At 35.9% G+C, this 64,050-nt stretch overlaps 5 protein-coding genes and 1 long non-coding RNA gene across 9 annotated transcripts in view; 3 read left to right on the top strand and 3 right to left on the bottom strand.

Annotated features, from left to right (window-relative positions):
- Positions 1 to 3,542: 3,542 nt before the first annotated feature.
- Positions 3,543 to 4,396, bottom strand: LOC116164176. 2 transcript variants are annotated; one of them, XR_004143824.1, is made up of 4 exons: positions 4,181 to 4,396; positions 3,998 to 4,132; positions 3,874 to 3,947; positions 3,543 to 3,771 (listed from the first exon to the last, which is right to left on the bottom strand). It is a non-coding gene; the product is annotated as an uncharacterized LOC116164176 (long non-coding RNA). The 2 variants fall into 2 exon arrangements; XR_004143823.1 differs by lacking the exon at positions 3,543 to 3,771 and having other exon boundaries at positions 3,843 to 3,947; positions 4,181 to 4,390.
- An 8,658-nt stretch (positions 4,397 to 13,054) lies between these two features.
- On the bottom strand, positions 13,055 to 25,071 carry LOC116163167 (angiomotin-like). Of its 2 annotated transcripts, none has more exons than XM_031477015.1 (10): positions 24,915 to 25,071; positions 24,725 to 24,814; positions 24,422 to 24,670; positions 18,663 to 19,312; positions 16,393 to 16,660; positions 15,851 to 16,340; positions 15,665 to 15,799; positions 15,433 to 15,617; positions 15,191 to 15,378; positions 13,055 to 14,224 (listed from the first exon to the last, which is right to left on the bottom strand). In XM_031477015.1, the coding sequence occupies exons 2-10, from the start codon at positions 24,777 to 24,779 to the stop codon at positions 13,520 to 13,522; spliced, it is 2,925 nt and encodes a 974-aa protein (XP_031332875.1). In that variant the 5' UTR covers positions 24,780 to 24,814; positions 24,915 to 25,071; the 3' UTR covers positions 13,055 to 13,519. The 2 variants fall into 2 exon arrangements, with proteins under 2 accessions (XP_031332875.1, XP_031332876.1); XM_031477016.1 differs by having other exon boundaries at positions 14,114 to 14,202; positions 24,915 to 25,068.
- Positions 25,072 to 28,273: 3,202 nt separating this feature from the next.
- Positions 28,274 to 43,135, top strand: LOC116163224 (mediator of RNA polymerase II transcription subunit 14). Of its 2 annotated transcripts, none has more exons than XM_031477081.1 (18): positions 28,274 to 28,570; positions 28,620 to 28,752; positions 28,803 to 29,102; positions 29,149 to 29,281; positions 29,330 to 29,570; positions 29,624 to 29,762; positions 29,812 to 30,158; positions 30,202 to 30,361; positions 34,994 to 35,198; positions 35,245 to 35,405; positions 35,453 to 35,843; positions 35,893 to 36,203; positions 36,253 to 36,949; positions 36,998 to 37,162; positions 41,813 to 42,018; positions 42,067 to 42,228; positions 42,276 to 42,545; positions 42,596 to 43,135. In XM_031477081.1, exons 1-18 carry the CDS (start codon positions 28,404 to 28,406, stop codon positions 42,968 to 42,970), a joined length of 4,563 nt encoding a protein of 1,520 aa, XP_031332941.1. In that variant the 5' UTR covers positions 28,274 to 28,403; the 3' UTR covers positions 42,971 to 43,135. The 2 variants fall into 2 exon arrangements, with proteins under 2 accessions (XP_031332941.1, XP_031332940.1); XM_031477080.1 differs by having other exon boundaries at positions 41,801 to 42,018.
- A 1,403-nt stretch (positions 43,136 to 44,538) lies between these two features.
- LOC116164985 (protein FRA10AC1 homolog) lies at positions 44,539 to 45,601 on the top strand. Its single transcript, XM_031479251.1, has 3 exons — positions 44,539 to 44,920; positions 44,976 to 45,135; positions 45,192 to 45,601. The coding sequence occupies exons 1-3, from the start codon at positions 44,642 to 44,644 to the stop codon at positions 45,482 to 45,484; spliced, it is 732 nt and encodes a 243-aa protein (XP_031335111.1). The 5' UTR covers positions 44,539 to 44,641; the 3' UTR covers positions 45,485 to 45,601.
- A 6,829-nt stretch (positions 45,602 to 52,430) lies between these two features.
- On the top strand, positions 52,431 to 53,233 carry LOC116163877. The gene is made up of 3 exons (XM_031478006.1): positions 52,431 to 52,688; positions 52,740 to 53,020; positions 53,076 to 53,233. Exons 1-3 carry the CDS (start codon positions 52,438 to 52,440, stop codon positions 53,231 to 53,233), a joined length of 690 nt encoding a protein of 229 aa, XP_031333866.1. The 5' UTR covers positions 52,431 to 52,437.
- Positions 53,234 to 55,220: 1,987 nt separating this feature from the next.
- Positions 55,221 to 64,050, bottom strand: part of LOC116162715 (carboxypeptidase N subunit 2-like) — a 9,516-nt gene continuing 686 nt past the window's right edge. The window contains exon 2 of the mRNA XM_031476405.1: positions 55,221 to 57,309. Within this exon, the coding sequence (XP_031332265.1) occupies positions 55,473 to 57,299 (1,827 nt within the window). The 5' untranslated portion in view covers positions 57,300 to 57,309 and the 3' untranslated portion in view covers positions 55,221 to 55,472. The remainder of the gene's footprint in view (positions 57,310 to 64,050) is intronic.

Raw genomic sequence — 64,050 nt, 5'->3', positions numbered from 1 at the left:
CACTAAAACGATACACCGATAAAGTGAAAATGGCAGACAACGACCACTCTGACCGCCGTTTTCCAGCAACGAAGCCCTGCTGCTCACACACAGCGAAGCGAACGGTTATAAAAATAGCACACTTCACACTGCTACGTGGCAGTAAAAATGTTTGTAAAGAAACCAAAATAGACTCTCCAAAGTCGCTATACGACACTAAAAAACACAAAGGTTTATCGCAATATGTATATAAACACGTCACTGGTGGGCGCGTATTCCCTTACTGGCCGATTCACTTGCTGCCTCAGGCTCGCCGAAACACCGCGAAAACCACAAAAACACGCCGGATCGCACCACACATGACTTTCATCAACGCAACAAACGACGCCAACGATTTTGCACAGAAATCTCTTTTACGAGAGTGAAAGAAAGGCAGGCGCGGTTTTAAAAATAGTAGCAACACGAAACGTTCTATATTACGGTCAATTCTCGAATGAGAGGCGCGCGCGGTGGAGATCAAAAACGCGGAGTTGCGCGTCTTCGGGGGTGGGGGATACAAGCGACGGGTGGACGACGACGGTAAAACCACTTTGTTCTGCTTACTTGAGGCCATTGCCGAGTTTTAGGGCGAGGAAAATTTTAAAAATGTTAGTAATTATTGCAGGCTCTCGCCTTTGCTTTATCTGTTAGCTATCAATCGCTCTATTTATAATTAAAACATACTTCGTTCAATCAACCCATTTGTGAAAAGTTCATTTGGGCTATTAATTAATTAGACAGATTTTCCTGTCAGAAATCACAAACAGGTGGTGTATTGCTAATGACCTTTTATCGAGTAAACAACTTATAACGCCCGCCGCCGCGCCGTGCCGTTGCGATATTCTTTGTTTGCGATTTTCCACTTTGCCCGTTCGTCCACGTAACGTAAAATTTTACGCACCTAAACTAATGTTCAATGGGTTTTTTGTACTGCACTCATAAAAATTAAATTTCCCCTGATCTTTGAACAATTCTCTCGTGGTCTTTTACAGATGCTTCACAGTTTCCTTTGCAAGGAATTAGATTTCGTATAGAGTAAGAGTACCTATGGTGTAATAATATTGAGGTGAAATGCAAATGCACCATTTCATTGCTAAGGTGACCAATTTCAAATAAATATTTATATGGCATGGTAATCTCAAGTGGATAAACACCTTGAGTTGAAATTACTCTTCAATCGCTAAAATGTTCAAAGTAGGATTTTCTTATCGTCTGAACTTTTCTTGACCGGCGTTAAGTCTGGGCGACAATTTTGAGATCTTCTTCTAACGGCAAATCTTGAGACAATAATTTGGTCATTTTGGTGACAAAGTGTTTTTATGGTAATTGGACCCTACTAAATCCTATTTTGCCTGTAAACACTTCTGAATCCGGTTGCTAAAGCCCCAAATCAACATGGCGGTCAAAATAGCGGATAAAACTCACTATAAGATCTTTTTCCTGTTGTAAACAAAAATATGATCATGGTGCATACTATTTGTGACTATTTTATAAAAAAATGTGTAGCAAAAAAAATCAAAATTTAACCCTGACATTTTTTAAAATTTAAACCTGGCACAATTTTTATAGGTTATACACAGAAAAATAAGGTCTTTAAAATATTTTCATAAAAATTTTAGGCTGCTATTGGAAAAAAAAAGTTCGATGCCGTTGCGGCGCTCCAAAATTTTTCAAAAATCCGGCTCGTTATTTTTCGTTTCCGTATGCCCAATATAGGTACATATCCAAAGTTTTAACAAAATCCGTCGAACCGTTATCTACCCCGGAAAATTGCTAACGTACCTACGCACGTACATACACACAAACGGTAATGGTTATTTGCAGGGCCGAATTACCCATTCGGCACACTAGGCAGGTGCCTGGCCTAGGTCCCGGGAAGGATGGGGGCCCGGAAAAATTAAGGACACGTAACGTAACGTGTGAGATTTTAAAGTACACGACACAACAATTTTACACTATATAGGTAGGGATAGGTACAGGCCGTACAGGTACTTTTTGCTTTATTTCTTTACATTAAAAATTTGCGCTATATTTATATACTATATTAAATAAACTAGAGTGCGGATAAAAATGCATTCATTTTTATATAATAAGCGCTTATTATATGCATCAAAACGGGCAAAAAAGCTGAAAAAAAGGCAAAGTAAGCAAACAAATGCACAATCAACCATCCACACAAAAAAACCTTTATTCCTCAACATATTAGGATGAAACTATCTCTAATTAGGTATCGGAAAAACAATTAACAATTACCTATGTATTTCTCCAAATTTGCAATTAAAAAATTTAGACTTTAGATTTAGATTTATAGACATAGATGGCTTTCACTTTTGGCATATTTTTGACCCGGTTAATTGAATTAATATTTAGAAGGAGCTACGAACGGTTTAACGTATATGCGAAAAAGTACACAACTGTGCTGGAACACGAGTTATTATAATTTATGAAAAGGGGCCCGAAAATTTTATTGTGCCTAGGGCCCGGACAAACCTTATTTCGGCCCTGGTTATTTGTACAACTATAAGGGAAGAAAATGAAGTTTTTCAACTCGAGTTCAAAGTTTGACACATGAGCGTAGCAAATGTGTCAATTGAACGCAGTGGCGTAACTACAATGTCTCAAAGGTACGCAATGAGGACGGGCCCCGACCTAAAAGGGGGGCCCCGGCAAAAATGTACAAAAAATGTAATTTTTATATAAAAAATACTGAAAAAAATTGAAAATTTCCCGAACTCCTTCAATGTTACGTTTGTGTTAATTATTTACATAGTTTGCGTTACTAAAGGAACAGATAACATTGTTCACAGGCGGTAAATAGGTACCCATATGTGAAAAATTCGGACCAATATCTACAACATACAAAATTAACAATCCGAGGAAGTAACTATTGAATTTAAATCATCATATCATATCATTTAAACCTGACCTTAATTTAATTCGAAATTTGATATGCTCAAAAGTAGCCAGCTCAAAGAGATTTAAAAGCAACTCCACCCGTTTCCCATTTGTGAAACATAAAATTCCGAAGTCTCTTACATAAAGTACCTTCATGAAACACTAATTAGCGGGACCTTCTGCAGTCCAGAAGATATCTGAAGGTCCTGAATACGGTAACCTTAAACTGAATTTGTATTTCGAGATGAATGCGACTAAGTACTTTTAACACTCTAGCATTTACCTCTGCATGGACGAAACAGTTACCGTCATTCAAACAAGGCGGATTCATACACAAAGAATAGAAATCGCTAATCAAACTTAATAACTAAATGAGTTTAAATGTATCTCCAGCGGTGTCTGTAGATACGGCACCTGTACTTATCGTTTGAAATTTTGAAAGCAGACATCTCAGAATGGACGAAAATACCATAGTGGAACCTCCAAGAGAAAAGCAAAAAACGAACGTTGAACAGCGAAGAAATAAGTTCAGAGTTAAGCAAAACGTCGTGTGAGGAAACGAAATTAAGGGTGAGGAAATAATCTGCCCAAACCAGTAAATAAGATTTCCCCCAGATATTTCCACTTAATTTCGCCCCTCCTAATCGTCTTCCCCACCAGATCTCCAAGCTATATATACCTGTGTCAGTCCAGTGTTTGTAACTTTTGCTTCTACCTTTACCAGTGCCTTTTGCTATTAACCAGCCTTATTTACCTGTCATTGATTACTGCACCTTTAACCGTCGTTCCATTTCCTGTAAAACCGTTGTTAACCTGCACCCCCTGTCGTTCCTTGTGTTGAGTGTGTTGCCGTTAGCCCTAGGGGGTTAATCGTAATTAGCCGTCGAGGTGAGTGAGTGTTTATAGTGTCATTAAAACAACAATCTTTCAACCCTTTTATTAAAACGTGCAAGCCGTTACCTCTATTACCCTGACCAGTTCCCAATTCCCCGAGTAATTCCAGTTCCTAGGTGTACTCCCTAGCGAACGGGTTACTACAACAAGTATTCCTCAAGATTACCAGCTACTCTCCGTATGTTCCTACCTGTCCGTGTCTTCAAAACAAAATCGGAGCGTGACTCCTGGTTTTAAACGAAGTACACCTCCGTAGTATCTTCCCGTCGCCCCGTCCTGCCTAAACCTGGGGCACAGTGCTCCCGCCTACGTTAACCATAAGGGGCTGAAAGCCGTCACGTGAAAGGTTAGTTGTTACAGTTCGAACACTCACCCCGCAGGTTCTGTTGGTTACCCCGTTCGGGTGGCGCAGCCCTCAATCCCGCATCAATTAATTTGTTACATTCTAGACAGCACTGCACGTGGAAATTAACCTACCGTCCGACACGAAAACGGCATTGACAGCAAACCAGCTGACACGCTGGGGCCAGATAACTACCGGCAGATGGCAGTACTCCCCAAGTAAATACGAGGACTGCTCCGGAAATCTTTTATATTATTTTATTTTGTATATATATATTTTTATTTCTATTTAGCCAATACACTTTTAATTTTCTTTGCTCGCCAATTATTTCCCGACGCTACCCGAGGCTGTGGGCAAAAGCCGGAACGTATCCAGGGTTGCTCACACAGGCGGAAGATCGATATGAGGGTGATATCTTTATTAAAGAATCCGAATCTTCTGGAGTGTATTTCTAGTGAACTTTCATTTATATATTTTTAAGATGGTTGTCATTAGAAATCCAAGCGGTTATATTAAGCGTAAGGGAAAGAGCCCCCAAATATTTTTGAGGACGGGCCTTTAAAATGAAGTTACGCCACTGATTGAACGAGATGGCTTTATTAAGGTTAACGCCGCAATTGCTTATTTGCTTTTGACTTTCCTCACCAGAGAAAAAAAATGACATTTTCTTCGCCCTTTTTAGGGACGAATATAAAAATTTTGTTCCTATTTATTGCACTATTAAGCATTGTAAAGAAAAGCAAGTATAACAAATTAAATATATCCAAAAATTTTCCGCCTTTCACAGTTTTGCTGGCAATATATCCTCTACTTCGACACTGTTTGTAATTTGTGCATGCACATGCAGTAGAAGATGTGTTAGTCGCTTTTGAGTGATTTATCTACTCATTCTTAGAGGGGGCGCGGCCCCCCTTGTGTAAAAACTGAGGGAGCGACTCGCCCCCTCTGACCCATACTTCCGACGTCGCTGAGTTTACAAGATCTTTAGTTCGATTAATGTACGATTAATGTGCGCATGGGCAGTTTGCGCAACGTCAACTTTCTTATTTATAGAGATACTTATTTTTTTGCAAATTCAACCGTGCATGCTTCCAGTAAAAACCAGCATATTGCATATTCTTAAAATCAAAGGTGCGCAATGTCAACTTTCCTATTTATGGAGATATTTTTTTGAAATTTTAACAACAAAGGCTTCTAATAAAGACAACCATATTGCATGACTAAAGAATGTATAAAAGAACCATGAATATTTTATATTATTGTTTTCTTATGCGATCGATTTCGGTTTTTTTTATATACCCATCGTCAGGCTATGCTAAAAATTACATGATGGGTATATAAAAAAAAAACCGAAATCGATCGCTTACGAAAACAATAATAAAAGATATTCGTAGTTCTTTTATTATTTATCTTTTATTATTCTTTAGTCATAAAGGAGAACCAGAAAATGGAGATCTTCATAGAAAAAAAAATCATATTGCATATTCTGGAAATATAATGCGCGCATGCGCAAACTGCGCAAGATCAACTTTCTTATGTATAGAGATATTTCTTCGAAATTTTAAACACATATTCTCGTAGTAAAGGCAAACATATCGCATATTTTAAACATCAGGTGTGTGCATGCGCGGACTGCGCAATGCTAAGTTTCTAATTTATAAGAATATTTATGCCATAACTTATTTTCCTGTGTATACATAAATAGTTCGTTATATGACGTAATCCAAATTATCTATAACTATATATGTATAATTTATAACCTTTATACGGCGTATTATTTACTAACACTTACAGTTGATCTTGCATTATGCTGTAAATACGTAAGCGCAGCGCCCTCTCTGCCCTGTCTCTCAAAAACGGTTGAGGCAAAAGAATAAAAGAGATATTTGGAAAAAACCGAGTTTTGTGGCCTTTGACGTTCAATATCGGGGGACACGAGATTTTATGAGACTTTTCAGACAACTTCCAGAATGCCAAAACAAAGGTTCGTACAAGTGTATGGCTCATTATCTCTCATTCCGAGGTGAAACACTAATTGACTGGACTACGAGTATAAGGTATATTTTTATTTTATAGCGTATGTTAGATTGACATTTCAATGAGGTTTGAATGAGTAGGCTAAGCCGGTCTTTAACCGTAAGGATAGATAAAGGGATCACTTTAACCGTAAGGGTAGATAAAGTGAAACAGATGACTGTGCATTCTAATCTGTCATTCGTATTTCAAATGCACGATATAAACTGACGTTCAGAACATATGACAATTCTGTTTCTATGGAAACGATCGCGACAGCAGAACCTAAGCTTGCTATTTTCGACGTCGAATTTAAACGCTATTGTCTTCTAAAATTGACAGCTGGCCTACAAGTTCCTAATATTTAACAATTTCATTGACGACAAGTAGTGCGTATAAGTTTTGTTATGGATAATATGATATTTTAGATATTTCTTCGAGATCGATTTAAGAACTAGTTGTTATGTTCATTATTGTTTATAAATGAGTAACAAATAAAATATTGTACATTATACGCCAGGCAATACTTTTTAAAAACTCACTTATTTGAAAAATCATATAAAATACTATTTTTTGAATGGTGTTAATGAACCTATATTGAATGTTAAATTACGGTATTTTGGTTGACAGATGTTCAAAAAAACTCAGCGAGTAATAAAAATGAAAAATTGTATTACCTAGGTACCTACATCAGCATAATGCGAATTTCTTTAATTAGACGAAATCTATTCAAATGGTAGTTTGTAAGCATCTAGGTTAGACATTATACCTACTACTTGATACATACAAATGGGACTAATAAAATGGCAATGAGTTAATGAAGTAGGTGTAGCATCTAATTAGTAATTTGTTCCATATATTCATATTCTTATGGCTAAATAAACGTTTACATAACATTGAAAACAATAAAAATGAAACAAAATCATATGCTTTTTTGATTTACGCAATCCCGTGATGCAATTCTAACTAAATTAAAAGAAGGTTAAATGCGCTACGAAAAAAAGTTATCAAATTTGTGTAAGAAAATGCATAAAATAGTTTCACTTTGGTTTGGTATGCCCGAATAATAAAACGCGCCGCTGAGGTTTACAGTTAAAGGATTCAGTGTCAGGTCCAAAAGGAGGTCGTTAGCGGTACTTACGCAACTATCGAACTCTGTACCTACCTGCTAAAGCAGCAATAGTTCGCTCTTGAGCACACCTTGGCACACTTTCACCTAACTGAGTGAATTTTAAAATTGCGACTCTCGTCATTTTATGCGAAGATTGTATAATGTGGATTAATGCGGATTTACATCAGTAACGTTTAACGAAGGGCTGCGGTTCACAATAAAATGTCATGATTAGGGAGGTTTTGCGCCGGATTATGGGGGCATACCTATATCCAATAATGACCTTGAAAAAATTGCACAGATGAAAATTAATTGTAAACTCAGGTGAAAACTTTCACGTTTTCACCACGGCATCCATTTACGAAATACTTATTCACGGATTTGAATTTGATTTTACTTTCGATGCATGAGTAAGGTATAGGTGTACGTTTTTCATGCTGACGTTCCGCGGTATATCGTTTCTGTTTGATTACCCATTATGCCAGGTAATAAACGGGAGTATATTGGCTACTCTGGTTCGAAACACAACAAACAAATATCCAAATAAGAATAGTTTTAATGAACAACGGCGTCGATTTCAGTTAAATCCAAGGTGAAGGTATAGGTTTATATTTTTAGTGTTTATTTCTTCTTGTCAATTTCGATCTTCGATCGTAAAAATTTCCCAACATTCCTAACTCGAGATAGCCTACCTACTTCTAAGGTAGTAGGTGAAAAAAGCAAATCTTGACTTCATTTGGTGTCCGAGTATTTTGGAACTCCTACAAACGAAGAATTTGAGCCTTCGGTTTATTTGAAAAAATGATTGTTTTAATCACCTCATTTTTTTTAAATACTTAATTGTTACACTCTGTATACTTAGTAGGTAGGGTGCGCAAGGTAATAATACCCCACGTTTACAAATTTATACTGACATATTAGGGATTTCAGGTGGTGTTCTACCCTACTACAAGCATGGATCAAAAAATGGCAGGATCTTTATGCCTGTGTCCTGCAACAGATGAAAGAAATCTTTTGTTGCCATGGGATAAAAGTTTACGTGTAAACAATTATCTACTTTTGTGGGTCGAAAATGTGCCTACTTTATGGTCAACGAAGACATTGTGAACTAATTTGAGAAGAAGCTGTGTTACGATTTTTATCCCTATTTTATTTATATAAAGAATCCTACAGACAAAAAATTGCAGTCTGAGGAATCTCAAGACTGGAATGATTCTTAAAAATAGAGTAGGTAATCTAAAGAGTTTGTAGAATTTAGAAAAAAGAATCAAAAACGAAACAAACCAAAAAATCTTAAATATTTGAATGATCTGGTGGAAAAATTGGAATAATCTAGAGTCTGAAGAATTTCGAGAATTAAAAGATTTTGAATACAAGAGTTGAGGAATATATTTGTGTATAGCTATCTGTGAGACTAGGAAAGTTTGAGAACTATGAAGAAGCGACCAATGAGGAAATGGAAGAATCTAACGGGTTTGAACTCATCTTAACAAATGGAAAAACTTAATTTAGCATCAGAAGAATTCGGAAACACTGTACACTACGAAGAATCTTATGGCTTTGAAAAATTGACGAATCCGGAAGAATTCGAAGGAATTAAAGAATCCGAGGAATCATACAAATCTGAAGCATGTAAAATATCGGAAGAATTTGAAGGAACGGTTAGAAATCTAAAAGATCTGATTTGAAGAAATTGAAAACAATTGAAAGAAAGAATCTTAAACAAGTTAAAAGGTTTTCGCCCTAAGGCGAGGAAGTTGAGTGCATTTTCCATGAATTTATCAGTATACTTCCCAAAATGCTATAGCTATATGTGCGCTATGTTTTTCTTTATTAGACTTCATGAGTAAAAAAGTGGGGAATTTGCAGTCTGCGCATTTGATTTTTACGATATGCGATATGTTTGCCTTTGCTAATGACAGATGTAGTTTTCGATTTTTACTACATGTGATATGTTTTTCTTCACTAGAAGCATCTATGGTTAAAAAGAAATATCTTAATAAATAAGGAAGTTGGCACTGACTGCGCATGCGCATATCTAATGTTTGCAATATCAGATATGTAGGTATGCCTTTCACAGAAGATCAGGTGCCAGAGCTATAAGCTTCGTTGGAAAATGCGCTAAAAAGAAGAGTAGGCAACATAACATACATTCATATTGAACCCCAATCACATTGTTTAATTTATTGCCCCAAATTTAGGCAACCAATTTGGAAGTGCAATCTAAGTGTATAAAAAATTCATTTTTGATAAATATGATACTGTATTTTATTCGCTTCGATGTTAATTTTTCAGAGCAGCTGGTATTTACCTGGAAACTAGTTTTCTTGGAGGGCAATTTTGCTACAGAAATAGAGGGAAACTCTCAATGGTCGAGCCAAACTCTTGATGTTTGGTATCTATTGAAAATAACTCCCAGTTCTTGTAACTTCGTTATTATTGGTGACGAAATTCGGCTGATTGAATACGACCTACAAACGCCACAGCATGGAATGGCACATTTTGTCCAGAAATGACGCATTGGATCATGCATCCAAAGAACTGCACCCCATCAGATTTTTTTTGTGACATCATTGAATTTATAACTAAATTCAATGGTCCTATGGTTAGGCTGTCATATGCTATAGGCAACACACTTTACATCAGAAAGTAATTATGGGAAAACTACGAAACGCTTTGTATATACAGCAATCGTTCTCCACAGATGTCGAGAACGACGAAGGCTTACTTGCAGATGTGTTGCATATTGACTCCCTCGGTACTGCGCAAACGCAAGCGCCCTTAAATTTGAATATGTAATGTGGTAAAGGGCTCTTTAAGAAACATTTACAATATCTTTATTAATTTTTTCCATCACTCTCGCAATATACCTACATACTGCTACCTCAGTACTCTAGGTATGTACACCGAAACGAAAGTACACACGAGTTTTACTATAAGCTGAACAAGACCTATTGTAGCTGCTCTAGACTTCTACCACTTGCAGTCCAATAAAATAAATAACACAGGACATACCTATACAAATTTCAATTCGCTACCTCGCCTACTACCATCTAGTGCAGTGGTTCCCAACCTTTTACTAACAACGAACCCCCCTTTAGATTTTTTTTTCTGGCGAACCCCCAACTTATTCTTGTTCATAATTTAACATTGTCATACTTTCTCTTCTTTGTTTTCATGTCACTACTATCCTTGTGTGTTACTTCACGATCCGTAACTGATGATAACACAGAAACGTCAGGCGGTACCTCATGTATCTCCTTACTTTAGTCTATCGGTCCTAGTAATACTCCCTGTCTTCAGCCACTGTTCCATAGTTTACCTTTGAAGTGGTTTTCCTAATCACTTTCAGTTTAACGTCAAGAGTTAAAACTGTCATGAAGTCAAGTGAACCTACCACTGAATTGAGAAGTGAAAGAAATATATTGTAGCGGGTTTTTCATTCGTTTACACTCGCATTGAATGCTGCAATCATGCGCAAACGATTTTAATGGATTACTCATTAGTGCTATACATGATTGAAATACCTAAATTTAGCTTAAGTAAATTAATTCCGCCATTATGGTTTTTTGTTCTGCGAACCCCTTGGAAAGCGCCCGCGAACCCCCAGGAGTTCGCGAACCACCGGTTGGGAAACGCTGATCTAGTGAATGCAATCTCGAGTGGAGATCTCACTTGATTAGAATTTACAATCTCACGTCTCGGGTAGTTTTCGAAAAAAAAAATTGTTTATATTGGATAATTAGAAAGAAATGAAAGCTACTAGCATAACATGTGATTATGAGGTTGATCAACACTGTGGCACCAGGGTGAGTAAACTATTGCAAAAAGCTACTCCTTGTTTCCCAACACTCATATACATTTATCAACATCACATCTATAAAAAATGGAGCACAATAGTTTATAGCTTGGTTTATAGTGATTTATCTGGTAGAATATGTTAGAAGGGTTTTGATTATAATAAATAATAACGTTACAATTCTTGTTGTTTATTCCATATTATGCTGTAAAGGATCATGACGGTTGTTGGGGCTATAATGTAACTGGAATTCACAGTGATGACCGAAGGCTTTATTAATTAGAGCGCGTTAAAGCAAATTCAAATTTAAGCGCGCTTGCGTTTGCGCAATACCCAGGGAGTCAATATGCAACACATCTGCAAGTTTTATCCAATTTGCATGCGTGGTGTCAGTGGCGTAGCAAGACCTTTGTGGGCCTGTATGCCACTGGGATTTGGGGACCCCTGAACCCTTGTTCATTCAAAATTTAATGTTCTTTCTCATTTTAAGTTCTAAATGTCATTTCATTTTTTTAAAAAATTTGTGTCTGTCAGTGCTTTATATGAAAAAATGTTTGTAATAAAAGTTGTTTTATTTTTATGGTACCTAATAAATCTTTTTTTTTTAAATAAAACATGCAATCTTTATTTTGAAAATTAATAAATTAAAGTGAAATGCCCAAAGAAACAATAATAATAATAATCGCACCCCAGACGCTCCTCCACGTCGGCCAAGATCTCGGAAAACCTCAATAGGATTGGCTTAGTTTTCGAACTACGAATTTTTTTCTAAAATTTTCAATTTTTTTGCTTCTTATGGCAGCCACCTCGACAGGTGCCGCGGGAATTTTCTTAACCTTACCGAAAGTTGCGCCAATTATCTAAACCCCCCGAACCGGAGTCCGGACGTTCTAATCCCGACCGTATGGAAATGGCGAATTTTTATCCGCGCACGCGCACCTCGACGACGATGCTCCCCAGCCGCTCAGGAGAATTTCCCAGGGGCGAAAATCTCAGAATCGAAGCGAAATCGTCTCATAAAATACAAATCGCTGCATTTTTAATTAAATTAAAAATGAAAATCGAGTTGTTGTCCGAGTTCCTTATTTATTTATTCGAAAAAATGTTTCTAATAAAAATCATTTTTTTTGTTAAAATAAAAAATGCAATCTTTATTTTGAAAATCATTAAATTAAAGTGAAAAGCCCAAAGAAACAACTTGCCAGGAACTATACAATACAGGGACACGACTAAAGATGGAACGGAAGCTCTCGCGCTTGGGATATAGACATGAAAATTAAAACGCTTCCATTTGATAAATTATTTGAGATAGGTATTTTGAGATTAAAAAGATTTATAAAAGAATAAAGGAAATTCGTAAATTATCAACTTCAGGAATGGCTTTCACTTATCAGACTAAACGATGCAGTACGAAAGTAATGCTGAAACCTGAAGGCTGTTGCCGAAATCCCGATCCCCTTAAAAGAATACAGAGAAGAGAAGTTTTTCCGTGCCTAGACTGTCGTCAAGGCATGTTTTTACATTTTACACACTCTTGGCAAAAAGCAATATTTTTAGAGAAATCGCTGATATATGCCATGTGTAAAGACTATAATTTAATTTTGAATGCAAGTGATATTTTTTTATGAAACCTAAATTTATTATTCAGTTAATTACAAATTAAATTAGTCATATATACTTTTTATATTGTAAATCAGAGGTTATATCTACTCTACGAGTTCATTTTGATTTAAATATTTTTATTTTTATAAATCATGTGTTATTATCATCTCCTACTTTAATTTAATTTTGTCCTGTTATTGAATTTTTCTGTTTGGGCAATAAAGCATTATTATTATTATTATAATTAAGTAAATTGTTGGCCTTTATTTTTTTTAAAACTAATTTTGCATATTTAACCCTTGTCCTTTTCAATGGTATAACAGTTATGAACCATCTTGCACGAGACACTGGTTCACTACCAGTGAAAAAAAGGTTTAAAAACAGTATAAATATTTATTATCAGAAAGTTAACAGAGTTGGTTACACACAGACTAGAATCAATCATTAAATATATATAAATAGAAACCATATTTACAGTATAAAATAATACAAAAGTTGTAACACTTCAGATCATGTTCAACCTCATTAAAATATTTGGCACATTGTCATTTCAAAAATATTTATATAAAAAATATTTGGACTCAAAATGTTTAGTTTCTTTTTGGCAGTGTTTCGTTTTAATGGTAACTGATTTGTAACACCCTTATTGAGAAACTTTATAGCACCTAAAATTGCATTGTGATCTTGAACCAAATATTTTAGAGACGTTTCTTTCAACCAATACAATAGCTGGTTCATTTTACGGGTGTATAAAATTGAAAGGAATGACATTCAAGAATAACACAACAAAAGAGATTCACTTCTATAAAAGTTGAAAACACCTCGCATTATTACTATTACAATTTTAAAACTGAATTCGATACTTACTAGAGCTAGAGTCGGTAGATGACTTACTTTCCCGACCTAGTGATGATCCCCTCCTTGATGAATTTCCAAAAAGCTTTATTTTCGATGGCGGTGGTAAGGAACTGGCTGAATTATCACTTAGGGTAGAAGCCGAATCTCTTTCTCCAGCAAGTCTAGATGATGGCTTCCTTATTGAAGAACTGGAACCTCCACTTTCGGACAATCTTCCATATTCACCCAGTTTTCTCGGTGGAGGTATTAAGGAACGGACAGGAGAAGCTCTGTGACTGCTACCATTGGAGCTCAAAGAGTTACCACCATCCGACTTTTTTCGAGGCATCTCAGTATCTAAACGGTTGTAATCACCGACTCGTCTAGGTAAACCAGTGCGATGAGAAGTTCGCGGTGGTCTCGGCAGAGAACTTGGAGGTAAGTTATCGGAACAATGAGTGGTGGGACTGTCAGGCACGGACGAATTTGTTTCGGGCGACTCTTGCATACGTTGCTGTTGGGAACTTCTACCCTGCTTCTCTAACAACAACATTTCACCAGATTCGTGCCTTTGAGGTTGCAACAGAAACGTTCCCGATTCAAATAATCCGCCACTATTTGTATTTACACCCGCCAGTAATGGCTTGGGTATTTTTCCTTTTCTCTGCGCAGTGACTGGATTAGTGAATCCTGGAAAACAGCAAAGACCCCGCTGAAAAGGAGAATAGAAAAGCAAGAATGGGACGTGTCGGACCTGCTGAATTATTGTTAGTCACGGCACGCCACTCTGCTTTGACACTACATGCAGTGGTTAATGGACAACTATAATAATTGGACCGTTAGCAAATTAGTCAGAACACAAAATAATAAAAATATTTATTTATTATTGTTATAAAATAGCGTGCTTCACTACAAATACCTACAGCCTTGACTAATTTTTGATTATATTCGGTCAAGGCTGGTAACTATACTAATATCTCATATAGCCGAATGGAAAGACTATCTTAAAAACATAAACAAAAAAATCCCACCACACTATTAACACAATAATAAATAAATAAAAGCACACTATCAAAATCGATTATTAACATGCTGCATTTTACATCAAATGTAATTAAGGTTAATGGGATTTTTTTGCAAATCATTTTCATTACAATATTTATTTTGTACTAAACATTTCAAAAGCAAAAATGTTGACATCTGTATTGTATCCTACCTTTCTAAATTAAAAACAAGTTTAATAATTTTCCTGCGGGACTAGTGTAGTAAACGTCAGTGGTAAGAAGGAATTAAAATTGTAGATATACACCTATTCATAATTATGCAAAAATTTTCGTTATTGCGAAGAAATCCCATCAGAAATTGAATGATTTAAAAATTGAAAGCGTAATTTAGGCAAAATCAGTTGTATATTATGAGTATTAAATAAGGGTGCAAATATTAAATAAGTTCAATTATGATACAAATATGTACAATTAAATACTCTACTTTAAACTACAAGAGCACACTTCAAAACAAAACCAAAAAAGAAAACCAAAACTCACTATTTGATCTTTTTCGATTTTAAATAATTAACTGAAATTATTAGACCGATTCCACATTGAATTTACGAGAAATTATATGGAATACAGGTCTTACACCGAAAGCATAATCAATAGAAGGTTTCAGTTTCCCCTACCTTGCTAAGAAGTTGTGAATCTAGTTGGCTATCAATTTCTTTAAGCTGGTTGTCAAGGGTTTGCTTTGTGCTGTCAAAACTTTTATTGGTTTCGTATTTATTGTAGGTTGGCACATGGTAGGAAGTATCACTGCTTGTGTAGGAATTACCAGAACCAAATCCTGTCGATCCATTCAGGACGCTATTCACTGTACATTACCAAAGTTGGTAAAGAGGTATAAAGTGCGAGACTTAAAACTTACCGAGTTCTTCTCTTGACACAGTACCACCGAGCACATGATCGATATCTGCGGCGCCTAGGCTTGGATGAGGCGTGTGATGAGGAGAACGCCCCAACATACTGGAAACGTCCTTATCATATGTATGTTTCTGTAATACTTTTATCATAGCATCACGTTCTGCTAGTTTCGATTCTAAATCTTTCAATCTGCAAATATTATACTGTCTAGGTCATTCTAACGAGTAGTAAAGTACCTGGATTCCAAATCAGCAACTTTCTTTTGAGCCGCATGTACTTCGTCCATGTGCCGAATTTTTTCATTTCTAGCTTCAGCAATGATCTTCTCAGTTTCTTGGCTTGTTTTTTCTAATGCAGCAATTTTGGCATCTCTACAACATTTATGATTCGTTTAATACTTACAAGCATTTTATATAACTTACTTAGGAATGCTTGCAGCATCAATGGCGGCTTGCCTTAAAGCACTTTCTTCCAAGTACCTTTGTTCCCATTTCGAACATTCTCCTTCAATCCTCATTATCTTCTCATCCTTTTCTCGTAATCGCCTCTTAAGTTCTGATGCAGACTCTTCACCAGATCCACTGGGAGAACCCCATCCGTGTTTCATTTCATCACCCGCCATGCCCCTCGTACGCTGTAACTCACGTTCTAATTGCAGCCTTAATTTACGCTCTGTTTGTTCGCGCCGTTCGCTGGCAAGTTGAAGGGACGATAACGCCTTCTGCAGCTGCACAACTCGTTCGACATAAACCTGTTTCTTGCGACACTCATCTTCTAGACGAACCACATTCCCTTGAGCATTTGTTAGAGCAGTGTCTAAAATGTCAATGTGTGTTCTCTGTTCTTGAAGTGTTGCTCTTTGTGCAGCCAATTCTATTTCCTGCCTCTCCTTTGCAGCAACTAATTCCTTATCTGTAAAAAATCCCCAACTTGTGCTGCCAAACTTAACCACAATCATACTTACTTTGTGTAATGAGCTGAGCAATAAGTACTTCCCGCTTATTTAGTTCTCGTCGTATGTCTGGTCCAACGCCGTCCTGAACGGGCGAACGTGATAACATTTGCGTACTAAGCAGATCGACTTGTTCTCTTAGGGTTCTATTTAGCTCTTGTAAACGCCGACAGTCTGTCTGCAATCTTCCTCTGGCTGCGCGTTCCAATCTTTCTCGCCGATCACATGACTGAACAAGTTCCTCGTGTGATCGATGTACTTTAAATATTTCTTGCTCTAACTATGTAATAAAAAAACATCATAGTAAAAGTATTCCTTTTCAAAATTTATTGATCCCCCCCAATTTACTCAACATATTGTTACATTCTAGAAAGTCGTAACTGTTTACGACTGTGGCAACTCTAACATACAATATTGTAGTCATATATGTCTGAGTGTATTTCGGTCTAAACACCAAAAATAATGACGGGACGTCCTGTATGTGAGATTATTTCAAATTTGTTAAGTAAATGGTAAATCCGGGGGGTTATTTACGAATAAACACAAAATTAGTTTATTTTACTTGAATTTTTATTTCCGTATTTGCGTTTCCTTTTAAAATTGTTTGTAATTGCGTGGTTTTTGTTTTAAATTTGATCGCTTTTGTAAATTATTCAATTCAGATAAGACAGATCCGGTCGTTTGCGATAAGAAGTTTGATTGTTATGCGAAATCTAATTAACGCACATGTTCTGGTGCGAAAACGCATATGCATCAAAGAATTGCGAGTTTCATGTTGGAGAAGTGCGGAAGTTTGGTGCGTTCCGTCATTATTGAAAATTCATAAAGAAGGGCAAGTTAACCAAAGTGGCGGTAAGAAGTTTAACTCGTGTTGTCCGATTATGGAATAGTATTCATCGAGTTGAAAGATCAAGAAGTTGAAGGACAGAGAGGCTTTTTGTTAAGGCTCTCTTCTTATTCAAAGTTAAAAGTTTCTACCGTCCGAACAGCCACCGAAAATTGTCATTTTATTCATCAAATCAGTTTTGTTTGTCAGGCTAATTCTGGGTAATAATAATCTTTTTTTTTATTCCTGTTTACGCGCAATAGCACTTACATTTGTCAACTAGTTTCTTAAAAATTAAAATATATAACACACTATATCACACATAATATAGACAAACAACACAACTTCAGTTTATGCCACCACCTGTGTGTAAAATATTGGTAAAGCCTTCGGTTAAACATTCGTGCACTGAAAAATATGCCTTATCAAATAGGTATTTCTTAATTATTGTTTTTAATTGTTTTTTGTTATACATTTGAACATTTTCAGGCAGTAAATTAAATATTTTTTGAGATAGGTAGTCATGGTTATTTTGAGTTTTTGCTATTCTACAGTAATCCACTCTAATGTTGTTCTTATTCCTAGTATTGTAACTATGCAGTTCAGATTGAATTTTGTATTTGGCATAGTTCGTTTTAGCAAATAAAATACATTCCAACAACGTGAAAGTGAAGTGAAGTTCAGAAAGTGAAGTGAAGTTCAGAAACTGTCAGCGTTTGTGTGTGATTTAAGTGCGCCTAGTATCGCAAACCTTTTACTACCAGGGTATTTGTATTATTATGAAAAAACTGTAGGTGATTTTAATTTTAATATTTCTTATTTTAATTGTCGACCGTCTGCGTGTAGGGTAATATGTCCAAACAAGCTTTATAAGCTTTTCTTTCTTTAAAGGTTTTGTTTTATTTGTGTTTACATGCGTTTCGGAATAAAATTTTGTCAATCAATTGTGGGTTTATTCGAATCCATTGTACGACTCGGATAGTTTTTCATGTCAGATTTTTCTTTCTGTGCCCCTAGAATTGTCAGGTGTAGTTAATTCTTTAGAATTTTCGGAAGTTGATCGAAGCTACAGTCTCCCAAATTATTAATTTAAAGTCAATATTGGGACAAGAGCCAGACGTCAATGAGGAAAATAATTACAATTATAAATTTTAAGGCTGTTTTGTTTTGAGGTAGCTTGATAGGTATTTTGTGGGTGGCATAATGATCGCATACCATTGCATTAGCAAGTCATGTTAAGGGGGGGGGGGAGGAAGGTTTGATAGTTCAGAAAATGCACAGAATTCAAATAGTTATTTGCTAAAAGATCCTAATACCAAACAAACAAATTGCATACCATCAGTGAGAGTCACTTCAATCTTTTTCATCAAATATTGCTTAAAACACAATCTTAAACTTTGGCCCCTATTGAAATCAACATGCATTATAAAGAAAAAAATGGAAAAACCAAACCTACCTTTTGTGTTTTCGCAACTTTCTGATAACAATTTTCCAATTCCTGTTTCAAAGCGCTATTTTCCTTAATAAGTATCTCTATCATTTCGAGAGGTGATCCGAATTCGATAGACTTGTTACTGTCGGTCTCCTCGCGACCCTTTGTCTTCGGTCTGGGTACCGAAACACCTCTCCTAAAGTTCATTAGGTCGCCTCCAATTTTACATACGCCAACTTTAGACAAATCAGGTTGAGATTTGGACAGTTTCATTTTGTCTACCCAGTGTGGATACTGAGGAGGCGGCACCATGTTATTGTCAACATCGTAATCAAATTTTTCTTTGTATAACGTATCTAGGTGTTCGTTATTTTTTGAGGTACCGTTCGGAGATGGAACTTTAACTTCTTTGGCTAAATGTTTTAACACAGACGATTGATTTAAGTAATCATCAGGTATATTCGTTATCTCTTGTACTCCTGTGTTGTATGCGCGTAGACTTGCTGCCTCTAAACTATTCCGAAGGTGATCCTTAGAACTACTTGACAGTGATGGTGAAGGTGAGGCCGAGCTTCTTTTTTGTATAGGGGACAGTTTGGGATCACTAAATAAACTACTGGACTGATGAGATAAATAGCTAGGTGGTCCAATGTCTGTTGTTCCCGAATTGCGCCCTGTTCACAATTTACGAGTGTCACCCTATATTTAGTTGAGATATGGTACTATAGGGTAAAGAATAATATAGTGAGATGACTTTACAGAGAAAAATTGAGATTTTGTAGTTCTCAAGTTGGGCAAATGTCCTGACAATAATGCTCTTTTGTTATTGTATAAGTCAACTGAATCATATTATTACATTTTGGAGATTGAAGGTTACATATTCTAGTGTCCTTGTTGTTTCCTGCTAAAAATTGCTACATGCCTACTAATAAATTACGCATCAAACTTGCAACAATAGAGTATCCACCAGAAAAAGTAAAAGCTTTCGTAATAATTTCGCAATTTCCAGTAGCTACCTAATGTGTTGCCAACTTAAGGCTCCTCTGTAGTCAATTTGTATTTCAGTGTTATTGCAATTGGTTAGACCACCAACAATACACACTGCTACATGATCTCCTTGAGTGAAACCAACGATGTATCTATCCTTCTCAGTTTTGCATAGATATTCTCTTCATTTATTGTTAAACGCAATAGACCATGTATAATGATCAACGACTAATTATGCAAACAAGTTTATCGAAAAGCTGTACAATATTTGACTGGAGATGCAGAAATACCTATTTCTGTTGCCATTGAATAAATTACTTATTCAATGCATTCACTGCATTATTCTATAATGACACCTTCTGTAAATTACCTGGTTTTCAGGTAATTAGTGGACTAGAGTAGTATTGTTTGTTATAACATTTTTTAATTACCCCTTTATTTCTTGTGATTTGTTCTATCATTTTTACTGTGAACAACAACAAAAATTGTATGTTTTTCATAAAAATGGCATCTAACATTTAAAATTCTGTTACAATGATTAAAAGTATAACATTTATACTGATTCTAAATAAATCCTTATCTTTTCAAAAATTAATAACAATTGTACATTTAGCGTATTACTTATTTATATCTATGCACGACCCATGGAGAATTTTTCCGAACATCTTTTGTGCGGTAAGATGACTTCACTTTTTTGCCCTGAATTCAATGGTAAAAATAAAATTTACTTGATCCTCCTATTTTTTGAGGGACAAATATTCCTGTTGATAAAGTTGATATCAGTCCATATTGAAAAAAGAAGTAGGTAGTAGTAAATATTTACCGGTTCCTGTCGCTACATAGTATTGGAAATTTGAAAAAAATTCGTCAAGTTGATGTGAAGTTTGTGGGACTCCATCAAAAGGTATTCTCAAAGAGAAAGATAAATAGTCGAATTTTTTTAAAAGTGCAAGAATTTTTTTATATCCACCACTTTCACTAACTTAACTTTACATGAGCAAAACAGTGACACTTTGTTTTAAATAAAATTGTCAGTGTCGGCCATTAGCTATCGTATCCCGCTTAGGAATTTAACTAAAAAGGGGAATTGTATTTATATCGGTAGCGTTTCTTTTATATAACATACCACGACGTTTCCTATGTTTATGTTCCGCTAATAAGTGAAAAAATGCCTATGTGTCATTTGTTATCTATTGGGCGCAACTTTATGGAAAGCAAAGGGCATGTGCATCTTTTGCTTTTGGTCGCATTTCTCGAAATAGATAATTTTCACGAAGACTTACTCTTAGTCCAGTATGCAGATAATTTTGACCTGCAAAAGGTGGTGTAAAAGATTTTATTGTTTTAAATGGTCCATTTGGGTCCAAATAACATGTATTTGAAGAGTACGCACAAATTTTTTCCCGGCACAACTTTTGGCAGCCAAAAAACCTCAAAATTTTTGGCATTTTTTTAGTTTTTCGCTTAAAACTCGAAAACGGTCCATATTTTATGAATAACACTTCTTTAGAAAATTAAAGAAATTCAAAATTATGCGTCGATCAAAAAAAACAAACAAAATCGGTCCAATAGAAAAATGTTTACAAGCGATCAAAAAACGCCCATTTTTTCCAACGAATTTCAAAAATTGGTCCAATTTTAAATTGTTGGTACTTTTTGAACTCTCTGATTGATGTTCTACAATCTTTAGGGAGGGGGGGTAGTGGATTTTATCGTTCCTTTAGGAGCCACAACGCATTAAAAAAAGGTTAACTCAGTTCTTTAGAAAAGTTGGAAAAAATGGGCGTTTTTTGATCGCTTGTAAAAATTTTTCTATTGGACCGATTTTGTTTGTTTTTTTATCGACGCAGAATTTTGTTTTCTTTAATTTACTAAAGAAGTGTTATTCATAAAATATGGACCGTTTTCGAGTTTTAAGCGAAAAATTGAAAAAAGTTCGAACGTTTTGAGGTTTTTTGGCTGCCAAAAGTTGTGCCGGAAAAAAATTGGTGTGCACTCTTCAAATACATGTTATTTGGACCCAAATGGACCATTTAAAACGTTAAAATCGTTTACACCACATTTTTCAGGAATCGGCCCTTCTGACTGCTCCGCATACTGGATTATCTGAGGAAACTGATAATTTTAGATGGGAAATAAAATGCTACGCTTCTGGTAGTTTGAAAGCATTGTTATAAAACAAGAGTTCATATTCAGCACTACTTATGATATAATATGTGAAGTACCTAGTATTGTACGTACCTCATTATAGGATTTTTTTTGTTTCTTGAAGCATCCTGATGGGATGCAAAAGGTTTTAGAAATAAAAAATTATTTCCAATGTACCTATAATAGGATATCCATTTTTCGTCTTGGGAATATGTGACATTATGATTTACAAATCAACAGCATTCAAATAAATAAATAATAAATAGTAATTTATCTAATCCATATCATTAGGAACGGCGTAACAATGTGTAGGGTGATGCCAGATAGTTTCTTTTGTTTTCCCTTTCAAGTAATGAGTTGTCGCCTCAGGCGTTATAAGTGCAATTTGAATTGCCTATCCTTACGTTAGCGTTTTGATTTTTTTCTGAAGATCGCGAAACATATTTTTTAAAATATATGTCTTATCATAATAGATGGAAATAATATCTTTAAGTATCGCCATAAGAAATACTGTCGGATTTCCAAATTGGTGCTGTAGGTTTTTCTACTCCCATTACAACGGCCGTTATTTACGAAAAACGATTTTCCTATTCATCGATCTTCCTAAAAAACTAAGACCGATATTTCAACTTTTTTTAAGTACCGCCGTTCTTTTCATCATTGCAAAGAATATCCACTATCGAGAATTTGTTAGACTTCAACTACAAAAGCAGTATTTCATAAGAAAGTTTAGCTATTTTTCCAATATGGCGGATTGACTACAGAGGAGCCTTAAGTAGACTGTATAAACAGATATTTGTCAGTGTGCTGCTTGGATGCTCTAACTTTTTGGGGGTTTATTGCCAACAGAATATTAAGCTTATTCTACCTCAATTTATTTGATATATTGTTGTAAGTTGTTGTTTGCTTATGCTATATTGTTTCTTCCAAGTTAATTACAAACTATGATGCTGGGAAAAAAACGCAGCAACGATAGGAACTGTAGTCATTAAGCAGGCAGTAGAAGGAAAAAGTGTAGGCATCTTACATGGGAGATTACTCTAACCATATTACAGAAGAGCTTAAAGCACTTTAGCAAGGGATATCTAGAAGAGGGAACCATGTGTCTCCCGTTCAACCTGTAATCCTGATTGGCTGTTGGTTACCTGTGTCAGCAGCTCTGTGTCTACCCTAAAATCATGAGAGGGCGCAACACTTCGTGCTGTTGACGGAAAACCTAGTCCAAGGGAGATCATTGTGAATGACCCTAACAGGACCGACCCACCTCCTGAAGCATGTGCAAAAGCACGGCTTAAGAATCAGCGAATGGCGTGTAAGTACCCAAGACGCTGATGAAGCCATTGTTCATATGATGATTGCAGTGTAATATACCTCACCCAAAAACTGTGTATAAGGCCTTTAAGGTCAGATCGCCGTCCCGCCTAAAGGTTCTACAAGGAACAATTCTTTTTAAGTCCAAAAACTGGAGAATAAATAAAAACATTTACCTAATTTAACCACTAATGTCATCCAGTCAGTGACATTAGTTTCATTTTTTTTCCTATTCACCTAGTTATTATGTAAATTAAACTTAAGATTAAAATATAAAAACCACAAAAAATAAGATATTTCGAAAACTATCAGGGATAGTTATAGGACATTATTATCAAAAGTTGAAGGTTTTGGGAGGAGCTAAAAGATGACAGAAAATATACAGGATGTTCCAGTTAAAAAAAGTGAGATTGTTTAATATGAAGTTTTGTAACTTTGGAATCAAAATTTAAGTAATAATTTTGACAATATACTGACGCTTGCAAATGCCAAATTTTTCTTACAAATCGAATTATCTTTAAAACTACTAGTTTTTCAGATATTAACCATATAATAAAAAAGACGTACAATTACACGTAGAGTTCAAAACTGCATTCAAATACAGGGGGTTCCACTGAAAAAAATGTACCATTTTGGCACCCTGTATAATTCCAAATATTTTTAAAATGTGGAGAACATTCAACCATATTATAATAACAAAAGCACTTTATCGAAAAATCTAAATTTTTATATGTGGCAAACTTAGTCGTTGTTTATGGTGAACTTTTAGACTCTCCCACCGACTCTGAAATTGGCATTGGTAATTCTTACAGACTACTGGACGGCAAAAAGTCTTTACTAGGTGGCACTAGTGTCGCCTACTTTATAGTAAATATGCATATATAAAATATGCTCTGCCCTGTACAAGGGAGATTTTGCTCTGAAATGAATATTAAGTATATAAACTATAATTAATAGTGAGAATTTGGCAAGATCTTTTGCATTTGTTTTAATTGGAACAATTTTAAGAACTTTAAAACAATGATCTTTCCAAGGGTCTCCGAGGTCGATCCACTTTTAATACAATGGATAGATGTTGCAGCCCTTTCTAAGATTTATCACGAGCTTTACAATGAAGCAATGAGTATTGCATCAAATGGTGTACAGCTGTACAAGTAGATTATAATGTCCCCATTTAACCGTCTTGATTTATTTGTTCAGTAATCATTGAATGAGGATTTGAATTTTATTCTATTAATTTGACAATCAGGAATAAATGGCAACGCCCTTAAATTTGTCATTCTCATTCAGGTTATCTCACTATTGTATTCTTTTCATTATGATGTTACACAACATACCCGTCCAAGGTTCGTCACCCGCACTGTGGATGATGAGAGTATTATAAGACGAGGATGATACATCTAAAGAACTTCGATTTGATGGTAAGCTATCTTTTAAGGAACTTCTGTTTGACGATTGCAGATTTTCTTGGCCTTGAGGTTCTTGGCGAGGAGTATGTCGAATCACATATTTCTCTTCATTTGACAAATTTTCGTTCGATGTAGACACATCAGTCTCACTACCGCTTAAGCTTTGAAGAAAGGCACCTGCGAATTTCATTTACTTTATATTTTAACATATCCGATCCTTTTAACACTAACCTTGTGAGGTAGGAACGTAGGTTCTAAATCGATTGGTTTGCTGCAACGAACTCATTGTAGATGTGCTCCGAAACCTTTATGCAAAAACATCTGCAAATAAAGGGTGTATTGTTGACAATGATTTTATAACAATATGCACTGAGGTAGGTAAAGTGAGCTATGAAAGTGAAGCCCTAAAAGATATACTTACAGAAGTAGGAATCACAATAATTTACGACGTATTTACATACTAAGGCACATAAAGCGATTTATTAAATTTTAGTATTAATTTTATTAGTTTGCTACGCGATCTGACTAATAATTAGAAATTCTCCGTAAGATGGCTAAAAGGACAAACATCAGTGAAATTCCTCACATTCCATACTGAGTTACTAATCATCGTAAAAATGTTGTGTATAGGAAATATTTATAAACAGATGAGCCTGAGTCAGTCGGAGCATTCCGTATATTACATAATAATTTTCAAATAAAATCTACTGACTATTGGTAGCCGTTCATACGCTATGTGACATCAATGTGCTATGTAATGTACACTCTTTACTATTAAAACAATTATAAAAGAGGTGTTTGGTTAGATAATTTCCAGAGAAAAATGTAGTCGCTGATTTGCTATAAATACAGTGTGTTCTTCTACTCCTTTAAGGCTAAAGGGTAGGCACTAGGTAATCTGGCATGGCAAGAAATAAACTTGCTCTGAGTACTTGATTATCATATACAGGGTGACAATTTGAAAACTTACCACCCCCCATATCTTAGTAAATAAACGAGATATTTAGAAAAATCAAAATCCGTTTCGGTAATTCGGAGGGGGAATCACAATGACATAGTTGGCGACGCACCCCCTCCAACCCCCTGCGCCCCAGCCACCCCAACTTTTAAATCTTAAATAGTGACCCCCCATGTGTGATACGTCGTTGGAAAGCTCTGAAAAAATGCTTTCCAACCGTACCAAATAGCATTACATTTAGGTTAGTAATTATCGTGCAAATCAAAAAATAAACTAATATGATACATTTGAAATCTGTCGTATTTCAAACACAACCGGCGAACATAGACGAACTAAGACAGAGAATAATTCAAGAATGTCGAAATATTGCAAAACCAACATTTGAAAAGGTTCGACAAGAGTTTGAGAATAGATTATAACTGGCGATCAAAAATGAGTTGCTGTCGAGTCGGCTTTGGAAGTTCAAGTTAAATACGATTTTCCATGTAAACAAAAATTTCAAAGGGCGACTCGACAGCAACTCATTTTTGATCGCATAGTAATAATACTGTCTTACCAAGAACGGAAACCATTTTGAACATTTATTGAAATAAAAGCCAACTTTAGAAAATGTATCATATTAGTTTATTTTTTGATTTGCACGATAATTACTAACCTAAATGTAATGCTATTTGGTATGGTTGGAAAGCATTTTTTCAGAGCTTTCCAACGACGTATCACACATGGGGGGTCACTATTTAAGATTTAAAAGTTGGGGTGGCTGGGCGCAGGGGGTGTGAGGGGGTGCGTCGCCAACTATGTAATTGTGATTCCCCCTCCGAATTACCGAAACGGATTTTGATTTTTTTAAATATCTTGTTCATTTGCTAAGATATGGGGGGTGGTAAGTTTTCAAATTGTCACCCTGCATATTAGACTCAAAGAACGAAAACCTTCATTGAGCAAATTAATAAATATACACAATCCGTTATAAACTCTTTAGAACGCCCATATAACAGAACAACTGCTCGCAGCGGCTACAGCGACTCTATAGTGACAGTGTGGTCAAACGGTGGTGTTATTTTCTATTGGTAGCGCCATATTTTTACCAAATGCACCTGATTGGTACAAAGTAACATCATAGTCACCAAAGTACAATTTAAATTTAAACTGGTGGTGTTTTTACAGTTTTTTATTTGACATATTTCCTGTTTCCGTATTTTCGATATATTTGATTGAATTTGTTGGAAAGTCTCCTAAAATACTAAAGGTAGGTGTAGGTACACAAAATAATCTTGGATTGATTTTATATCTTTCCTCAGTATTTAATCAAATGGCTATTACATGCACATTGAAGGTAATAAAGTTCTCTACAAAAAAGCTTCAATGCAAAATGCTAAATGCAAAATGCACCATTAGTCTACAGTGACGTAACTAGGTATTTTTCGAAGCGGTGCCGGGTCTGGTTTTGGCGCCCTACCATATTTGCGCGCCTTATCACTTACCATTGAGCTCTAATTAATAAAACACTTTACATTTTTGAGAGAAACTTACACGAAATTTTAAAAGCACTGCACTACTTACATTTTAGAAAAATGGTTTGAATAACGAAGTCTTTCACTCGCAATGAAGAATAAAAATACATTTATAATGTTCTCAATTCTCGCGTCAAATTTAGCTATGACATAGGGTACAAGTCGTAGAAATGATTGCGTCTTAGAAAAAGGGTGCAAATGCTGGTCACACTAATACAGACTATTGTATATATCACAAATAAAGTATTATTATTAGCTTAAATCTGCAGCCTTTTCCTACCGCTGTAACTTTGTTCTACAAGGGCCATCCAGAAAGTAACAGACGTTTTGAAATAAAAAATTAAGACAGTGTAAGAAACAACTTTTATTATATAAGTACATTTGGAAGCTACACTCTTAGGCTATTTTTCAACATAGTCGCAATTCATATTGAGGCGCTTATCATAGCGTGGTACAAGTGTTTTGATTCAAACTTTGTATACCTCCGCCGTCTGTGGGGGCGTCAGAAGTGGGTACCGACAAAGGGAATGTAGTAGCCCCCTGACAAGATCTTATTGATTGTGGAGTCAAAACTGGCTAATAAAAGTATAAAGTACTGATCTACCACACAAAATTGCGCTGAAATCGCTTGGATGTTCCGTTCATCCTAAAGGACCGTAAATTTAGTTTTAATTATATTTCATTGCACCCTGTATTCGTCTTTAGCAAACTATTAGAATTTAACCGCCGTTCTGGCCTATACGGTACACCGCGATGCCCATCCCGACATAGTGCCCTCGGTGCTTCAGCGCCTCCGGCGCGCCCTTCCCTATTCAGAGCGCTGTGCCGCGGCACCTTTGGCACCTACCTAGTTACGCCACTGTTAGTCTATAAACCTTATATATATGATAAACCTACGAGTAAAAAATAAGAGGAGGGAATATAACGGTGGTGGGAAATAGCATAACACGCGACGGAAGTCGTCAAAATATCACTTCCTTTGCGCTGGGTCAGTTATGTCGACTTGAAATAAAATATGTGATTCTCCCATAAGCTCAATGATAAATTTGGAAAAAAATGGCGGATAAGCGCGTATGGCCACATTGTCTCTATAGAGTCACTGTAGCAGGGCCTGCTCAGCACTTAGATTGCTCAGCAGCGCTGTTGGCATCGAAACCTTACACACTAGGCACTAGACTGTAGTAAACAGAGATGCTTCTTAGTTCGCCATAATTTTGAATTGGAACCATTTAATTGTAAACACCCTGTACCTGATACATGCGACACTAGCAACACTGCTCACTTGGCAACTTGGCAACATCGAGATTATTTTGTTATTGTAGTTGTGGTTGGCGGCGCAGTCTTTTGCTACTCAACTTTCCAAAATTATTTCTATTTCTTCAGATTATCATGTGAAAAATCACATTTTGCGAGAAAATTAGCGCATATCCTTTAAAAGATGGCTCCGGTACCGCTTGAAGGCCTGCAAACCCCAGTGGCAAGCAGCATGGTGCAAAGTTTCGGAGGTGCTCAAGAAGGAAATCGAGGGGGCCAAATACCTCTTTCTATGCTTATAGATTTTATCGTTCAACGTACTTATCACGAGCTAACCGTTTTAGCCGAGCTGTAAGTATATCGATATCTTCCAACTGCGAATTGTATCATTTCGTTTAAGGCTTCCTCGTAAAACCGACATGGAAAGGAAAGTAGAGATATACAACTTTGCCATAAGGACACGTCAATTATTCGTTCGATTGCTAGCGTTGGTTAAATGGGCAAGCAGTGCGTCAAAAGTCGAAAAGTCTGCCGTAATACAAATTTTCTTTTAACTCTATGATGTTCATTTAGTGTGTCTTAGCGTATTATGGCATTTTTGGATAAGCAGTCTTTGCTTTTTGTCGAAACGGCTGACATGTTAGCAAGAATGGCCAGAGAAACATTGGTACAAGCGAGGTTGCCCAATTTTCACATCCCGGCGGCCGTTGAAGTTTTAACCACCGGTACATATGGCCGATTACCCGCATGTATTCGTGAGAAAATTGTCCCTCCTGATCCCATTTCAATGACTGAAAAGAGAGCGACACTTTTAAGATTAAATCAAGTTATACAGCACAGGCTTGTGACTGGAAATTTACTACCGCAGTTACGAAACTTGAAGGTATTCTATTTTGTAAAGCTAATTGCATTCAATAGTTGTACTGTAGATTGAAAATGGACGCGTTACTTTTCATGTGGAGCACGAATTTGAAGTATCATTGACTGTTATGGGTGATGGTCCCAACATACCGTGGCGGTTGCTTGAAATTGATATCTTAGTTGAAGACAAAGAAACTGGAGGTGGAGGATTTAGCATACATTCTTTCTATTCATGGGTTTTGTTTTCAGACGGCAAGGCTTTGGTACATTCATTGCAGGTTCAGTACATTCATCAGTTAATCCAAAGTCGTTTAGTTGATAATCCTGCTCCACTCACGGAGGTTTATAATTGTTTGCATTTCTTTTGTCAGTCTTTGCAGTTGGAAGTTTTGTATTCACAAACACTAAGGTTAATGAGAGATAGATTAGACGATCATATCCATGTCGATGAGTACATTCCGGGTAAATGTTTAACAGTTTCATATTGGAGGTAAGTGTTTGTGTGTAAGGCTCATTATCAAAAACTTACACGAATTAATTCAGAGAATTAACAAGCAAATCAAAGGAGATGACTAATAAAGATCCTCGGTCAGAGTTAGGCTATCGGTTAACTGTACAAGTAGATATTCATGATCCTGCCAGACCTTTAGCTGTGGTTCACATCCCTTCTTTAGGCAATAAAGTAAGAAATTTCTACTTAAGTATATCGTAATTCTTAGTGAATTTTTCAGGAAACAGAAATCACAGATAGAGCGATTCGTTCTGAGCTGCTGTCAATGGAACGGTTATTAGTACATACAATTTATGTAAGAACTCGCAGTCGACTTAACGATATTAAACAGGAGTTGCAAGGAATTCTAAAGGATGTCGACAGTAATCTACAAGGTTCACCTGCAATCCTATCAGTTGCGATTTTGCAGCCATGCTTACGTGCAGAACAACTTTTGATAACTGTTGATACTCACACTGGAATGCTCCAATGCCACGTTCCTCAATATGATCCCCCACTTATACCTGAATTACAGAATTCCCTTAACGGAGACCACGCTCGCTTGCCTACACTTATTACTGAATTAAGGTAAGATGCTTGCAATTTGCATTCATTTTTTATTGTGGTTTAGGTTTTGGATCACGCAGCGGCGGTGCGAGAAAACTTTACAGCACTTACCTGCCACTGCATCTGAACGACTTCCTCTTCTGCATCACCCGGATCATCCACTAACAAAAATCGGTCGACATAGAATGTATGCTCAGCTTCATCGACATCCCAATGTCGTACTTGTAAGTATGTTCATCAACAATTAATTTAAAAGTACAGCAACTTGTTACTAATATACTACTATTATAGTCCAGGCTATATAATATTTTTGAATGAAAAAAATTAGTTACCGGGCGAAACCGGGTTTTTCAGGCAGGTGAAATGAATAGAAATTGGGAAAAAATAATTAAAACTGCTGAATTTTTCCGCGGGTGAAATCACGGGAGTTGGAAGGGGTGGAAAGTGGTATTTTGCAAATTGTGGTAAAACTATTGATTTTAGACGAAAATGTTAAATGTAAAAGTTATAGAGGTTAAGAAAATGAGCACCTTTATATCTGCACTATTTTCACATAACCTCCAATTTTCCTAGAAAAACCGGAAAAACTGTTTTTTTCGTTTTTTATTCTTATTTTTGCGAAAAAAATGTCGTAGGGGTTTGAAATTTGGAGGTAACATAGCCTGTTTTATGATAAAACAGAAGATAATTGTTTGGGCCCATAAAGTTGAACCATTTCCAAGATCTCACGATTTCTGAAAAAACCACCTCTTTTTCAAGGGGATGAAAAATCTATTTTTTTTCATCGTACAGAGGTGCGCGGGGTAGCAAAATTTTCGTGAAGACTTATATTTTAATAAACAAAAATAAAAAAAATATTATTCCTATAGTAAAGATTCGAGAAAATCGCCAAAAACCGGAAAAACAGTTTTAAGATATACATGGTTTTTGACATGATAAATCAACATGTTGGATGTTAATAAAGATTTTTGCGAAATCTGTCTTCTTGCTTCTTTAATGTGTGCCTAAATATTCTCTTTTGTTATCTTATGCTCAACTGTTTTAGTTAAAACATCTTTATTATTTCTTTTTTCTGCCTTTTTACCGCAATAAAAGCAATTCGAAATAAAATCGAATTATGTATCTTGCTTCCTGATTCTTGAACAATTTATCTTTGTTCACTGATTCTTTTTCCTGCTTGTTTTATAGCTGATGCAATTGCGTTGGGCCTGTTGATAAACTTGCAAAATCTGCAATAAGAACGTTGGTTTTACCGGCCAAAGCAGATGATTTGAGAAGTCAAACCTGCAGGAATAAACTTTATGAGGATTATATTCATAATTCCTGTAAATTAACGATCAACAGGCCCAGCTTAATCCCATCAGCTGTAAAACAGGCAGGAAGAAGAGTTAGTGAAACATATTGTTCAGGAAGCAAAAGAATTCGATTTAACTTCGAATTGCTTTTATTGCAGTAAAAATGCCAGAAAAAAGAAATAATAAAGATGTTTTAATGAAGGCAGTGCCCAACTGGGAAACAAAAGAAAATATTTTAGCAACATTAAAGAGGAGAGAGAAGACAGATTTTCAAAACTTTTTATTAGCGCGGATCCAACACGTTAATTAATTTGCAAAAAAGCCTATTTACCTACTGTCAAAAACGGTGTATCTTAAAACTGTTCCCCCCGTTTTTGCCGCTTTTCTTGAAATTTTTCTATTGGAATAATATTTTTTATTTTTGATTATTAAAATGTAAGTCGTTACGAAAATTTTGCTACTCCGCGCACCTGTGTACGATGGAAAAAAATAGATTTTTCATCCCCTTGAAAAAGAGGTGATTTTTTACAGAAATCGTGAGATCTTGGAAACGGTTCACCTTTATGGGCCCAAACAATTATCTTCTGTTCTATCATAAAACAGGCTATGTTACCTCCAAATTTCAAACCCCTACGACATTATTTCGCAAGAATAAAAATAAAAAACGAAAAAAACAGTTTTTACATTTAACATTTTCGTCTAAAATCAATAGTTTTGCCACAATTTGCAAAATACCACTTTCCACCCCTTTCAACCCCCGTGATTTCACCCGCGGAAAAATTCAGCTGTTTTAATTATTTTTTCCCAATTTCTATTCATTTCACCTGCCTGAAAAACCCGGTTTCGCCCGGTAATTAATTTTTTTGAAAATAAATCATTTTAGAGCTATTTAGCCTGGACTACTAGTGCTACTAATCATATTCAGGGTAAGTAAATGGATCCGGAATGGTCGATTATCTCTGATATTTATGAAGCAATTTTTTGAATGATTCGTATGCGTAGGATTTTCTTAGTTTGCGCACACGTCATAGGTGTATTATGACGTCATCACTAAGTTAGTTTACATAGCATGATCATGATGCAATGGAAGAGAATGCATTGTGGGTAGGATATTACATCAACGACTTCTACTGACCAATTACATACTAAAAAAATGTTTTGGTAGTTATTTGTAACAGGTTGTCTATGTCGCGATCATTTACTAACAAGGTGGAGATTATTGTTTGGGCGTAAAGGAAAAATTAAAAAAAATCACAAGAATATGCCGATCGGCTGCAGGAGGAAGTTTTACAATACAACGATATCGTTAAATAATACAGGAAGCAAAATTCTGCAAATGGGACTTAATACATCAAGTGTGTTGTTGTGCGAGGATTTTGAAAATGAGTGGTGATCAAAGTGTGTATTTTAATTATAAGGCTTTATAACGATAAGTTTGTGTGGCGCTGATTTTATACAAAACCCACGTTAAATAAAGGGGATGCCTCGACTAGCGGCTGGATAAACCACACATAATATTAATGCTCAGGGTAGGGCGTTCCGTAACGATTTGACTTACCAGGTGAAAGGGCGCCACCTTGTTCTCTAAACGATAGAATTGTAGGCTCAACCTGAACAAGGAAGGGTGAGCCACCGTAGGGTAGCACAGTACCCCGTAGGATGGAATAAAATTACTAAACACTGGAGGCAAATACCCTTTGGTATAGGTATAATTAAAATCTATATAAATATAGCTGGCTCTATAGCCACCCGCAAACCAATACACATTAGATAAATAATACTAAGAATAATACCACACACGACACAAAACAAGCAAATACGAATCTGTATAAATCTATGACTAGTGAGTAAAGAATCCCTGAAATATCACATGCAGTATAGGGTAGCAATCGAGACGATGCCCCTGAAATTTAAACTCTTCCCCAATTTAATCCCAAATAACAAAAAAAAGACACAAACTAGTTCCCCACCCTCTTAATTTCCCCTTACGTTAATAGGTAGTGGCCAGGATGCCAAGATTACACGGAGTTGCATATATGGAGGTACCTTATATGATAGCAAATACAGTTTAATGTGGTAGTACCGGGGCATGTATCGGGCGAATTGAGTATATTCAGAGCGCTTACAAATTGTACACGTCCACGGCCTTAGGGACGTATGAATGATCCGCGATTAAACCTCCCTTAAAAATCGTACATACTCTACTGAAAGTGTCTAAATGTGCGGGCAGAGGACAAACCTCGCTTAACTATTTCAAATCTTATGTGCCTATGCAATGGCGTACACACCAAATAAATTACTAAATAGATTATCTTAACGCGTTCACCGTGCTCCTGTTTTTGTGGCAACTACGTTGTTACGGTTCCCTATTCAGGCTTGATCGTATCGATTGTCCACCTGTCAGTGGGTAATGGTGGTTTGTCTTTCGTCCACTTAACAGGGAGCGAGTGCGCCGTCTATAGCTGGCTTGTGGAGATGGCGATTCAAATAGTAATGTAACTGCGAAGTGGGAACATGGCAACAAGAAGGCAGAATGAAACTCACACCAAAAAAAGAACCCACAATGAAAAAGAGGGTTTCTTTTGTAGTTTACAATAACAAGATGGCCTTGATCATTAGCTATCGAAATTGATTGAAGTGTACAACAGGTGTCAATGTCAAAAAAATTAACATATCCCATAAAGGTTAATGGGCTAAATGGTCTCCACCAAATCCCAACTCATTCGTATTCCATGGACTCAGAAATCCGCCATCAGCGATACTTAATTAACTTAAATCCATGAAGAATTTTAACGACGAAAATTTACAACCTGTTGCTATTCAAGGCATTCGAACAAGAAGGAAGGTATCGCCGACCGTTAAATTTATCGGGGAGATAATACTCATGCGCAAAGCAACCCAAAACGCTCAATGTCACATAAAACAGTGGCGCTCCCAAGAAAATTGCCCCGAGAAACATAGGCGTAGCAGGATTGAACGGTGCAAGCGAATTTAAACCGTTACAGCTTATATGATTCATCGATTGCTTAGAGGAACTAATGGAGGCAATAAGACATTGTAGTCGATATAAATCAAATCATAATTCTGAGACTTCAAAAGGATACATGTGGGTTTGGATCGAAACATTCAAGATCTGCAGGTGTTGAATTGTGTCTACCTTCGTGGATTCCTTAAATAGCCTTTTCCTGCTGCACTGTTATTTAAACCGTAAAATGTGTCATTTGCGGAATGTTGCTTTGATCTTCACGAATTAGTTAACAGTAATAAACAGAGTGTACGATAGAAACAGTTTGTATGTGAATAGTCAGGATTTACACATCGTCGTCCGTAGTGCCGAATATAAATCAAATACGCTATTGTACGACACAGTATTAAACTAGTGACAATAGTTTATTATTTCAAATTTTTGTATTTTACATATATATAATATACTACTAAGTAATAAATTATTCATAGTGTAACTTGCAGTGACATATGCATCCGTTAATGATAATTATGTATGTGTACCGAATGGTTTTGTTGGTAAGTTGTGATCATAATGTTTCTTTCTTTCGTGTACAGATTGTTGAACTGAAAGAAAAAGAAAACAGTCCATGCGAAGTGGATTTTGCATTTCACTTAGCCGTAGTAAAACACTCCAGCATCGAAGACCACCCTGATGATGACAATATTGAAACGGAAATCCCCAAGGTGTACTTAAAGGTTCAGTCTCTAATCGAGTTAGACACGTTTGTCGTTACCCACGGACCATACACAACTGTTGATGGTAAACCTATTTCTAAAACCACTCCTCTTTAATCATTCTGATGTAGACTCTGATCACGTCGAACCTGGAAATTTGAAAAGAAGGGCAACTTCCAAAAACGAATCGCATCCTAGAAGAACAAAACAACCGGCATATTTCATATCAGAACTTGCACATGTGGTGGCTATGTGTGATGAACGCCTCCCCTTTGTTACATTAGCGAATGAGGTTTGTCTTGTACGTTTTACCGTATCATCACTGACACAAAATTGTAGCTTACGAAACGCAATATTTTTCATCAAGGCTTACAAGCAGAAGCGAATGCAACTGGATTGGTGTTGCGGCTGATTCAGTTACCTCCTCCCACTCCAGCAATAGGACAGTCTCCAGCATGGCAGTCTCTACTAAAACGTCTTTTATCAGCATCCATCAGAGTGCAAAGCAAAGGGATGTTAAAAAGTTGGATGACAGAATTTGTGTTTTACTCCAGTCCATTACTTAGCACCCATCCTAAAGAGCAGGGTTCTAGACGTCCTGTTTATTTCCAATATGATGTGGGCATTGCCGATACAATTTCACGAACCGTGGATTCTTTACTTAGTGACTGGGCTCAGATTGTACATCTGTACACGATTGTGTACGAATTGAGCGAATATTTAAGTATCGGTAGGTTGTGAGTTCGTAAAGCAAGCAATTAATTTATCTTTCATTTTAGAAAAGTATAATTTGGCAAGTGTTTTTAGCGTTAAATCGTATAGTTATAGCAAGTTAGTTCTTTGCTATGGGCCCGATAAGGGTGCAATGGTTTCTATTAACTGGAACAATACCGAAAAGGCGTTTCAATTGGCGTTTGGGGCAAGTAATAACGCTTTAAATGCTCATTGTTTAGTACGAGAACAACTAGAAGCTCATTTAAACCAACATGGGAACCTTTCCCAGATAGTGCAATTGTTACACGAAACATATGAACCTTTAATATCTATTAGTAAACTGCCATCTTTACCACAATTAGGAGTGCATAATGCTGTAAGGAAATTCATTTTTTTAATTCTCAAGGAAAATGTTTTAATTGTAGAGACCGCAGGTGCCCGTTCAAACTTTTACAGTTATGGCTCAGAGCTGTACAGGTATACGCTTGGCTTACCAGGGAATGTATTGTATAGAGTTGCGTTTACGGGGAGGCGGTTTAGTATCTTTGCGTGATGGTGCTTATAGCCATTTTGATCGGAGTAATGTTGTGGAGGCGTTTACTCCAACTCAAGGGTTAAAAACGTTTTTATCGAAGTACGTTGATGAGAGTGCGGTATTTCGTCGACGGTCGCAGTCCGAGGACGATAATCCGCCTTCGCCAATCTCAATGGAGGTCGACGGAACTAATTTTCTGATGCATCATAAAGGACCACAATCACCAGTACAGGCACGAGAGGCCGGGCTTCGTTTCCATCCTCCATTAACACCACCTTCAGGTTCTAATCCTCACACACCTGCTAGCCCACACACTACCAATATGAATCAGCCTACCACTCACACTAGTTTTGGATCAAGTCCGGCAACCTCTTTCAGTCTTGCATCTCCCACGTCTCTTCCTGGAAATATAAACCCTAGTCCAATACCAGTCCTTCCACACCCCAGCCCAAGTTCCGGTCTAGTGGCAAACTCACCATTGAACCCTCACGTCCCTAGTCCCGGCGGATTATTATCAAACTCGTCGCCGGGGCCTGCTAATGCAAATCTTCCAGGGCATTCTCCAGGGAGCAGTTTTATGCAAACCGGTAAACATTTGCACTTTCACTCTTAACAATTTGAAACGCTAATTGCAGGCCACATTGACGGCAGTCCTTTTCCCTCATCTCAAAGTATGACATCACCGGCAGCTTCAAATTGGCCAGGGTCACCAAGTATGCCTCGACCTTCACCAGCCAGACCTGGACAATCACCTGGAGGTCATCCTATTATGCATAGTCCACAGTCTGATCATAAAATAGGTATGATAATATGGTAACATGTTGCTATTAAATTTGAGCCATAGATTGTCTAAACAAAACCTACTTATTTGAGATCAATTCTGTAGATTAGTGGATCAAAGTACAATTTGCCTATCTCAAATTGGTTGGCTACTAGGGGGCACTTGTTGAATTAAATCAGTTTCTTTGACGACATATAACTTCCAGATAATGTTTTTTTTAACAAAGTTGTTTTATAGATCAATGATTTTTAAAAACATTTTCATCAAGGAACCTATTTAATTTGAAAAACGCCTTCTAGCGATAAAACGGGTTATATCTAGCCTTTTCTTCTTTCATAACCTAGGCGCTGGTCAACATTTTCTAATCATGAGTTTCTATAAGAAAGCGATATTTTGTGTATCTTGGTTTTATCACAGATTTAAACACTACAAATAGCTTATGACATCAACATAAACATGACATAAAATATTGTGAACAATTCAAAAAGTATATTACCCCCCCCTCCCCATATAAAACAAACAAATACCCCCGACCAATAGCACAAGCTGATAACAAAAATCGTAATTAATTGAATTGAGTCATTGAATAAGCACCTTAAAGTAGTTAGAGCGCCTAGGTAAAAGTAACAAGAAGTTGGTGAAAATTTGGTCACTTATTCTCTGAGAGACGAACTTTCTAATGGTCAAAAGAAAAAAGTGTTCCTATGTGCCGTTTCTGAGATATTTGACAGTAAAAACAGGGTATTTTAACATGAGCTCTTATGGACAGACTCAGTTTTTCTGAGCTAGCGAAGGTTTTTGTATCAAGACTTAAATGAGATGGGTCTCATTAGAAGCGAAATTTTGTGACGAATCTAAATATGCACGGAAAAGTACATGTTCATGATGAAATAAGGAAGATATTTACCGCCGGAGCGGCGTCTGCTCAGACGCGGCGGCACACTATGCAGCACGCGTTTAAATCTGATGACTTTTCCACTAGGTCTAGTATATAGCTGAGCTAGGACAATCTTTTCCTTCATCTGCTGAGCACTTTTCTTCACAAAAGGCATGGTGTCTTTTAGAAAGAACACCAAAACCAGCGATATTTATAAAGGCCTGCACACGTCTTGTTGACACACTGATCCGATCGGGATCAAGATAGCGACTGGGGATCTCTGGCGCCAACATCGAAAAACCAAATCCACTACACCGACTTCACGTAAAACGCCAAATTGTTTAGTTTCCCGGCTTTTACATACGTCTCGCATATGTTTTGATTAAAAATAAATATATTCGTTTAGGATTTACCGCTTACACTGTGAATATTTTAGTCGCGGTGTGTCGTCAACATTAAATTTAGTGTGCAAAGGTTTGAAACAGGGTCGAAAAGTAGGTAGACTAGTCAAGTTGACTACTGTATATACCTTTTTAAAATTCATGTAAGACGTTTGCATTGTGCTGAGGTACAAAATAACACTCATACCGTATTTCTAATTATGTTTCCTTCATAACAACATTTTTTTGGGGACGTTTACCGTAAGTAATAGGTAGGCCGAGTACATCACTTGACTTCAGCCGAACGCGCTCTAACTACTTTAAAGAAGTATAACTACATAGGAAAACCTGACATCGGTGTAACGTGTGTTGCATACACTGCAAAGTGGTTAATTACCACAAATATTGAAGGATATTTGGCCTCGGGCGGTAAATAATGACTATTTTAAACAGGGAAACCAGTTATACTTAGGGGCCCTTTGTTTTCCTTGTTTATCAGAGTTGAACAGTGTTGTCATATTTTTTTTGTTATATCAAAAAGTAGCTTTATTTTATTTTATGTTTTTGCACCGAGTATTTCGGTACCTAGTCCGTTTTATTGAAGCGAATGTAATTAGAAATTTGCATCAATTTTTTTGATTATCTATGTAGTTTTTGCATAATACATAACATTGAAATTGAATTATTTATTATTGATGTTAGGGATCTTCCTTTTATACGTCACGTTTGACTTAAGAAAAGATCCTGCTAGGAGCAAAAGAAAATATTTTAGGAACATTAAAGAGAAGCAAGAAGACAAATTTCGAAAAAATCTTTTATCAACATCCAACACGTTGATTTATCATTTCAAAAATCCTGTATATCTTAAAACTGTTTTTCCAGTTTTTCTATAGGAATAATATTTTTTATATTCGTTTATTAAAATATAAGTCTTCCCAAAAATTTTGCTACCCCGCGCTCCTCTGTACGATGGAAAAAATATATTTTTCATCCCCTTGAAAAAGAGGTGGTTTTTTTCAGAAATCATGAGATCTCGGAAACTTTTAATTTTATAGCTTTAATGTAAATTTAAATCTTCACAATTTGACAATTGATTACTAACAATTAGTAGTTTTGCCACAAATTGCAAAACACCACTTTCAACCCCCGGGATTTCATCTGCGGAAAAGTTCACTGTTTTAATTATTTTTCCCTAATTTCTAATCATTTCACTTCCATGAAAAACCTAGTTTGAACCGGTAACTAATTTTTTTGTCAAAAAATGTTATATATACATTGAATATAAGGTGCTTATTCAATAGTACCACCCTACCTAATTAGTAATTACTTATAATGAAAGTGCGGATTCTAACATTAAATCTGAAATTAATTACTGAGATCATTAATGTGCCTAAAATTACCAGATCCTTATATGGAGCTAGGTAAAGTTTGATTGTTTATTATGTAAAGATAATGGTCCTTAGAACAGTTTCTTTTGTTTTCTTATTAGATTAAACTACATGTTTTACTTTATTTATTGTTCCTTATGAACTTACATTTCAGTTTTCAGATTGATCCTCCCTTACATATTATTGTTATTGGCATTGAATAAAAGCTTATTCAATATTTTAATCTAGTTTATTCAAACTCAAAGCGCCTGCCAAAAATCTGGCAACGTTGGAATTTTAAAGAAGTAAAGAAATCTGCAAAGTCGGTAACTAGCTTTAAATTTGTGGTTCACTTTCCCCCACAACAGAGGAACGACAGAATCCTGGGCAGATTTTCCTATTTCATCAGTTAACACGGGCGTTATACTTCTTTAAGGTGCTTATTCAATGATTGAGTTCAAGGTCACTTTCTTGCAAATTGTTAAGATTATAAAACGATGTACACGATGTATAAGTCTGTATGCATTGTACATTGGAAAATTTATATTTTAGCGGATGCAACACATCGTTTTATTAAGATTATTGGGATAGAATGTTCTTTTTAAAATAAATTTCGTTTTTTTTTGTCTAAACTTCATTTTTTGTTTTTTTTGGCTAAGAAGTAGTTTGCAAAAATCGGCAAAATGAGCCTACACTTAAAACATAAGGATGCAGTGGTTTCTCTTGCGGCAGTGACCAGCAAAGTCACAAATCAGGCTGTGACTGTGGCAGTACATCCATTGATACTCATTCATTGTTGTTTATTGCCAAATAGTCTGAAACTTCAGGAATATTTAGAAGCCCAGTGAGTTGATTGTGTGATTACATACGGTTGTGGACAAAGTACTTAATAGCCGTGTAGTACATTGATCAGTGCGATTGGTGAGGTTCCAGCCGCCCCATTGGCTGCCATTTTTTTAGTTTGCAGTTTTTTTAGTGCAACCCACGAAAGTGGAGCGCTTATGTCCTCAATTTTCCGCTTGTATGTCTCTGTCCGCCGTCCCACGCTATAGCTCAGTTCCTAGACTTTGTTTCGACTTCGGGTTTTTACTATATGAAATATTTTGGTCACCAAAAATAAACGTGTATTGTTTCTTGGTCATCAAGCAATCGAGTTTCATATTTTTGTCACGAAAATTGATGAAATCATTAACGATTTTGACATCTTTTGGATTAATATATTTTGATTACCAAAAATGCATATGGATCGTTTTTTGGGCATCATGCAATAGCTTTTTTGTAACAAAATTGGTCCACATTTGACCGATTTTGGGCAAAACACAATGGAGGCCAAAGTTAATTTTTGCTAATTGCATATCTGGAACCCATAATATAGTGAACACAAGGCCTAGAGACTGAGTATAGCACAGAGTGACGGACAGACGCACTGAAAAGTAAGGATATAAGCGCTAAAAACTTTCTTAGGTTGCGCTAAAAACTTACTGTACAATAGCTGGTATTCACAAATGTATGCTACGGCCTACGGTACTACGTTTTTCGGTAAAAGAAAAATATGTCACATATTTTATACAGTTTATTTGTCTTTTATGAAAAAATGTAGCACTGTAGGTCATAGCACACATTTGTGAACGATACCTGATATGTAGGTACAGTATAAAATAAAAATGAAAAACCTCTGGTTCCAAATAAATAGGTAAAGGCTACTCGGCTACATTAGAATCGCAGATATGATAAATCGGCTACAAGATAGGTACATAAGATAGTAAACCATGTCAATTAGGAAATCAATTTGCTTCCTTGTTAAAAATAAATGAAACAGATTTCTCTGCATGATGAAACACTACGGTGTGTGTACTTATCGGTCTATTTTAACCAGCCATGATATATCTAGAGTGTATAATCTGTGGTTTTAAGGTAGTGTTCTTAAAGTTTGGGTATACTTTTCAAAAAAAAAGATTGGTCTCATTCTGTGTTTCTGCAACCATTGTTATTATTTGTGATTGTAGGTTTGCTATTGTTTAATGTACTAGAAGCCTCTATTTTAGGTGTTCATTTATCAAGAGTTTTGCCACAAAAATCATGGGCTGGTGCAGTCCCAACTTTATTAACGCATGAAGCGTTGGAGACGTTATGCTGTCCCTCACCCCATCCCCAAGGCCTTTTGGGCCAGGAGCTCGCGCCGCTTGAAAGATTTTTAGGATGTGTTTATATGCGACGACAGTTGCAGCGGTTTATACAAAGCGAAACTTATGTAAATGGGTTGTTGTCTCTATCTGTTTTTTATATTTTGCATTTTTAGCTGACAGGAATTCCTAATAACGAACCGGGCGTCATTCATTTTAAGATTTCCGACAACTTTCAGTGTCGAATTGGCTTAAACCCCCAACACTTACAATCATTGCACCTAAAGATAACACCTTTGCTGGACCATAAAGATATATGGAGTCCGGAAGAGCTACAAGTAAGTGATTCTCGATGGTAAAATTGGTTGTGACATATTTTATGCAGATTATGGAGAAATTTTTTGACACTAGAGCGTCGGCTCCTCCATATAAACCAAACGGGATGTTTGGATTCTTTTGCATGTTAAACGTGTCTATCAATGTCCTCAAGGATTTCATACAAATTATGAGGTTGGATCTCATGCCACAGCTAGCCCAACAACAGGGTTGTAAGTGGTCAGTGCAATGGATGCTTCGGATACCACCTTCGGCTATTCCAATTGTACCAATAGGCATGGCAGCTTGTTTAGTCTATCGAAATAAAATCTTATTTTTTGTAAGTTTTCTAAGTTTGTGTCGATCCTCTAAAGTGCAATTATCTTTCAGCTGCAAATCACTCGTATAAGTTTACAATATCCAAACAACATGGATCCTCCATCACTAGTGCTTCCGTTAGTGTATGACATAAGTACGAATTTAACTCAGTTGGCCGAAAAGCGGGACGCCGGACCCGCTACTGCAATGTCCGCCGCTAGTCAACTGCTTAAACACTTTGCACAATTTCAAACGACACATTCAGAGTGTTCGTTGTTTCCTGCTGTTCGAGAGCTATTAATGAACTTGACATTGCCGTCTGAACCTCAACAGCCCAGTCCTGTATCGTCATCAGTTCAACAAATTCAATCGCCTGCAATGCAAATAGGACAAGGACAAACAGGATATCCTGTTAACTTGCCTATGGGTATGATGGGACCACAGTAGTATTATCTGATGTAATAATTTCTTTATTAATATGTAAAGTCTTATTTATTATTTTGTTACATTTTAATAGTGATTTTTTTGTCTACGAAATGTTAACATCATTTTTTTATAAAATCTATGGAATTTTATTGCATGTGACTTATGTACATACAGTGTTTAAGTAATGCTTGCATAACTTATTGAAGTCGAGAGGGTTTCCTATGTTGACCTGATAGCTCGCCATCCAAACTATCTAATCATACTATTCACTAAAGAATGGTTGATGTTTTAAATTACAATTTCTATATAGGCAATTCCAAGGTAATATTAAAATGACAATATACTACAAACAATATTCACAAAATGCCAAGAGTTTTAAGCATATTTTGTCCATCAGAAAGTAAGTAAAGCCCGCTTGACATGGAGCAATAAAAATTGCAATTGCATGCAAGTTGCAAGAAAAATTGCGAAAGGCATGCGCAGTTCAAAGCCAGCTGATCAATTGCTGCAAGAGACTTGCATGCAATTTTTATAGGACCGGTGCTATTTTTCTTGCATGAATCGTGCAATTCTAGGGATAAATCTAGTTGTTTTTGTGGCACCAACCTAGTAAAATACAGCGGCGGCAACTGTGATGCTGAGAGACGCACTCATTACTTGTTTTTACTAATCTTATTTATTCTTGTAATTTTCATGTTTCTTCAAGCAATCAAAATTTAATTTTCATTTGAGGTTAACAACTTTGTTGACAAATCCATATGTTTCTTCTGTTGGCAGACATGTGGCAATTGAAATAGAATTGCACCATGTCAAATACCATGCAATGCTTATTGCATGCAAGGATTTGACCTTGCAATTTCTTTCTGCAAGTTCTTGCGCGTAGTATTGCTCCATGTCAAGCGGCCTTTAGGTTTGGGATCTTGGACTATAATGAATAAATACGATTAATAGTGTTGAAAGCACAAAAATAATTAATCAGCGAGCAGGGGTTCCTATAACTCTAGACTGTCATCCAATCCAGATCTAAATCCAAATGGATTACCTGGAATTATTTCTCGCCCTATGAATGAATAGCTTTCTTCACCATTGTAGATAATGTAAGTAAAAAGGTTATAGGCTTTTTATCTGTATAAGCTGGTAGCGGTTGAAGCTCTGGGAAAGGTTAAAGACACTTTCCAAAAAAAATGTCAGAATATTTCAAACTTATTTTTTTAATTCTCAAGCTCAAAGTATGATTTCTGCATAAAATGATAATAGTTATCAATGAATTGTCAAGCCACTACCACTTAGAGCTATTTCAAAAGGTACTGTCATAATAAAAAATGCATTGATTTAGTTCTTTCAAAGTTACGATTTACGAAGCTTAGCTACTCGATCTTCGCCTTTCCTGACTTTTATTTTAGTAGCTATCAACATTATACAGTAATAAATCGCTATATAATGTTAATATTTGTTGTACATATAGAATCATTGAATAAACAATGATACGATTCGACAATGGTACCGGCATTGTATTATGCTTATTTACATGCAGTGTTACCAATGTACAAGATACATCCAGACTTTACTGTTTTAGAATCTATACTAGTTTTAAATAACGGTTTAGAACCACTGGATGCTTGGCTCAACGAAGTAGGGTTAGGTTATTCTTTTTCAACAAATATTCTTGGCTGAAAAGAATTATTGTTAAAAATGAGTTTTCGAAGTCAGTTGAGATACATGAACCCTTACGATTTACATAAAACTCTAGTGAATGAGTACATTTTGAAAAGGCCAGGCGACACCAAATTGTTGAGAAGAGATACAGCTCGAGATCGTACAGACTTAGATGTCATACGCGAAAACCATAAATTTCTATGGGATGACACAACAACACCGGACACCTGGGAAGAACAATTTGCCAAAAAGTATTACGATAAATTATTTAAAGAGTATTGCATCGGCGATTTAAGTCGTTACAAAGAAAACAAGGTAAGCGTCTGCTAGTATAAGAGAAGTAAATGAAGCGTACCATTTTGTTTGAGAGATAGCACTCCGTTGGAGAGTAGAGCAGGAAGTTGTCATAGGAAAAGGGCAATTTACTTGTGGTAATAAAATATGTACATCCAATGAAGCATTACGTACGTGGGAAGTGAATTTTGCCTACAAGGAAGACGGCGAGAAGAAGAATGCTTTGGTTAAAATACGTAAGAGTAATTAACTTTTAATGTTACAAATAAACTAAATCAAACAAATTTTCTAGGTTTGTGTCCAGAGTGTTCTCAAAAGTTGAACTATGTCTCGAAAAAACGAGAAGTAAAGAAAATGAAACAAAAAGGACCAAGGCGATTGTCTACATTAGGTTTAAGGAAGAGAGACGAAGATGGGAAAGAGAAAAATGAGGAACCCAAAGCTCCAGAAAGTACACCTTCCAATTCAACGTTGTGTACGAGTTCTGAACCAAAGGAGGAATCTCCCTGGGAGAATATTAAAGTGGAGGAAAGCAAATCAAGGGATGAGGAAATGGAAGAATATTTACAGGAATTACTGCTTTGAATATTGTTTTTTACAAATTGCTGTTTTGACTTAGTCTGTACCTTTTTACAATTTTTGAACTTCTAGTTATTTCTGACTGCTAAATAAAGCTAAAATATAAAGTATAGTTCAGTTTTAGTTTTTTTTTAATAAAATGAATAGATGTTTTTCAAATTGAAATTCGGAAAACTCATTAATCTATGTGTTGCAAAAAATACCATAGAAGAAGTAAATTGTAGTAAATCCGCCATATTTGAAAAAACAGTCAAACGTTCTTGTGAAATACTGCTTTGAATTCTCGATAGTGTCTTTCTTTGCAATGATGAAAAGAACGTCGATACTAAAAAAAAGTTGAAATATTAGTCTTAGTTTTTTAGTAAGATCAGTGAATAGAAAAATCGTTTTTTATAAACAACAGCCGTTGTAATGAGAGTAGAAAAACGTACAGCACCAATTTGGAAATGCGACACTCTTTTTTACGTCAGTACTTAAAGATATTATTTCCATCTATTATGGTATAGGGCATATATTTTAAAAAATAAGTTCCGCGATTTTTAGAAAAGAGCGCAACGTTAACATAAAAGTAGGCAACTCAAATTGCACCCTTAAGGCGATATGTCAGTCATTACTTACAAGGGAAAACAAAAGAAACTACCTGGCATTATCCTGGCCCATTGTTACTTCGTTACTAATGACATGGATTAGATAAACTACTATATATAATAATTAGCTAATGTTTATTTATTTTTTGTATAGAAATTTTTTTTATTTATTATATTATTATTTATATATTTTTTATTCTATCTATATACTCCTAGATTCCTCAAGAAATTTGTTTAGGAAGGTATCAAATAGTAGCCCCATTTTTTTTGCTGAACTCCTGTCTCCTAGGCGGAATACGACCACATGTGTTTTACATGCATATTGAGACGATTATACCAATAATTTGATGGCTTCTTGTCGCAATTTAATTGTGGTGTAAAAATGTGACGCCTTTTTGATTTTTTTAACATTTTGTACCACGAAACTGCTTATATTTCTATGTGCATAAAAACATTAAAAAAATGTGATAGGGCAGGACAAACGCAACTCCTATGTATTATCCTTACAAAACACTTCAGAGGTCTCAATCAGCATCAATTCAAAAGTAAAGTTTGTGTCAAGTTAGCCAGACACCACTAAAATGAATATCCATATCAAAAAAACTAGCAAAATTCGTCGGTTTTGCCGGTAATTAGTGGCAGATATAAACAATTCTCGCACTTTTAACAAATTTCGGACTATTTATTTTTTCCGTTTGAGTACCTATACCTTTTAATAGAGCCCCCAATCTTCACATCAACTTTACGAATTTTTTTGTTTCCATTACTATGTGGCAACGGAATGTTCTATACTATGCACGTACTTATTTTTAGCGCATTTTTTTTAAGAAATAAAAAAATGTGTAATTATTTGCCTTTTGCCTGTCCGTCCTGGCCCACTTCTGAGGTTTTGACCTACTTTTAGGGGAATGGTAATATATAGTCCTGGAATTTTTTGCAATAAATCGCCTATATACCTTGGAGGTGCGCCAGACGGCCATCACTTTTTGTTGTTTTAAGGCCCCCCTCTCATTTTTACCCTTATCAAAATAGGCAGTTCGGGGAAGAGAGGGAGTCGTTTTTCCATACTCTAATGAAAGGTCTTAACGAAAGGAATCCATTTCTACCTCTTCGACCCCTCATCGTGACCGGTTATAATTCCTAACTCTATAGCGAATTTCCGGAGGAGGTACTCACAAAGGGCGATTGGGACGTCTGGAACAAATATATCCATTGGTGAGTGAGATCAACACGATAAGAGCGAATACAGTTTGTTGGAGGAGTGGCAGAATGAATCGTCTGGACGAAACATCTATTGGTGAAGTCGAAGCGAATATCTTGACAACAGAAGAGTCTTAATAACCCAACTACTTACTAAGCTATTTGGGTTTAAAAAATGCACTTTACCTGCCCAAGAGTTGTGCACAATTTATACTTGTTTCAATATGATCTGATATCAACAAGGAGAAATACTGGTTTGTCAAAAAAAATAGAGGAATGACCAATTTTTACTTTCACTACTGAATTAAGAATTTAAAAAACCGAATTATGATACCGCTGCACAAACGATGCCAATATCGATACTTACAGCATGATTACTTTAGACATTACGTACCTCGTTGTAGCGCAATAGCTTCAATACATTGCCGGTCAATGCGAGGGATGCGGAAAATTTACAAATAGGAATTTAACTGTTTTTTTTAAAACTGAATATATGATTTGTTAAAATTTCAATTAAAACGTTAATTGATGTCTGTAACTGTTTAAGTATATGACATATAAATTGTTGTATAAGTATTGGGACTATTAATTATTCTTAGTTATATCATTGAGTCACTCAACGGTTATATAGAGAAATAAATCAAAGGGGGGTAAGAGGGGTGAATTTTGAAAGAAAATCGGACCAAATTCAAGTTATCAAATAGTCGCCTAAAACATATTTACGGCAGGCGAGTTGCATCGGGGAGGGTAAGTTTTCAGGAAGTCGCCGACGTCTTTCCTCCGACGTTCTTTTCGCACCCTATCACCCATAGCAACCGATATCCTTCCTTTCGCTCCCTCTTTGCTTCTTTGATCATGTTTCGTGTCAAAATATTTCTTGAAAATCTGAGGGATTCGAACACGTTAACGGAAATGGATACCTGAGCTAGATTCGTGTCATTGTTTAAAAATAGTAGGCATCGTATCATTAAAATGATGGTCACATCTTAGCGTTGTAACGCTGCAGGTTGCATGACAAAAGACAAATGTGGCAAGTCGCTATTTTTGAGATGAAATTAGAGCTTCCTCATTTGAAGTCGAAATTAAAAGAAAAAAATTCTGCTATTAAAATTTACATATCAAGCGCGCTATGCCTACTTCTCTCACGCTTATTGATTTGAGGTAAGTACGTAGTATTAATTAATAATTAATTAATTTTCTAACTCCATATATAACTCATATTATAAACTACTGCATTAAATCTCATTCCGTACCTTCTGTATGGAAGTGTTCTCTTCTTAAACCTATTGCGAAAGTGGCATCACCTAGTGGTATATCCAATATTCGTCCTATAAGTATATTACCTGCCCTCAAAATTACTGGAAAAAGTTATTGCTGATGCGCAGTTGACTGATCAACTTAATGTCCTCCCCGCTACGCAATCTGGATTTCGTGCTGGATATGGTTGCCCTGGAGCACTTCTCGATATTGTGGATGATATATTAAACGCTGTGGATCAAGGTAACTGTTTATTATTAGCGCTTCTTGACTATTCAAAGGCATTCGACACTGTGAATCATTCTCTGCTTGTGTCCATTTTAGGTTACCTAGGTTACGCTGAAGCAGTTGCATTTTTTCGTGTAATAGAAAACAGATCGTGTGCCTGGGAAATAATCAATCAAATGCTGTTACAGTACAGACGGGAGTGCCTCAGGGTTCCATACTCGGTCCCCTACTTTTTTCGGTTTACACCGCGTCTTTATATAATGACATAAAGCATACCAAAGTCCATATTTTTGCGGATGATACTCAGATCTATATTTCATTCTCTAAAAGTGAATTTCAAAGTGCAGTAAACAATCTAAATCTGGACCTCCAACAATTGTCAACAAATTCTAATAAATATAATCTTACGTTAAACTCTAATAAATGTAAAGTTATGCTATTTGGGAGTAAGAGGAATAGACTGCCGTTAATAAATCTCACTCGAGTATCCATGAACGGTACAATACTCCCACTTGTGGATAGTGCTAACAATCTTGGGCTCATTATGGATTCAGTTTTGCGATTTAAGTTGCATCATATCTCAAAATTAATACAAAAATCATAGTTTACGCTGAAATGGTTGTATTCTCATAGGCATACATATTAAACCAACATTTAAAAAAGTTGCTTTGTGATACTCCCATTTTATCGAATTTTAACTACTGTGATGTCGTCTGCAGTTCAAATTTGGATTCTTGTGAAAAAAGACGAAATTCAAATTGTTCAAAACTCCTGTCTTAGGTTTATATTTGGCGTCAGAAGAAGGGAAGGAATTTCCCATTACATTAGAAAGGCAGGTTGGTTAAAAATGGAAGATCGAAGGAAGCTGCATTGCTACTGCACTTTTTATAAAATGTCAATAAATGCCCACAATTTCTCGTTAACAAAATACGGTTCAGAACTCATAATATTAATATACGATGAAAGGATTTACTTATATTACAATCCCTATAAACATAATTTTCAATTATATAAAAGGTCCTTCTCTTATTTAATAGTTTTTTATCTAAACAAACTAAAAGTTAACTTTTCATCTATGTCGCTAGCACAGTTCAAAACCTTAATTAAAAATAAGCTTTATTCTGGTGAAGTATAACACCTATAATTAATGTACATTTGTACCATCTTACTCAATTGGAATCATTGACTGATAACTTTCTCTCCTTTTCACAATTTAAGGGATGTAGGTAGATTTCCACGACTGAAGTATACCTCTCTATGGCGTATTGGGGCTGAGTGGTAGACCAGACGGTTAATATTTTTGAACAATCTGAATCTTAACCCCTTGGGGGAAACTGGAAGGACTAAGAAATTGTAATGAATGATCATGCTCATGTACCTGATGATTTATTCCATGTTAAACCCAATAAACGATTTATTATTATTGTTATTATTATTAAGTATATAAGCATATTATACAATATCTACACTCAATATCAGGAAGCTTTTATTTATTGAGCAGATTTGCCAATAAAAAAACCTCTCAGAACTTCTCAGATACGCAATATGCGTATGGGTGTATCCTATCCTACGTAAAAAAACTCAACTCGCTCCAATTACGACTGCTTAAGCTGATTCCTGGTAATAATCACCTGCAAACACATGATTTGCTGCAATATACAAATACATTAACATCAACCGGATTTTACAAGTACCTTAATTTACTGAAGCACTTTGATGTCAACGAATTCAAAATACCCTTACCGCATTCGTATAGAACCAGAAGGACCATGTACGCAGTGCCCTATTGCTACAACAAATATGGAAAAAGAACATTAGAATTTACCATACCAACACCTGTAGGTACCTAGAGATATCCTCAACGTTCAACAAATTGGAACCTTCAAAAAAGAAGTTAGAAAATGGCTCATACAAGGGACCTGAAATCAAATACAACCTATTCTTTGCTTTGATTACACGAAATGTTAATGTGTGAGACAAATATCTTTTGATCAATATTTTTGTGTAACATTCAATAATATAAAAAAATGTATACTTACCTTACTATAAGGAACCAACCGATAAGTTTATCCTAAACTTGGTTGGACCTCTAACATTGGGAATTAATCATGGATAAACATTTCAATATCTCAAGGAATAACGTTAAACCTTTGAATATTTTATATCCAAAGGCTAAACTATAACTTTCCACCAAAGGAATATTGGGGAAGTATAAAGTTTCTCTTTCCTTTTTTCGAAAATGTTGCACAAGGTTCCCTAAAGTAAAAGTTTCTGAATGTTCCTTCTTGTCGCCGGTTTCCATTTCGAGCGGTAAACTTCTAAGGAAAATGTGTAATATATATTTAAGAACAACAACAAACAAGGCATAGAAAAAAAAAATTTAAGGGATACCTACAACTTGTAGAAAAAAGGAAAATGAAATATAAGAAAACTAAGAGAAGGAATTAAAACTAATCCATATTGATAGGAAGAGTGTAAAAGGGAAGTAAGAAAATAGCACTATCAACAGATTGATTTGAATCGTATTTTCTACGAGTTCCCCTTGAGAGTGCTTCAACTCCTAGATTCTGAAAGTCTTTGATACTTGCAAAAAACTATATCTTGATATTTGCAAGATTAAAGTAATTTGAATCAAAGGAGAAACGTAAAAACATTGAGGTACCTGCTTCATTTGCTCGAATGTTTATTCTCTCCAAGATTTTCGGAAAACGGTAAAATATAATAAAAATGGGTTTTTGATTCGAAGACGCGACATTAATCGTTGAGAGATTTACTCGAAATCTTTTCGGTACATTCGTGAACTTTGTCATTATTTTGCGGAATTGGATATTCCTAAAACGGAAAATGCAAGGATTCAAGCCGGTATCCCGATTCCCGATAGGTACCTATACATATACTAAATTAGAATGTGTTTCCTGAAAACTCTATCCCAGTATATAACTTTAGAAAAAGGCCTTTACCCTATTAGGTATGATATCTATATACTCGCGGAAATGGAAGTGCATTCATTCGGACGACATTGCGGTTGATTAAAGAATAAGCTCGTTACCCCTTAACCAGGATTGAAAAATTTCTAATTTGATTGTACCTAAAATGATTCACCCAGTAAGCTAGAAACTTTGACCTCTTTACTTAAAATGATCTCTTTACTATACCATTAAACGGCTGCATATAGACGGAACGGAAATAAGGTATGTAGGTACCTACTTCTCTTCTCGAACACAAATGCAATTAATTCTTCTTTAATAAGCGGTAGATATCAATAAAGGCATGTATGGCGATTTACAATATTAATGCTATGTGCATTGTTAGCTGCATGTAAGAGATCCTCAAAAACTATGGTGGATCATTGCTCAAACTGATGTTTGAAAGAATTAGTGGTACCTAGCTCTCTGATGTGTTTCAGTATTTGTACATCTAACGTAAATCGTTACTTCCTCATATAAAAAATCAAGCCATTCACGCGAGTAAAATGAAAATGAAGTTAACCCCGCTTTTTAGACACATGCCGATCACATACTCGTGCCCATTATTTTTCGAGATTGAAAACGGAATAACAATATCTTTGAACTAGTTAACCGGAACAACACGTACACATAAATTAAAGTCCTAAACTGGAATAATTAACTAAACAAATAACATTGCAAACACTTTCAGTTTAAATTTATTCGCCAGTCGATAAACACAATGATGAAAACGTTCTTGCTGCTAATCTGCGCCGTCGGAGCGTTTGGAAAAGATCCTCCACTACAATTTGGTCAAGATTCTTATATTGATGCTTATTTAGAAACGCGCAATTTAAATAAAGTGAAAATAAATCGCGAAATCAGTGTTACTAGTGATAATAATCATGGTGCTGGCGGATACGAGTACCCAGCGCCGAGTCCTGTTTATGGGCCTTCCCATCCGACTTATGGACCGCCGCCTTCTTATCCCATGTAAGTGTAGTCGCAATTGACAATTGTCCTTATCTTAAATGCACACTTTAGTTACGGAACTCCTCCCGAACAACACGGGATACCATTTTCGATAATTCACAGCCTTTTCGACAAACTGAAATTCAAATTGGAGATTGTAACGCTACTCAAAATTTTGCTGAAGGTTATTCTGTTTAAAAAATTCGTTAGCTTTGTTGCAATTTTATGTTTGTTACTATTCATACCATGGTTGAGCAAGAAAGGACATGGAAACAATCACAATGGCGGAAACGGAGACAACGATGACGGGGATTATGATGATATGAGGAAACTTGAGCGAAGATCCATATTCCGTAAGATTCACCTTTTGCGGCAGCTAATAGGTAAATTTAATCGACTTTTCTATAGGTGGCGATAATCTTAACAACATAACCGTTTACGTTTTGGAAGCAATTGAAAAGTACGCTAGCAACCAAATGGGAGATAACCCAACGGGTAGTAAATGCAGTAGTTTGTACTGTCGAGTAAATAGGATTGCTAAGGATTTTAGTAATAAATTTGATTAAGTTTTCTGTAAGTAGATTCGTCATGTAGGTTTTATTTATTGAGTAAAGTTAACTAGGAAAGCGTTTATTTTGTGTTAAATACCTACCAACATTCAAGACGGTTTCTGGTTCAAATCGTTCGGGTTCGATACAGCATTTGGTGATTCCCGCACTTTCCTTGTTTCACGGATAAGGTCATGAAACTCTTTGTCTATAGAACCACAATGACGTCACGAACACGTCACAAGAAGGCATGGAATTAGGGCTTGTAAAATACAATTCCTTTTTGAGTTGTGAATTAATTCCTTTTGAAAGGAATTGTAGTCTGGAGAATTAGAACTTGATGGGTGAATTAATTCCTTTTTTGGCAGGGCTTGCACCGCTCTGGTTGGGAGCACTAATACAAAGTTCAGTTTGGGCCATTTGTACAACCCGCACGTTAGTAAGGGAGGTATTGCATTAGCGTAAAAAATGACCCTATGTTTTGTGACAGAAATACACGTTTTGAAGCACCAGAGAACCGAATCAAACAAGATCTCTATGATGTCGGTCTGTCTGCCTGTACTCTCATTTCCGGTTAAACGGCCGAACCGATTGGAACCAAATTTGGTACACATAAAATAAAGAGCTGAAAAGCTTTTGGACAGAACGCGTTGTATATTTTTTGTACCTACCTCTGTATCTACATAGAACGAGATATATAGATTTTAAAACATTATGTGGGCCCCAAGATATCGCTGGGTATCATTATGTTTTAATCAGAATGTAAACTTCGTTAACAGAAAATACTCAAATACGTAATAAGGTTTAAAATCGACATCTACAGCTCATGGTCTTATTAGAGAGCTTTCTGGAATTTTATAGCCGACTTCACAGTCGAAATTTAATCACAATTATAAGGGGCGAAGATGTTATGGTTCACTTGACCGCAGTGAATTTTCTTAGAGCTATTTCCAGACACAAACCTCTTTTTGAAAATATATTTCCATCCGAACTACGCGCGGTCTTACGAACAATTTATACGCAGAAAACGAATTTACTTTAAACCTCACCTCAACCTCATTTTAAAAATCTTCCAGAAAATATTTTTGGAAGTCTTCCTAGAAAATATAAGTACCTACTAATCTGTATAGAAAATTTCTTGAAGAATAATGTGCCCAGAAATTATGTAAATTTCTTAGGATTCACAGAAATTTTAAGTATATTAGGAAGCATTCTTTGAATTAAAAATTACAAACCTCTTTGCGAACGAAGTTTTTCCGGAATCTTCTTGAAAATGATTTCAGGAACTTTAAGAAATGTCGCGCCATCTTAGACGTAATAATTTTTATACTAGACACTATTTGGAAACCTCAGGAGCCCTTACTGTAACTACAGTAGCAGATCGACTGGTACCGAATGAGTCATAATGGGATGGGTTGGTAGAGTAGCTGTGACCGAAATTCTACCCAACAACCAAAACATGGAAAAATGTAATAGAAAGTGTTTTAGAAGTTGAAGTTATTCTTTGGTATTACTCTTACATTTTCAGTAGGAAAACTCATAATTCGCAAAACAACAAGGTACCATTTTGTTCAAATTTGGGAAACTGTCCAATCTTGCTAATAATATCCCACAAAATGTTTATTTACCAACCTATTTTGCTGCGTTTACACCAAAACGTTTGAAATTCTCTACAACATTGGCGATATACCAGAAATGAATTATGCCGTATTTTGGAAAATGTGGCCAAAGGTTCGCCATTTTCAAGCAATAAGGTGTCCAGCGTGCTTCCCAAAAATTACTTCAGCTTAAGTACACGCAAGCAAAATGGCATGATAGTAGGTATCTTAAATTTGAGCGAATTTTCCGACAGTGTGGTTGACTTTCACGTTTAGAGTTAGGCACCATTACCTATACCAAACTGTACTTCAAAGCATAACTTTGAAATAATTAACTTTAAAATAATCCCAAATATCCCTAACGCTGGTTCGTTTTTCAAAAAATATCAAGAAACACACAGTGTTTATTGAACAGTAAGTAAATACAATATGAACTACATACAGGAAAAAAACTAACTAAAATACAATTATATATAATACGACTGATATGGTTGATAATTAGTAAGTATAATTCAAAATAGGTAATTCCTATACACGTTTCGACCAAAGCATCGAAATTAGTAAAGTGAATTTACATAGACATAAAAATAATGAATGAAAGAAATACCTAATCTGCAAAGCTTTTTATTAAACTTTGAGCATATTGGAATTTGATAGTTCTAATCCGACTCGGTCGCCGAAGAATTGAAATCGTCCTCGGTTGTCGTACTCGTTGGTTCATCCGTTTCACTGCTCGAGTTCTCTTCCGTAGGCTCAGTTGTCCCATTTGCGTTATATTCATCTTCATTACTGTCTTTGCTCTCAAATTCAGATTTGTTCGACTCGTCTTCTTTCTTATTGTGATATTTAAAAAAATTTATTGAACCACTTTGCTGCGAAGGGTTTGTAGGCGATTGTTGGAAGAATTTGTAAAAAGAAGAGTTTTTAAACTCATTGTCAAAGTATCTAGAAATTTTAGCAACCAAAGAAGTGTAGGAATCTTGAGTGATATTTATTGGCGTTAACTGCGAATGTCCAAAATCGTCTTTGTCTGTACATCCGATACCGTTTACATTTTCAATACTATAATTGGTACCATTTTCAAAATTCACTTTGTAAACCGTTAAAAGTGTTATCACGTTAAACAATTTTTTGCAATTCCAACTGTTAACGTTAATAGATATGTGGTTCAAGTGAGATGTTTGCCTCAATAACTCTTTTACATCTAATTCGTGAATGTGATTATTATCAATGTACAAAAATTTTAATTTTCGGAGCACATAAAACGATTTCTCAGGGAGAGACGTTAAATTATTATGGTCCAAGTAAAGACTACTGACGTTATCGAGGCCCGAAAACGTGCCAAATTCTATGTCGGCTAAGGCATTATTCGACAATCGCAATTCTGACAAATGGACGAGCTCACTAAAACTTCCAATAGGAATATCACTCAAGTTGTTATGACTTAAATTTAGTTTCTCTAATTTTCGTACACTTTTAAAAACATCTTTTGGCAATCTCTGTATGCTATTATAACTAAGCTCTAATTCCAAGAGGTTGGTTGCATTTTGTAAATTACTCTCTTTAAGACTGCTAAAGTGATTGTGATTTAAATATAACCGCTTTGTGAAACTTCCAATGCAGATATCACTTATTGTAGTGTTACTTAAATCCGCCGTTTCTAAATTTTGAATCCATGACCAAGAATCAATGTCCAGTACGTTATTACTTATATTAAAGCTAATTAACTGTTCTGGTAATAAGTCAACACTGAAATCCTTCAATGGGTTATTCGATAAATCCAAATGGAGCATCATTTCATTACCGTGAAATAAGTCCGCAGGTAAATGCTCCAAAAAGTTTTGATCAAGGGTTAAGCTTTGTAAGTAAACCAAACATTTTAGCGCATCAGATGTTATGTCGTGCAATTTATTGTTGGACAACTTTAACCACCTAAGAGAGGGTGTGTTGCAAAATACGTTTGAGTTTAATCTGCTAAACAAGTTGAACGATAAATCTAAGCGTTCCAAAGACGTTAAACCATAAAAGGAATTAGTATTCAAACTCTGGAGTCTATTTTTTGCTAAATTTAAGAATTTTAGCCTTCTTACTGGTAAAAAGGTTTGTTCAATAATTTCTTGGATGCTATTATTGTATAATGTGAGGTCTTCAAGATTTCGGAGATTATAAAAAGCATCACGTTCGATTCTTTCTATTCGGCTTCCGTGCAAGAAGAGTCTTTCTAGGTGCGGGAAGGTAGAAAAGTAGTTGGCAGGTAAAATAGGAATGATGCTATGCGTAAAAGAGATGATCCTTGTTGGGTAGTGATTCCTGGGTGTAAAGTTTAACCTTGTTCCATTGACAACAGAGGTGGTTTGGCATGAAACGTCGTTATAGTGCGATTGACTGTCGCTGTATCGAACTACCCATCTGCAATTCTCCCATTCGCGCCCATTAAATGCCAGTGTGAGGTAAATAAGGAACCCAAGTATTATAAATGTCTTCATAGCCGATGATCTGAAATAAAAAAGAATAACTTACTACCTGAATACAGTATTTTCTAGAGATGTTTTATCAATGATTTTAATCACTATATCGTGCTCAAAGCCATAAAGACAAGAATCAAAATTCGAACTTTGTAGCGAAACACAAAAAGGCGTGCTCCAACCAATTAGAATTGAATTAAAAAAATAAAAAAAAAACAATTCCATAGGTACCAAAAATGTTTTAACGAAGTTTTTTATTTTATTTTATTTTGTTAATCTTGCATTTAATTGTTATAATCTAGTTAAATAAAAGTTGTAAATTTATCAATTAGAATTTAACATGGACAAAATTTGTTTATACAAACTGTACTTCCAAATTTTGCTGCTCAAACAATTCTGTGAATGTTCCAAGTATGAACGTTTTTGGGTATATTTTGAATCACTAGGCTACGTTGTCAAATTTGAGACCTCGGCTCCTAATTCATGATTTATAACTGCGCAGGCAAAGGTAAAGTAAAATCAATACCGACTATAGTTTACAATGACAATTGATTTATAGCCACCTTTTCAAAACTAGGTAGTTAAAATAAAATAACAATTGTTGGATATATCTTCGAAACGGCTGAGAATAAATATATAGTTTGCCAGCTGTTTTGTCATCAAGTAACCTCTACTTTAACACCCCAAAATACTGCCCAGTGCCCATTCTTCATGGGACACTCTGTATACCAATATTATATCAACGATAACAATTTAAAAAGTGGCGCACTGTCCACTACGGTTTCAAAATTAGTGTCAGGATACTAGCTGAAGTTGAGAAGCCAGTTTTCTGTATAGGTACCTCCGTAATGTTTTTCAGTTATAGCACAGATAAATTGGGTATTTTATCTGTGGTTAGAGGTACCAAAGAATAGAATACTCACTCTTTGGTTATATACCGGAAATTCCTGCGATTTTTCAAATGTCTTTGAGACTTTATAAGGTTCATACCGGGTGAATATTCCCAAAGCGAACATAGGGAATTAACATGGGAAAAAGGTTTTTTGTAGATAGTTGCTCCCCATGTTAACTTAGAGGGTTTATAATGCCACCAATCGAAAGAAGATTTTTCTCCTCGTCTAATGATATACGAATTAGTTGATTTTCAGGTGTATTTCTCACTATTTTATCAAAAATTCGGCAATAAATCCGACTAGTAAGACAAAAAGCAGATTCAAATGTCGAAATCAATACCTATCAGTTTATGACAACTGGCATTAATTTTTTTGGAAAATGCGGTTCAGTGAGGAAAAAGTATTTATAATAAATTAAACAAATATAGCAAACGAGCTCCTGGGTATGCCTATAGCATGTGCAAAACCAAATTTTAAACCTGAGGTTAGTTTTGCATTGATTTAAAGTGTATATGTATGAAATTTCATTTAATTGCTTGCATAAATAAGAAAGTTGGTGCTGCACATCCTACACAAGACCAAATTTGGAAAATGGCGCTACATTTGCTTTTATTCCAAATGGCTATGTATCAAATTTTATTTAAATGCCTCCATAATTAAGAAAGTTGGCACTGCGCATGCACAAAACCAAATTTGGAAACTGGCGTTAAATTTGCTTTTATTCCAAGAGGATATGACGTATCAAATTTCATTGAAATAGTTTTATAAATAAGAAAGTTTGCAATTCGATCTGTAAATGGTCGAGATGCGCAAAGGGCACTGTGAATGCTGATCGATTAGGCTCAACTTTTGGAATTGTGTTTCATATGGCTAAAGCTATGCGCATATTGAATTTCATGCAATTCGGTTCATAATTAACGGAGATATCAAAAGGGCCTACTTTATTTTTTGGGCTACATTGCCAATTCACGAACTCCGATCTACAAATTTGAAAAAGTATTCACCTGCAAAATTTAATCGTAATCGGTCCATTCGTTTATGAGTTATCGTGCTAACGGACGGACGGACAGACACCGCAAAATTATAAACTCGCTAGGAGGCATTAATAACTGGACTGGACTATATACATATAAGGGTCTAGGACACTTCGCCGAATGCCCACAACGCCGACACGATTTTTTGAAGGTCCATATCGCCGACTAGGGACACTACGCCGACGGACACTACGCGGACCGTGCCCACATCGTCGACAAGTGTGCAAGGGACACAACGCCGACCCTGCCCACTTCGCCGATCGTGCCCACATTGCCGAAACGTGTGCAAGGGACACTAAGCCGAACATGACCACAACGCCGACTGTTCGAAAATCCAGGCCCCTCATACTCTGTCCAGTGTATGAGTTTGCATTTTAAAAAGTTTAAAAAACATGTCCTAAACCTACAAATAACCTAATATCCAAATCTGCTTTGCTTCACACTCCGTCCAGTTTGATTAAGAATTTTCGTATGAGTCTGTAGTTCGAAAAAAGTTAAAAAAATATTCTGAACCTACAATAACCTAACGTCAAAAGCGACTTGGTGTTGCACACCGTCCAGCTTGATTAAGAAGTGTTGTATGAGTCGACGTTATGGTCACGTTCGGCTTAGTGTCCCTTGTTCACTTGTCGGCGATGTGGGCACGGTCGGCGTAGTGTCCGTCGGCGAAGTGGGCATGGTCGGCGTTGTGTCCCTTGCACACTTGTCGACGATGTGGGTACGGTCGGCGTAGTGTCCCTAGTTGGCGATATGGACCTTCAAAAAATCGTGTCGGCGTTGTGGGCATTCGGCGAAATGCCCCGGCCTCACATATAATAGGTTTAAGTATCTCCCAAGGAAGAATTACCAAATTATCAAACTCGCTCTTGTCTTCTTGTAACGATCAATGCTTTACCACGGTACGGTAGACTACTTCCACTTTCCAGTAAGCAACCACCTAAACCGGTAATTGCGCTGTTTCCTTGAAGTATTACACGGGTTTAGTTTCTTGTTAGGGCAAAATCGTGTTTACCCTTAAGTGTGGAGTACGTGTGAAACGTAAGAAATAATTGAGGTGCTCGGTAAATTTGTCTGGAAATTAAGTCGTCAACTCCAACGGTCGTAAATTTGACTTGACTAATGTATGTATCTACCGGGTTAGTTCATAAAATTCTGAAAAAGAAAAGTACTTTCTTCTTCTTGAACGATTTTGTCAACGAATCCGATTGTGGTATAACAAAAATCCACACTTGTTTGAAGAAGACCGCACCCAATTTCCACAAAAAACAATTTTGGGCTATAGGTATTCGTGGAGTATTGGGCCGATATTCCTAGAATCTTTTGATCACGCAACATTTGGAGAATAAAGTGGGAGAAAATGGGGACGACGAAACTTTGCACTTTCAGCAAGATGGGTCGTCGGCACATTATGCCTACTCAATTTCCTTCTTTGGGGACATTTGAAAACTGTAGCGTACCACCAGACAATATTGAAGAGCACAAAGAATAATAAAATTCATGAATGTATAGACTAATTACAAGAGACAAGAGAATTTTTTATCAAAACGACAAATTACAATCGTGTAAATGTAAGCACCAGTGATAGGCCACCACCGGGTAGGGAGACTGAGAACTGAGATGATCTTTGCATTCCCGAAGTAAACCGTCAAGTTATTCGTAAACTTTAAACTTTAAACTTAACCTTTTATGTGAGGTAATAAAGTAATAATTGGAATCAGATGTTATTTACACCTGGTGTTATACAAACCAAATCAAATAACAAAGCGCTACTCAGTACTAGATAGTGTTCTAATAGCACAGGGAGCATACAGGTAACAGGATGACGTTCAAAAAATTAGAGACAAGCTGAAATTTGGCAAGGTACTTTGTTTTAAGGTATTAAACATCTTCTGAAACCCCAGCGCCGATGCGTTGAGTGGGTCACCCTAAAACCACCCCCTAAGTGGGGCAAAATCTACCTTTTTTGAAATTTTTCTTAATACGTAACTCCTTAATACCTAACTAAAATGAAGCATTTTAAGAAAAAATGTCAAGAGAGAAAAATTGTAAAGAAGAAAATTTCCTACCAAATATATAAATCATTTTTTTCACTACTAGCGTCTGATGACATGATTATTAACCTTTTTTCCACTTGTAAAGTAGGCTTTCTCGGCATTTGTTCAAAGTGGTTAATAATTTTTTATTATTAACTAGTAGTCAAAAATGAGAACTGTCACGCTGTCACTTTTAGAAAACACAACCCGAAATTTCGCTCAATAAACGTTTAGACAAGTTCTCTAAAATGAATAATTGCCACCATCCGCCATTTTCAGAGAAATTACATACCTAAAATTATCACATTTTGAAAAAATTCGAACAAAATTACTCTTTAAAAATATCTCAATGACAGAACAAAATACGGCCTGTTTGACATGTTAAATTAATAAACAAAAATTTCTGCCCAACCGTTCACTTTCTTATCAATATAATATGTTAATTTAGAGGATTTTTCAAGTGCTAGTAGTGAAAAAATAGTATATATACCACGGTTCGCACCTTACACCCCTCGGCGCAAGCGCCTCGAGATGTAATCTTGGTGCTCAGGCAATAATAGTGGACTTCTCTACCTTGATATATAATGTACTATTTTAGCTGTTGCGTGGCGCAGATAAAATTCTCAGCAACCCATTGAAGTACTTAGTCTAAATACTATTTTCTAATATTTTTATAAAACGCCGGAAACTGTTCACTTAGGTTGCCTACAACACGAGCTACAACATGATGAATTCAATACTGCCTGCAAGGGAGTCTTCGAACTTCGAAGTGACTTTATCCCACTTAGGGAGTGACCGGCTTACCGCCTCGACGCTGGAGTTTCAGAGCGTGTTTATACCCTTAAAACAAAGTACCTTGCTAAATTTCAGCTTGTCTCTTAATTTGTTGAACGTTACCCATATAAATCGATGGATGGGCCCTGCGCTATGATTTCTGAATGACGTTTTATTAAAGGTAAAGGGTGCTCGAATACGTTAAATTTGTAATATTAAAAGAGGTTCAAATCTAACGCCACTTTCAATATTAACCTTTCATCCCCTTAGTCCCCTCAAACTATTTAAATGATTCGATTATTCAGGTTAACCGTTAACATTAATACACGTTAGTTTCAATTATTGGGTATCGGCTTCCAGACACTCACAATCATACAATCATACTACTGGAAGCCGATACTCGATACCCAATAATTGAAACTAACGTGTAGTAACCTAACGGCAAGTACTCCTTGTGGTGAGTTAACATTAATTTTTATTTCAATCCCCAGAAATGCTTCGAAACGTGCATGCAGTAATTATAAAAATAAGGGTAGGTACATTTATTGAACTGGTATTTTCATTGGTGATATTCCAAAGTAATCAAAACTCTCAAGTCTGGGAATTGCATAATCTTTGAAATGATATAGCACACAGAGCTGGGCAGAATACTTTCAAAAAGTATTTGAATACTAAATACTTTTACGTCCAGCACAAGCGAATACTAGATAAAGATACATTGAAAAGTATTCAAATACTTTCAAAAGTATTCGAATACTTTCAAAAGTATTCTAATACTATCAAAGGTATTCGAATACTATAAAAAGTATTCGAATACTTTGACAAGTATTTCATTAACTTACTTAGAAAAGTATTCGAATACAGTAAAAAGCACTCAAATACTTGTCACTCAAATACATTAAAAATTTAAAATAGTATACTAGATAAAAGTCTTAATACTACTTAAAAAATCAAGTTATACTTTGTATGGGGTTAGCGTTTTTATATTTATATTGTTATATACAAATTTAAGGGGAGTAAAAGCGTATTATTATTTATTATATAGGAGGTACCTACCAGGACCTTTCTTATACCAGTTATATCCTTAAGAATACGCTGAATACGTGTACCAGTTTTCAAAGCGTCGTGCACATGATACGTACGCCTTTCTGAAATTAATCCTAGCGATTTTGGAACAGATCCATTTTTGACCATCCGTTTATCCGTGTGCATGATAACTTGTTTAGAAACCTGCGATCGCTTTCAAAATTGGTACACATGATCTTAAGGATATAAGAAAGGTCCCTATTGTTTTTAAGTTACGTAGACTATCGAGTCAAAAAGTTTCACTCCAGGATCGTTCGGTATGCAGTTGTATCGGATTTTTATATTTCATTTTGTGACAATGGAAACTTTTCCTAAACATTTCTAAATTGTTCTCAAATATTTGAATAACTTAAAAGTACTTCCTTTTTTTGAGGTCGGAAAAAAAATTGTCTTGAGATCGACTGGGAAAAAACATTTTCTTATAGAATTTGGCCCGTAGAATCCATAATATTGGGCTACTAGATCAAAGTAAAAGCCCTTTGAACTTTCTTTCGAAATTGGTTTCTAGTCCATAACTTTTGATTGAGATGTCTAATCGAAAAAGTACGAATTGTTTTGGATTCTACGCACCAAAATTAATTAAAAAAGTGTTTTCCCGAGAAATTTTGGTGCAGTCGATTTTTGGTGAAAAAGGAAGGTTGTACACTGCCTTTTTTTGAGGCCCGAAAAAAAAATTGTTTTAGATCGACCCGGAAAAAAAAATTTCTTACAGAATGTGGCCTGTAGAATCCATAATTTCAAACAGTTCCAAGAGGAGGCTACTAGATCAAAAATTACAGCCCTTTTAAATTTTCTTTCGAAATTGGTTTCTAGTCCATAACTTTTGATTGAGAAGTCTAATCGAAAAAGTACGAATTGTTTTGGATTCTACGCACCAAAATTAATAGGATAAAGTGTTTTCCCGAGAAATTTTGGTGCAGTTGATTTTTGGTAAAAAAGGAAGGTTGTACCT

This window comes from Photinus pyralis, unplaced genomic scaffold, assembly GCF_008802855.1.
Source record: "Photinus pyralis isolate 1611_PpyrPB1 unplaced genomic scaffold, Ppyr1.3 Ppyr1.4_LG2, whole genome shotgun sequence".
NCBI lineage: Eukaryota > Metazoa > Arthropoda > Insecta > Coleoptera > Lampyridae > Photinus > Photinus pyralis.
This window is presented reverse-complemented; position numbering and strand designations above follow the sequence as displayed.

Bases quoted from the DNA above. Each gene is read 5' to 3' on its own strand.
- LOC116164985 (XM_031479251.1), top strand. From the start codon at position 44,642: ATGAGTTTTCGAAGTCAGTTGAGATACATGAACCCTTACGATTTACAT. The intron at 44,921-44,975 runs GTAAGCGTCTGC...TTTGTTTGAGAG, and splicing joins GTCGTTACAAAGAAAACAAG to ATAGCACTCCGTTGGAGAGT. The intron at 45,136-45,191 runs GTAAGAGTAATT...CAAATTTTCTAG, and splicing joins GAATGCTTTGGTTAAAATAC to GTTTGTGTCCAGAGTGTTCT.
- LOC116163224 (XM_031477080.1), top strand. From the start codon at position 28,404: ATGGCTCCGGTACCGCTTGAAGGCCTGCAAACCCCAGTGGCAAGCAGC. The intron at 30,362-34,993 runs GTAAGTATGTTC...TTTCGTGTACAG, and splicing joins GACATCCCAATGTCGTACTT to ATTGTTGAACTGAAAGAAAA. The intron at 36,950-36,997 runs GTAAACATTTGC...CGCTAATTGCAG, and splicing joins GAGCAGTTTTATGCAAACCG to GCCACATTGACGGCAGTCCT.
- LOC116163877 (XM_031478006.1), top strand. From the start codon at position 52,438: ATGATGAAAACGTTCTTGCTGCTAATCTGCGCCGTCGGAGCGTTTGGA. The intron at 52,689-52,739 runs GTAAGTGTAGTC...TGCACACTTTAG, and splicing joins CCGCCGCCTTCTTATCCCAT to TTACGGAACTCCTCCCGAAC. The intron at 53,021-53,075 runs GTAAGATTCACC...ACTTTTCTATAG, and splicing joins TGAGCGAAGATCCATATTCC to GTGGCGATAATCTTAACAAC.
- LOC116163167 (XM_031477015.1), bottom strand. From the start codon at position 24,779: ATGAGTTCGTTGCAGCAAACCAATCGATTTAGAACCTACGTTCCTACC. The intron at 15,800-15,850 runs GTAAGTTATATA...TAAATGTTGTAG, and splicing joins GATGCTGCAAGCATTCCTAA to AGATGCCAAAATTGCTGCAT. The intron at 15,618-15,664 runs GTACTTTACTAC...TAATATTTGCAG, and splicing joins GTTGCTGATTTGGAATCCAG to ATTGAAAGATTTAGAATCGA.